Raw genomic sequence first — 72089 nt, 5'->3', positions numbered from 1 at the left:
AGAGGATAGAGTAACTGACAGTGGAGAGGATAGAGTAACTGACAGGAGAGAGGATGGAGTTACTGACAGGAGAGAGAGGATAGAGTAACTGACAGGAGAGAGATGATAGTGTAACTGACAGGAGAGATGGGATACAGTAATTGACAGGAGAGAGATGATAGAGTAACTGACACGGGAGAGAATAGAGTAATTGACAGGAGAGAGGATAGAGTAACTGACGAGAGGGAGGATAGAGTAACTGACAGGAGAGAGAGGATAGAGTAACTGAAAGGGGAGAGAGAATAGGGTAACTGATAGGAGAGAGGCTACAATAACTGAAAGCAGAGAGGATAGAGTAACTGACGGGGGTGAGGATACAGTAACTGAGAGGAGAGAGAATACAGTAACTGACAGGAGAGAGAGGATAGAGTAACTGACAGGAGAGAGAATACAGTAACTGACAGGAGAGTGGGTAGAGTAACTGACAGGAGAGATAGGATAGAGTAACTGACAGGAGAGAGGATGGAGTAACTGAATGGAGACAGAGGAAGAGTAACTGACAGGGGAGAGACGATAGAGTAACTGATAGGAGAGAGGATACAGTAAATGACAGGAGAGAGAGGATAGAGTAACTGACAGGAGAGAGAGGATGCAGTTACTGACAGGAGAGAGAGGATACAGTAACTGAGAGGGGGGATTGAATAGAGTACCTGACAGGAGAGAGAATACAGTAACTGACAGGAGATATGATAGAGTAACTGACAGGAGAGAGAATACAGTAACTGACTGGAGTGTGTGTAGAGTAACTGGCAGGAGAGAGAGGATAGAGTAACTGACAGGAGAGAGAGGATAGAGTAACTGAATGGAGACAGAGGAAGAGTAACTGACAATGGAGAGACGATAGAGTAACTGATAGGAGAGAGGATACAGTAACTGACAGGAGAGAGAGGATAGAGTAACTGAATGGAGACAGAGGAAGAGTAACTGACAATGGAGAGACGATAGAGTAACTGATAGGAGAGAGGATAGAGTAACTGACCGGAGAGAGAGGATAGAGTAACTGAATGGAGACAGAGGAAGAGTAACTGACAGGGGAGAGACGATAGAGTAACTGATAGGAGAGAGGATACAGTAACTGACCGGAGAGAGAGGATAGAGTAACTGAATGGAGACAGAGGAAGAGTAACTGACAGGGGAGAGACGATAGAGTAACTGATAGGAGAGAGGATACAGTAACTGACAGGTGAGAGAGGATAGAGTAACTGAAAGGAGAGAGAGGATAGAGTAACCGAATGGAGACAGAGGATGGAGTAACTGACAGGGGAGAGACGATAGATTAACTGACAGTAGAGAGGATACAGTAACTGACTGGAGAGAGAGGATAGAGTAACTGACAGGGGAGAGACGATAGAGTAACTGATAGGAGAGATGATACAGTAACTGACAGGAGAAAGAGGATAGAGTAACTGACAGGAGAGAGAATACAGTAACTGACAGGAGAGAGGGTAGAGTAACTGACAGGAGAGAGAGGATAGAGTTACTGACAGGAATAAGAAGTTACAGAAAATGACAGGAGAGAGGATAGAGTAACTGACAGGAGAGAGAGGATAGAGGAACTGACGAGAGAGGAGAGAGTTACTGACAGGAATGAGAAGATACAGAAAATGACAGGAGAGAGTATAGAGTAACTGACAGGAGAGAGAGGATAAAGTAACTGATGAGAGAGGATAGAGTTACTGACAGGAATGAGAAGATACAGAAACTGATAGGAGAGAGGGTAGAGTAACTGACAGGAGAGAGAGGATAGAGTAACTGATGAGAGAGGTAGAGTTACTGACAGGAATGTGAAGATACAGAAACTGACAGGAGAGAGGATGGAGTAACTGACCGGAGAGGATAGAGTAACTGACAGGGGAGAGTATAGGGTAACTGACAGGAGAGAGGGAATACAGTATCTGACAGGAGAGAGAGGATAGATTAACTGACAGGAGAGAGGGTAGATTAACTGACAGGAGAGAGAGGATAGAGTAACTGACAGGACAGAGAGGATAGAGTAACTGACAGGAGAGAGAGGATAGAGTAACTGACAGGAGAGAGATGATAGAGTAACTGACAGGGGAGAGGATAGAGTAATTGACAGGAGAGAGAGGATACAGTAACAGAAAGGAGAGAGAGGATAGAGTAACTGACAGGAGATAGAATAGAGTAACTGACATTAGAGAGGATAGAGTAACTGACGAGAGAGAGGAAGAGTAACTGACAAGGGAGAGAGAATAGGGAACTGATAGGAGAGAGGATACAACAACTGAGAGGAGAGAGGATACAGTAACTGACAGGAGAGAGGATAGAGTAACTGACAGGAGAGAGACGATAGAGTAACTGACAGGAGCGAGAGGATACAGTTACTGACAGGAGAGAGAGGATAGTGTAGCTGACAGGAGAGAGAATACAGTAACAGACAGGAGAGAGGGTAGAGTAACTGACTGGAGACTGAGGATAGAGTAACTGACATGGGAGAGATGATAGATTAACTGACAGTAGAGAGGATACAGTAACTGACAGGAGAGAGAGGATAGAGTAACTGACAGGGGAGAGACGATAAAGTAACTGATAGGAGACAGGATACAATAACTGACAGGAGAGAGGATACAGTAACTGACAGGAGAGAGATGATAGAGTAACTGACAGGAGAGAGAGGATAGAGTAACTGACGGGAGAGAGAGGATAGAGGAACTGACAGCAGAGAGAGGATAGAGTAACTGACAGGAGAGAGATGAAAGAGTAACTGACAGGAGAGAGGATTGAGTAACTGACAGGGTAGAGGATAGATTAACTGACAGAAGAGAGAGGATACAGTAACTGCCAGGAGACAGAGGATAGGGTAACTGACAGGAGAGAGGATAGAGTAACTGACAGGAGAGAGGATAGAGTAACTGACAGGAGAGAGAGGATACAGTAACGGAGAGGGGGGATTGAATAGAGTACATGACAGGAGAAGAATACAGTAACTGACAGGAGATATGATAGAGTAACTGACAGGAGAGAGAATACAGTAACTGACAGGAGTGTGTGTAGAGTAACTGGCAGGAGAGAGAGGATAGAGTAACTGACAGGAGAGAGAAGATAGAGTAACTGAATGGAGACAGAGGAAGAGTAAATGACAATGGAGAGACGATAGAGTAACTGATAGGAGAGAGGATACAGTAACTGACAGGAGAGAGAGGATAGAGTAACTGAATGGAGACAGAGGAAGAGTAACTGACAGGTGAGAGACGATAGATTTACTGACAGTAGAGAGGATACAGTAACTGACTGGAGAGAGAGGATAGAGTAAATGACAGGGGAGAGACGATAGAGTAACTGATAGGAGAGAGGATACAGTAACTGACAGGAGAACGAGGATAGAGTAACTGAAAGGAGAGAGAGGATAGAGTAACCGACTGGAGACAGAGGATACAGTAACTGACAGGAGAGAGAGGATAGAGTTACTGACAGGAATAAGAAGTTACAGAAACTGACAGGAGAGAGGATAGAGTAACTGACAGGAGAGAGAGGATAGAGGAACTGACGAGAGAGGAGAGAGTTACTGACAGGAATGAGAAGATACAGAAACTGACAGGAGAGAGTATAGAGTAACTGACAGGAGAGAGAGGATAGAGTAACTGATGAGAGAGGATAGAGTTACTGACAGGAATGAGAAGATACAGAAACTGACAGGAGAGAGGGTAGAATAACTGACAGGAGAGAGAGGATAGAGTAACTGATGAGAGAGGTAGAGTTACTGACAGGAATGTGAAGATACAGAAACTGACAGGAGAGAGGATAGAGTAACTGACCGGAGAGGATAGAGTAACTGACAGGGGAGAGTATAGGGTAACTGAAAGGAGAGAGGGAATAGAGTATCTGACAGGAGAGAGAGGATAGATTAACTGACAGAAGAGAGGATAGAGTAACTGACAGGAGAGATAGGATAGAGTAACTGACAGGAGAGAGGATGGAGTAACTGAATGGAGACAGAGGAAGAGTAACTGACAGGGGAGAGACGATAGAGTAACTGATAGGAGAGAGGATACAGTAAATGACAGGAGAGAGAGGATAGAGTAACTGACAGGAGAGAGAGGATGCAGTTACTGACAGGAGAGAGAGGATACAGTAACTGAGAGAGGGGATTGAATAGAGTACCTGACAGGAGAGAGAATACAGTAACTGACAGGAGATATGATAGAGTAACTGACAGGAGAGAGAATACAGTAACTGACTGGAGTGTGTGTAGAGTAACTGGCAGGAGAGAGAGGATAGAGTAACTGACAGGAGAGAGAGGATAGAGTAACTGAATGGAGACAGAGGAAGAGTAACTGACAATGGAGAGACGATAGAGTAACTGATAGGAGAGAGGATACAGTAACTGACTGGAGAGAGAGGATAGAGTTACTGATGAGAGAGGATTGAGTTACTGACAGGAATGAGAAGATACAGAAACTGACAGGAGATATGGTAGAGTAACTGACAGGAGAGAGAGGATAGAGTATCTGACGAGAGAGGATAGAGTTACTGACAGGAATGTGAATATACAGAAACTGACAGCAGAGAGGATAGAGTAACTGACAGGGGAGAGGATAGAGTAACTGACAGTGGAGAGGATAGAGTAACTGACAGGAGAGAGGATGGAGTTACTGACAGGAGAGAGAGGATAGAGTAACTGACAGGAGAGAGATGATAGTGTAACTGACAGGAGAGATGGGATACAGTAATTGACAGGAGAGAGATGATAGAGTAACTGACACGGGAGAGAATAGAGTAATTGACAGGAGAGAGAGGATACAGTAACAGACAGGAGAGAGAGGATAGAGTAACTGACAGGAGTGAGAAGACAGTAACTGACAGGAGAGAGGATAGAGTAACTGACGAGAGGGAGGATAGAGTAACTGACAGGAGAGAGAGGATAGAGTAACTGAAAGGGGAGAGAGAATAGGGTAACTGATAGGAGAGAGGCTACAATAACTGAAAGCAGAGAGGATAGAGTAACTGACGGGGGTGAGGATACAGTAACTGAGAGGAGAGAGAATACAGTAACTGACAGGAGAGAGAGGATAGAGTAACTGACAGGAGAGAGAGAATACAGTAACTGACAGGAGAGTGGGTAGAGTAACTGACAGGAGAGATAGGATAGAGTAACTGACAGGAGAGAGGATGGAGTAACTGAATGGAGACAGAGGAAGAGTAACTGACAGGGGAGAGACGATAGAGTATCTGATAGGAGAGAGGATACAGTAAATGACAGGAGAGAGAGGATAGAGTAACTGACAGGAGAAAGAGAATGCAGTTACTGACAGGAGAGAGAGGATACAGTAACTGAGAGGGGGGATTGAATAGAGTACCTGACAGGAGAGAGAATACAGTAACTGACAGGAGATATGATAGAGTAACTGACAGGAGAGAGAATACAGTAACTGACTGGAGTGTGTGTAGAGTAACTGGCAGGAGAGAGAGGATAGAGTAACTGACAGGAGGGAGAGGATAGAGTAACTGAATGGAGACAGAGGAAGAGTAACTGACAATGGAGAGACGATAGAGTAACTGATAGGAGAGAGGATACAGTAACTGACAGGAGAGAGAGGATAGAGTAACTGAATGGAGACAGAGGAAGAGTAACTGACAATGGAGAGACGATAGAGTAACTGATAGGAGAGAGGATAGAGTAACTGACCGGAGAGAGAGGATAGAGTAACTGAATGGAGACAGAGGAAGAGTAACTGACAGGGGAGAGACGATAGAGTAACTGATAGGAGAGAGGATACAGTAACTGACCGGAGAGAGAGGATAGAGTAACTGAATGGAGACAGAGGAAGAGTAACTGACAGGGGAGAGACGATAGAGTAACTGATAGGAGAGAGGATACAGTAACTGACAGGTGAGAGAGGATAGAGTAACTGAAAGGAGAGAGAGGATAGAGTAACCGAATGGAGACAGAGGATGGAGTAACTGACAGGGGAGAGACGATAGATTAACTGACAGTAGAGAGGATACAGTAACTGACTGGAGAGAGAGGATAGAGTAACTGACAGGGGAGAGACGATAGAGTAACTGATAGGAGAGATGATACAGTAACTGACAGGAGAAAGAGGATAGAGTAACTGACAGGAGAGAGAATACAGTAACTGACAGGAGAGAGGGTAGAGTAACTGACAGGAGAGAGAGGATAGAGTTACTGACAGGAATAAGAAGTTACAGAAAATGACAGGAGAGAGGATAGAGTAACTGACAGGAGAGAGAGGATAGAGGAACTGACGAGAGAGGAGAGAGTTACTGACAGGAATGAGAAGATACAGAAAATGACAGGAGAGAGTATAGAGTAACTGACAGGAGAGAGAGGATAAAGTAACTGATGAGAGAGGATAGAGTTACTGACAGGAATGAGAAGATACAGAAACTGATAGGAGAGAGGGTAGAGTAACTGACAGGAGAGAGAGGATAGAGTAACTGATGAGAGAGGTAGAGTTACTGACAGGAATGTGAAGATACAGAAACTGACAGGAGAGAGGATGGAGTAACTGACCGGAGAGGATAGAGTAACTGACAGGGGAGAGTATAGGGTAACTGACAGGAGAGAGGGAATACAGTATCTGACAGGAGAGAGAGGATAGATTAACTGACAGGAGAGAGGGTAGATTAACTGACAGGAGAGAGAGGATAGAGTAACTGACAGGACAGAGAGGATAGAGTAACTGACAGGAGAGAGAGGATAGAGTAACTGACAGGAGAGAGATGATAGAGTAACTGACAGGGGAGAGGATAGAGTAATTGACAGGAGAGAGAGGATACAGTAACAGAAAGGAGAGAGAGGATAGAGTAACTGACAGGAGATAGAATAGAGTAACTGACATTAGAGAGGATAGAGTAACTGACGAGAGAGAGGAAGAGTAACTGACAAGGGAGAGAGAATAGGGAACTGATAGGAGAGAGGATACAACAACTGAGAGGAGAGAGGATACAGTAACTGACAGGAGAGAGGATAGAGTAACTGACAGGAGAGAGACGATAGAGTAACTGACAGGAGCGAGAGGATACAGTTACTGACAGGAGAGAGAGGATAGTGTAGCTGACAGGAGAGAGAATACAGTAACAGACAGGAGAGAGGGTAGAGTAACTGACTGGAGACTGAGGATAGAGTAACTGACATGGGAGAGATGATAGATTAACTGACAGTAGAGAGGATACAGTAACTGACAGGAGAGAGAGGATAGAGTAACTGACAGGGGAGAGACGATAAAGTAACTGATAGGAGACAGGATACAATAACTGACAGGAGAGAGGATACAGTAACTGACAGGAGAGAGATGATAGAGTAACTGACAGGAGAGAGAGGATAGAGTAACTGACGGGAGAGAGAGGATAGAGGAACTGACAGCAGAGAGAGGATAGAGTAACTGACAGGAGAGAGATGAAAGAGTAACTGACAGGAGAGAGGATTGAGTAACTGACAGGGTAGAGGATAGATTAACTGACAGAAGAGAGAGGATACAGTAACTGCCAGGAGACAGAGGATAGGGTAACTGACAGGAGAGAGGATAGAGTAACTGACAGGAGAGAGGATAGAGTAACTGACAGGAGAGAGAGGATACAGTAACGGAGAGGGGGGATTGAATAGAGTACCTGACAGGAGAAGAATACAGTAACTGACAGGAGATATGATAGAGTAACTGACAGGAGAGAGAATACAGTAACTGACAGGAGTGTGTGTAGAGTAACTGGCAGGAGAGAGAGGATAGAGTAACTGACAGGAGAGAGAGGATAGAGTAACTGAATGGAGACAGAGGAAGAGTAAATGACAATGGAGAGACGATAGAGTAACTGATAGGAGAGAGGATACAGTAACTGACAGGAGAGAGAGGATAGAGTAACTGAATGGAGACAGAGGAAGAGTAACTGACAGGTGAGAGACGATAGATTTACTGACAGTAGAGAGGATACAGTAACTGACTGGAGAGAGAGGATAGAGTAAATGACAGGGGAGAGACGATAGAGTAACTGATAGGAGAGAGGAAACAGTAACTGACAGGAGAAAGAGGATAGAGTAACTGAAAGGAGAGAGAGGATAGAGTAACCGACTGGAGACAGAGGATACAGTAACTGACAGGAGAGAGAGGATAGAGTTACTGACAGGAATAAGAAGTTACAGAAACTGACAGGAGAGAGGATAGAGTAACTGACAGGAGAGAGAGGATAGAGGAACTGACGAGAGAGGAGAGAGTTACTGACAGGAATGAGAAGATACAGAAACTGACAGGAGAGAGTATAGAGTAACTGACAGGAGAGAGAGGATAGAGTAACTGATGAGAGAGGATAGAGTTACTGACAGGAATGAGAAGATACAGAAACTGACAGGAGAGAGGGTAGAATAACTGACAGGAGAGAGAGGATAGAGTAACTGAAAGGAGAGAGTATAGGGTAACTGAAAGGAGAGAGGGAATACAGTATCTGACAGGAGAGAGAGGATAGATTAACTGACAGGAGAGAGGATAGATTAACTGACAGGAGAGAGAGGATAGAGTAACTGACAGGACAGAGAGGATAGAGTAACTGACAGGAGAGTGAGGATAGAGTAACTGACAGGAGAGAGATGATAGAGTAACTGACAGGGGAGAGGATAGAGTAATTGACAGGAGAGAGAGGATACAGTAACAGAAAGGAGAGAGAGGATAGAGTAACTGACAGGAGATAGAATAGAGTAACTGACATTAGAGAGGATAGAGTAACTGACAAGAGAGAGGATAGAGTAACTGACAGGAGAGAGAGGATGGAGTAACTGACAAGGGAGAGAGAATAGGGAAATAATAGGAGAGAGGATACAACAACTGAGAGGAGAGAGGATACAGTAACTGACAGGAGAGAGGATAGAGTAACTGACAGGAGAGAGACGATAGAGTAACTGACAGGAGCGAGAGGATACAGTTACTGACAGGAGAGAGAGGATAGTGTAGCTGACAGGAGAGAGAATACAGTAACAGACAGGAGAGAGGGTAGAGTAACTGACTGGAGACAGAGGATAGAGTAACTGACATGGGAGAGATGATAGATTAACTGACAGTAGAGAGGATACAGTAACTGACAGGAGAGAGTATAGAGTAACTGACAGGAGAGAGAGGATAGAGTAACTGATGAGAGAGGATAGAGTTACTGACAGGAATGTGAAGATACAGAAACTGACAGGAGAGAGGATAGAGTAACTGACCGGAGAGAGAGGATAGAGTAACTGACAGGGGAGAGTATAGGGTAACTGAAAGGAGAGAGGGAATACAGTATCTGACAGGAGAGAGAGGATAGATTAACTGACAGGAGAGAGGATAGATTAACTGACAGGAGAGAGAGGATAGAGTAACTGACAGGACAGAGAGGATAGAGTAACTGACAGGAGAGTGAGGATAGAGTAACTGACAGGAGAGAGATGATAGAGTAACTGACAGGGGAGAGGATAGAGTAATTGACAGGAGAGAGATGATACAGTAACAGAAAGGAGAGAGAGGATAGAGTAACTGACAGGAGATAGAATAGAGTAACTGACATTAGAGAGGATAGAGTAACTGACAAGAGAGAGGATAGAGTAACTGACAGGAGAGAGAGGATGGAGTAACTGACAAGGGAGAGAGAATAGGGAAATAATAGGAGAGAGGATACAACAACTGAGAGGAGAGAGGATACAGTAACTGACAGGAGAGAGGATAGAGTAACTGACAGGAGAGAGACGATAGAGTAACTGACAGGAGCGAGAGGATACAGTTACTGACAGGAGAGAGAGGATAGTGTAGCTGACAGGAGAGAGAATACAGTAACAGACAGGAGAGAGGGTAGAGTAACTGACTGGAGACAGAGGATAGAGTAACTGACATGGGAGAGATGATAGATTAACTGACAGTAGAGAGGATACAGTAACTGACAGGAGAGAGAGGATAGAGTAACTGACAGGGGAGAGACGATAAAGTAACTGATAGGAGACAGGATACAATAACTGACAGGAGAGAGGATGCAGTAACTGACAGGAGAGAGAGGATAGAGTAAGTGGCAGGAGAGAGAGAGGATAGAGTAACTGACAGGAGAGAGATGATAGAGTAACTGACAGGAGAGAGAGGATAGAGGAACTGACAGCAGAGAGAGGATAGATTAACTGACAGGAGAGAGATGAAAGAGTAACAGACAGGAGAGAGGATTGAGTAACTGACAGGGTAGAGGATAGATTAACTGACAGAAGAGAGAGGATACAGTAACTGCCAGGAGACAGAGGATAGAGTAACTGACAGGAGAGAGGATACAGTAACTGACAGGAGAGAGGATAGATTAACTGACAGGAGAGAGAGGATACAGTAATGGAGAGGGGGGATTGAATAGAGTACCTGACAGGAGAGAGAATACAGTAACTGACAGGAGATATGATAGAGTAACTGACAGGAGAGAGAATACAGTAACTGATGGGGGAGAGGATATAGTTACTGACAAGTGAGAGAGGATAGAGTAACTGACAGTAGAGAGAGGATGGAATAACTGACAGGAGAGAGAGGATAGAGTAACTGACAAGAGAGAGCGGATAGAGTAATTGACAGCAGAGAGAGGATAGATTAACTGACATGAGAGAGAGTATATAGTAACTGACAGGAGGGGGAATACATTAACTGACAGGAGAGAGGTTAGAGAAACTGACGAGAGAAAGGAGAGTGTAACTGACATTGGAGTGAGGATACTGTTACTGATAGGAGAGAGGATACAATAACTGACAGGAGAGATGATAGAGTAACTGACGGGGGTGAGGATACAGTAACTGACAGGAGAGAGGATACAGTAACTGACAGGAGAGAGAGAGGATAGAGTAACTGACAGGAGAGAGAGGATAGAGTAACTGACGAAAGAGGAGAGAGTTACTGACAGGAATGAGAAGATACAGAAACTGACAGGAGAGAGGATAGAGTAACTGACAGGAGAGAGAGGATAGAGTAACTGACGAGAGAGGATAGAGTTACTGACAGGAATGAGAGGATACAGAAAGTGACAGGAGAGAGGATAGAGTAACTGACAGGAGAGAGAGGATACAGTAACTGACAGGAGAGTCGATAGAGTGACAGGAGAGAGAATAGAAAACTGACAGGAGAGAAAGGATAGAGTAACTGACAGGAATGAGGATACAGTAACTGACAGGAGAGAGAGAGGATAGAGTAACTGACAGGAGAGAGAGGATAGAGGAACTGACAGTGAGTGAGGATAGAGTAACTGACGAGAGAGGATAGAGTTACTGACAGGAATGAGAAGATACAGAAACTGACAGGAGAGAGGATAGAGTAACTGACAGGAGAGAGAGGATAGAGTAACATATGAGAGAGGATAGAGTAACTGACAGGAGAGTGAATACAGTAACTGACAGGAGAGAGGATAGAGTAACTGACGAGAGAGAGGATAGAGTAACTGACAGGAGAGAGACGATAGAGTAACTGACAGGAGCGAGAGGATACAGTTACTGACAGGAGAGAGAGGATAGTGTAGCTGACAGGAGAGAGAATACAGTAACAGACAGGAGAGAGGGTAGAGTAACTGACTGGAGACAGAGGATAGAGTAACTGACATGGGAGAGATGATAGATTAACTGACAGTAGAGAGGATACAGTAACTGACAGGAGAGAGAGGATAGAGTAACTGACAGGGGAGAGACGATAAAGTAACTGATAGGAGACAGGATACAATAACTGACAGGAGAGAGGATACAGTAACTGACAGGAGAGAGAGGATAGAGTAACTGGCAGGAGAGAGAGAGGATAGAGTAACTGGCAGGAGAGAGAGTGGATAGAGTAACTGACGGGAGCGAGAGGATAGAGTAACTGACAGGAGAGAGAGGATAGAGGAACTGACAGCAGAGAGAGGATAGAGGAACTGACAGCAGAGAGAGGATAGAGTAACTGACAGGAGAGAGATGAAAGAGTAACTGACAGGAGAGAGGATTGAGTAACTGACAGGGTAGAGGATAGATTAACTGACAGAAGAGAGAGGATACAGTAACTGCCAGGAGACAGAGGATAGAGTAACTGACAGGAGAGAGGATAGAGTAACTGACAGGAGAGAGAGGATACAGTAACGGAGAGGGGGGATTGAATAGAGTACCTGACAGGAGAGAGAATACAGTAACTGACAGGAGTGAGGATATAGTTACTGACAAGTGAGAGAGGATAGAGTAACTGACAGTAGAGAGAGGATGGAATAACTGACAGGAGAGAGAGGATAGAGTAACTGACAAGAGAGAGCGGATAGAGTAATTGACAGGGGAGAGAGGATAGATTAACTGACATGAGCGAGAGTATATAGTAACTGACAGGAGGGGGAATACATTAACTGACAGGAGAGAGGTTAGAGTAACTGATGAGAGAAAGGAGAGTGTAACTGACATTGGAGTGAGGATACTGTTACTGATAGGAGAGAGGATACAATAACTGACAGGAGAGAGAGGATAGAGTAACTGACAGGAGAGAGAGGATAGAGTAACTGACAGGAGAGAGAGGATAGAGGAACTGACAGCAGAGAGAGGATACAGTAACTGCCAGGAGACAGAGGATAGAGTAACTGACAGGAGAGAGGATACAGTAACTGACAGGAGAGAGGATAGAGTAACTGACAGGAGAGAGAATACCGTAACTGACAGGAGAGAGGATATATTTACTGACAATTGAGAGAGGATAGAGTAACTGACAGTAGAGAGATGATGGAATAACTGACAGGAGACAGAGGATAGAGTAACTGACAAGAGAGAGTGGATAGAGTAATTGACAGGAGAGAGAGGATAGATTAACTGACATGAGAGAGAGTATATAGTAACTGACAGGAGGGGGAATACATTAACTGACAGGAGAGAGGTTAGAGTAACTGACGAGAGAAAGGAGACTGTAACTGACATTGGAGTGAGGATACTGTTACTGATAGGAGAGAGGATACAATAACTGACAGGAGAGAGGATAGAGTAACTGACGGGGGTGAGGATACAGTAATGGACAGGAGAGAGGATACAGTAACTGACAGGAGAGAGAGAGGATAGAGTAACTGACAGGACAGAGAGGATAGAGTAACTGACAGGAGAGAGAGGATAGAGTAACTGACAGGAGAGAGAGGATAGAGTAACTGACAGGAGAGAGAGGATACAGTAACTGACAGGAGAGTCGATAGATTAACTGACAGGAGAGAGAATAGATAACTGACAGGAGAGAAAGGATAGAGTAACTGACAGGAATGAGGATACAGTAACTGACAGGAGAGAGAGAGGATAGAGTAACTGACAGGAGAGAGAGGATAGAGGAACTGACAGGTGAGTGAGGATAGAGTAACTGACGAGAGAGGATAGAGTTACTGACAGGAATGAGAAGATACAGAAACTAACAGGAGTGAGGATAGAGTAACTGACAGGAGAGAGAGGATAGAGTAACATATGAGAGAGGATAGAGTAACTGACAGGAGAGTGAATACAGTAACTGACAGGAGAGAGGAGAGAGTAACTGACAGGGGAGAGAGAATAGGGTAACTGATAGGAGAGAGGATACAATAACTGACAGGAGAGAGGATAGAGTAATTGACGGGGGTGAGGATACACTAACTGAGAGGAGAGAGGATACAGTAACTGACAGGAGAGAGAGGATAGAGTAACTGACGAGAGAGGATAGAGTAACTGACAGGAATGAGTGGATACAGAAAGTGACAGGAGAGAGGATAGAGTAACTGACAGGGGTGATAGGATGGAGTAACTGACAGGAGAGACGATACAGTAACTGACAGGAGAGAGGATCGAGAAACTGACAGCAGAGAGAGGATAGAGTAACTGACAGGAGAGAGAGGTTAGAGTAACTGACAGGAGAGAGAGGTTAGAGTAGCTGACAGGAGAAAGGATACAGTAACTTTCAGGAGAGAGAGGATAGAGTAACTGACAGGAATGTGAAGATACAGAAACTGACAGGAGAGAGGATAAAGTAACTGATAGGGGTGAGGATATAGTAACTGACAGGAGCAAGAGTGGATAGAGTGACTGACAGGGGAGATAGTATATAGAAACTGACAGGAGAGAAAGGATACAGTAACTGACAGGGGAGAGAGGATACAGTAACTGTCAAGGGATAGAGGATACAGTAACCGACAGGAGAGATGATAGAGCAACTGACAATGGAGAGAGGATAGAGTAACTGACAGGAGAGAGTGTAGAGCAACTGACAGGGGACATAGGATAGAGTAACTGACATTAGAGAGGATGAAGCAACTGGCTGTGGAGAAAGGATACAGTAACTGACCAGGGAGAAAGTATACAGTAACTGTCAGGGGAGAGAGGATAGAGTAACTGACAGGAGTGAGAGGATAGAGTAACTGACAGGAGAGAGGATACAGTAACTGACAGGGGAGAGGTTACAGTAACTGACAGGGGAGAGGATACAGTAACTGACAGGGGAGAGGATACAGTAACTGACAGGGGAGAGGATACAGTAACTGACAGGGGAGAAAGGATACAGTAACTGACCAGGGAGGAAGTATACAGTAACTGTCAGGGGCGAGAGGATAGAGTAACTGACAGGAGTGAGAGGATAGAGTAACTGACAGGAGAGAGGATACAGTAACTGACAGGGGAGAGGATACAGTAACTGACAGGGGAGAGGATACAGTAACTGACAGGGGAGAGGATACAGTAACTGACAGGAGAGAGAATACAGTAACTGACAGGGGAGAGGATACAGTAACTGACAGGAGAGAGAATACAGTAACTGACAGGGGAGAGGGTAGAGTAACTGACTGGAGACAGAGGATAGAGTAACTGACATGGGAGAGATGATAGATTAACTGACAGTAGAGAGGATACAGTAACTGACAGGAGAGAGAGGATAGAGTAACTGACAGGGGAGAGACGATAAAGTAACTGATAGGAGACAGGATACAATAACTGACAGGAGAGAGGATACAGTAACTGACAGGAGAGAGAGGATAGAGTAACTGGCAGGAGAGAGAGAGGATAGAGTAACTGGCAGGAGAGAGAGTGGATAGAGTAACTGACAGGAGAGAGGATTGAGTAACTGACAGGGTAGAGGATAGATTAACTGACAGAAGAGAGAGGATACAGTAACTGCCAGGAGACAGAGGATAGAATAACTGACAGGAGAGAGGATAGAGTAACTGACAGGAGAGAGAGGATACAGTAACAGAGAGGGGGGATTGAATAGAATACCTGACAGGAGAGAGAATACAGTAACTGACAGGAGAGAGGATATAGTTACTGACAAGTGAGAGAGGATAGAGTAACTGACAGTAGAGAGAGGATGGAATAACTGACAGGAGAGAGAGGATAGAGTAACTGACAAGAGAGAGCGGATAGAGTAATTGACAGGAGAGAGAGGATAAATTAACTGACATGAGAGAGAGTATATAGTAACTGACAGGAGGGGGAATACATTAACTGACAGGAGAGAGGTTCGAGTAACTGACGAGAGAAAGGAGAGTGTAACTGACATTGGAGTGAGGATACTGTTACTGATAGGAGAGAGGATACAATAACTGACAGGAGAGAGGATAGAGTAACTGACAGGAGAGAAGATACAGTAACTGACAGGAGAGAGAGGATAGAGTAACTGACAGGAGAGAGAGGATAGAGTGACTGACAGGAGAGAGAGGATAGAGGAACTGACAGCAGAGAGAGGATAGAGTAACTGACAGGAGAGAGATGAAAGAGTAACTGACAGGAGAGAGGATAGAGTAACTGACAGGAGAGAGAGGATAGAGGAACTGACAGCAGAGAGAGGATACAGTAACTGTCAGGAGACAGAGGATAGAGTAACTGACAGGAGAGAGGATACAGTAACTGACAGGAGAGAGGATAGAGTAACTGACAGGAGAGAGAGGATACAGTAACTGAGAGGGGGGATTGAATAGAGTAACTGACAGGAGAGAGAATACCGTAACTGACAGGAGAGAGGATATAGTTACTGACAATTGAGAGAGGATAGAGTAACTGACAGTAGAGAGATGATGGAATAAATGCCAGGAGACAGAGGATAGAGTAACTGACAAGAGAGAGTGGATAGAGTAATTGACAGGAGAGAGAGGATAGATTAACTGACATGAGAGAGAGTATATAGTAACTGACAGGAGTGGGAATACATTAACTGACAGGAGAGAGGTTAGAGTAACTGACGAGAGAAAGGAGACTGTAACTGACATTGGAGTGAGGATACTGTTACTGATAGGAGAGAGGATACAATAACTGACAGGAGAGAGGATAGAGTAACTGACGGGGGTGAGGATACAGTAACGGACAGGAGAGAGGATACAGTAACTGACAGGAGAGAGAGAGGATAGAGTAACTGACAGGAGAGAGAGGATAGAATAACTGACGAAAGAGGATAGAGTTACTGACAGGAATGAGCAGATACAGAAACTGACAGGAGAGAGGATAGAGTAACTGACAGGAGAGAGAGGATAGAGTAACTGACGAGAGAGGATAGAGTTACTGACAGGAATGAGAGGATACAGAAAGTGACAGGAGAGATGATAGAGTAACTGACAGGAGAGAGAGGATACAGTAACTGACAGGAGAGTCGATAGATTAACTGACAGGAGAGAGAATAGATAACTGACAGGAGAGAAAGGATAGAGTAACTGACAGGAATGAGGATACAGTAACTGACAGGAGAGAGAGAGGATAGAGGAACTGACAGGTGAGTGAGGATAGAGTAAGTGACGAGAGAGGATAGAGTTACTGAAAGGAATGAGAAGATACAGAAACTAACAGGAGTGAGGATAGAGTAACTGACAGGAGAGAGAGGATAGAGTAACATATGAGAGAGGATAGAATAACTGACAGGAGAGTGAATACAGTAACTGACAGGAGAGAGGAGAGAGTAACTGACAGGGGAGAGAGAATAGGGTAACTGATAGGAGAGAGGATACAATAACTGACAGGAGAGAGGATAGAGTAACTGACAGGGGAGAGGGTAGAGTAACTGACTGGAGACAGAGGATAGAGTAACTGACATGGGAGAGATGATAGATTAACTGACAGTAGAGAGGATACAGTAACTGACAGGAGAGAGAGGATAGAGTAACTGACAGGGGAGAGACGATAAAGTAACTGATAGGAGACAGGATACAATAACTGACAGGAGAGAGGATACAGTAACTGACAGGAGAGAGAGGATAGAGTAACTGGCAGGAGAGAGAGAGGATAGAGTAACTGGCAGGAGAGAGAGTGGATAGAGTAACTGACGGGAGAGAGAGGATAGAGTAACTGACAGGAGAGAGAGGATAGAGGAACTGACAGCAGAGAGAGGATAGAGTAACTGACAGGAGAGAGATGAAAGAGTAACTGACAGGAGAGAGGATTGAGTAACTGACAGGGTAGAGGATAGATTAACTGACAGAAGAGAGAGGATACAGTAACTGCCAGGAGACAGAGGATAGAGTAACTGACAGGAGAGAGGATAGAGTAACTGACAGGAGAGAGAGGATACAGTAACAGAGAGGGGGGATTGAATAGAATACCTGACAGGAGAGAGAATACAGTAACTGACAGGAGAGAGGATATAGTTACTGACAAGTGAGAGAGGATAGAGTAACTGACAGTAGAGAGAGGATGGAATAACTGACAGGAGAGAGAGGATAGAGTAACTGACAAGAGAGAGCGGATAGAGTAATTGACAGGAGAGAGAGGATAGATTAACTGACATGAGAGAGAGTATATAGTAACTGACAGGAGGGGGAATACATTAACTGACAGGAGAGAGGTTAGAGTAACTGACGAGAGAAAGGAGACTGTAACTGACATTGGAGTGAGGATACTGTTACTGATAGGAGAGAGGATACAATAACTGACAGGAGAGAGGATAGAGTAACTGACGGGGGTGAGGATACAGTAACGGACAGGAGAGAGGATAGAGTAACTGACAGGAGAGAGAGAGGATAGAATAACTGACAGGAGAGAGAGGATAGAGTAACTGACAGGAGAGAGAGGATGGAGTAACTGACGAAAGAGGATAGAGTTACTGACAGGAATGAGCAGATACAGAAACTGACAGGAGAGAGGATAGAGTAACTGACAGGAGAGAGAGGATAGAGTAACTGACGAGAGAGGATAGAGTTACTGACAGGAATGAGAGGATACAGAAAGTGACAGGAGAGATGATAGAGTAACTGACAGGAGAGAGAGGATACAGTAACTGACAGGAGAGTCGATAGATTAACTGACAGGAGAGAGAATAGATAACTGACAGGAGAGAAAGGATAGAGTAACTGACAGGAATGAGGATACAGTAACTGACAGGAGAGAGAGAGGATAGAGTAACTGACAGGAGAGAGAGGATAGAGGAACTGACAGGTGAGTGAGGATAGAGTAAGTGACGAGAGAGGATAGAGTTACTGAAAGGAATGAGAAGATACAGAAACTAACAGGAGTGAGGATAGAGTAACTGACAGGAGAGAGAGGATAGAGTAACATATGAGAGAGGATAGAGTAACTGACAGGAGAGTGAATACAGTAACTGACAGGAGAGAGGAGAGAGTAACTGACAGGGGAGAGAGAATAGGGTAACTGATAGGAGAGAGGATACAATAACTGACAGGAGAGAGGATAGAGTAACTGACAGGGGTGAGGATACACTAACTGAGAGGAGAGAGGATACAGTAACTGACAGGAGAGAGAGGATAGAGTTACTGACAGGAATGAGTGGATACAGAAAGTGACAGGAGAGAGGATAGAGTAACTGACAGGGGTGATAGGATGGAGTAACTGACAGGAGAGACGATACAGTAACTGACAGGAGAGAGGATCGAGAAACTGACAGCAGAGAGAGGATAGAGTAACTGACAGGAGAGAGAGGTTAGAGTAACTGACAGGAGAGAGAGGTTAGAGTAGCTGACAGGAGAAAGGATACAGTAACTTTCAGGAGAGAGAGGATAGAGTAACTGACAGGAATGTGAAGATACAGAAACTGACAGGAGAGAGGATAAAGTAACTGATAGGGGTGAGGATATAGTAACTGACAGGAGCAAGAGTGGATAGAGTGACTGACAGGGGAGATAGTATATAGAAACTGACAGGAGAGAAAGGATACAGTAACTGACAGGGGAGAGAGGATACAGTAACTGTCAAGGGATAGAGGATAGAGTAACTGACAGGAGCGAGAGGATTTAGTAACTGACAGGGGCGAGAGGATAGAGTAACTGACAGGGGAGAGGATACAGTAACTGACAGGAGAGAGGATACAGTAACCGACAGGAGAGATGATAGAGCAACTGACAGTGGAGAGAGGATACAGTAACTGACAGGAGAGAGTTTAGAGCAACTGACAGGGGAGATAGGATAGAGTAACTGACATTAGAGAGGATGGAGCAACTGGCTGTGGAGAAAGGATACAGTAACTGACCAGGGAGAAAGTATACAGTAACTGTCAGGGGAGAGAGGATAGAGTAACTGACAGGAGTGAGAGGATACAGTAACTGACAGGGGAGAGGATACAGTAACTGACAGGGGAGAGGATACAGTAACTGACAGGGGAGAAAGGATACAGTAACTGACCAGGGAGAAAGTATACAGTAACTGTCAGGGGAGAGAGGATAGAGTAACTGACAGGAGTGAGAGGATAGAGTAACTGACAGGAGAGAGGATACAGTAACTGACAGGGGAGAGGATACAGTAACTGACAGGGGAGAGGATACAGTAACTGACAGGAGACAGGATACAGTAACTGACAGGAGAGAGAGGATAGAGTAACTGACAGGAGAGAGGATATAGTAACTGACAGGAGAGAGGATACAGTAACTGACAGGAGAGAGGATACAGTAACTGACAGGAGAGAGGATAGAGTAACTGGCAGGGGAGAGAAGATAGAGTAACTGACAGGAGGGAGAGGACTCAGTAACTGACAGGGGAGAGGATACAGTAACTGACAGTGGAGAGAGGATAGAGTAACTGACAGTAGAGAGAGAGGATAGAGTAACTGACAGGTGTGAGAGGATAGATTAACTGACAGAGGAGAGAGGATAGAGTAACTGACAGGAGAGAGGATACAGTAACTGTCAGGGGAGAGAGGATAGAGTAACTGACAGGAGAGAGAGGTTAGAGTAACTGACAGGAGAGAGAGGTTAGAGTAACTGACAGGGGAGAGAGGTTAGAGTAGCTGACAGGAGAGAGAGGATACAGTAACTGACAGGGGAGAGGTTAGAGTAACTGACAGGGGAGAGGATACAGTAACTGACAGGCGAGAGAGGATAGAGTAACTGACAGGGGAGAGGATACAGTAACTGACAGGGGAGAGGATACAGTAACTGACAGGAGAGAGGATAGAGTAACTGACAGGGGAGAGGATACAGTAACTGACAGGGGAGAGGATACAGTAACTGACAGGGGAGAGAGGATACAGTAACTGACAGGGGAGAGAGGATACAGTAACTGACAGGGGAGAGGATACAGTAACTGACAGGAGGGAGAGGATAGAGTAACTGACAGGAGAGAGAGGATACAGTAACTGACAGGATAGAGGGAACAGTAACTGAGTGGGGAGAGAGGATACAGTAACTGACAGGGGCGAGGATACAGTAACTGACAGGGGAGAGGATAGAGTAACTGACAGGGGAGAGGATACAGTAACTGACAGGAGAGAGAGGATAGTGTAACTGACAGGGGAGAGGATACAGTAACTGACAGGAGAGAGGATACAGTAACTGACAGGAGAGAGGATACAGTAACTGACAGGGGAGAGGATACAGTAACTGACAGGGGAGAGAGGATAGAGTAACTGACAGGAGAGAGGATACAGTAACTGACAGGGGAGAGGATACAGTAACTGACAGGGGAGAGAGGATAGAGTAACTGACAGGAGGGAGGATACAGTAACTGACAGGAGAGAGAGGATACAGTAACTGACAGGAGAGAGGATACAGTAACTGACAGGAGAGAGGATACAGTAACTGACAGGGGAGAGGATACAGTAACTGACAGGGGAGAGAGGATAGAGTAACTGACAGGAGAGAGGATACAGTAACTGACAGGAGAGAGGATACTGTAACTGACAGGGGAGAGAGGATAGAGTAACTGACAGGGGAGAGAGGATACAGTAACTGACAGGGGAGAGGATACAGTAACTGACAGGGGAGAGAGGATACAGTAACTGACAGGGGAGAGAGGATACAGTAACTGACAGGGAGAGGATACAGTAACTGACAGGGGAGAGGATACAGTAACTGACAGGGGAGAGGATACAGTAACTGACAGGGGAGAGAGGATAGAGTAACTGACAGGGTAGAGAGGATACAGTAACTGACAGGGGAGAGGATACAGTAACTGACAGGGGAGAGAGGATACAGTAACTGACAGGGAGAGGATACAGTAACTGACAGGGGAGAGGATACAGTAACTGACAGGGGAGAGGATACAGTAACTGACAGGGGAGAGAGGATAGAGTAACTGACAGGAGAGAGGATAGAGTAACTGACAGGGGAGAGAGGATAGAGTAACTGACAGGAGAGAGGATACAGTAACTGACAGGGGAGAGAGGATAGAGTAACTGACAGGAGAGAGGATACAGTAACTGACAGGGGAGAGGATACAGTAACTGACAGGGGAGAGAATACAGTAACTGACAGGGGAGAGAATACAGTAACTGACAGGGGAGAGGATACAGTAACTGACAGGGGAGAGAATACAGTAACTGACAGGGGAGAGGATACAGTAACTGACAGGGGAGAGAATACAGTAACTGACAGGGGAGAGGATACAGTAACTGACAGGAGAGAGGATACAGTAACTGACAGGGGAGAGGATACAGTAACTGACAGGGGAGAGAGGATACATCCAGGCCTGACTCCCAACGCTCTTATTCCCAATTTTAACCATTCTGTTCCCGGCCTAACTCCGGAACTTCCCCCCCACCCACCTCCCTAGGCCCGACCCCCAACTCCCTACCAACCCCCCACTTGCAGGCCTGACTCTCGACTTTCCCACCCCCACCCCAAGCCCTGACTCTGACTCCTGACTTTTCCTCCTAACCCTGGGCCCAACCCCTGACTCCTGAACTACACTCCACCCCACCCCTCCCATGCCCAACTCCCAACCTACCCCGCCCCCCCCCACCCCCCCACACCCCACTCATTTTCAGGCTCATCTCCTGACCTCCCTCTGTGACCCAACGTGTTATTTTCCTTTTTAATGTAATATCACTTCTGTAACCATGTGATTGTTTCTTTATTTCTTTTATTGTAATTAATGTAGACTGCTTACGGTGCAACCCTATGTGTGTGGTCTGTCTCATAGTGGTAACGTGGAATGTCAAGGTATAAAAGAATTCAGACTGAAGCTATGCGCTGAATTGTACTGAACTGCACCCATGGACTCAAAAACACAAAGCATGATGGGTAATTCAGTCAAGTGAAATCCTCGCCAGAGTGAGCGAGTTCTGCAAAAAGACTGAAACTGTAGGAGGGCTCGTACCAGGGAAGAGAAGCAGATGAGGGGATAATAAACCTACTGCCCTCTCCCAGCCCTGGAGGTTGATCATGGTGCTGGAGGTCACAAAGGGGAGTCAAGCCGGCTAAGTGTGACCTTCAAAGGCGGCCTAGCCAGGGTGCATCTGGAGCAAGCATGGGGGTGAACAGTGATGTAATTGAAAGCCAATTAAATCAGGCTTTACCTGATATGGCACAGGGCCGTAGCATGAAAAGGTATAAAGAAAGAGCCCATCGTACCAGCTCTGCTGGAGAGGTGGGAGCAATTAGGTCAGTGGCCCAGAAGACGTGTACGGAGGATTCGACGTCGGATTGACCCCCAAAACAGACTACGCAGAGAAGCTAAGCAGCCAGTATTATCGTCAGTATGTACTGTTGCTTAGTGGTTTAATAAAGGGGTATCACGTTTGGTGAAATTTCATCCAAGTTGCCGTGTGCTGTTGATATCCAAGACAAGAACCTTTAGACCAGGGATAGGGTCTTCAATCCCCCACACCGGGCTGACGACTGTACTACCACGCAACGCCCACCCGACTCTGCCCTCGGCGGTAGGCCCCAGGAGTCAGCTGCATTGAACAGATCTCACCCTGCTTAAGTGGCAAGGTCAGGCAAGGGAGGATCGTCTGGATTTCCAGGTACTTAATTTCAAGCAGAGTGACAGTCCGACTCAGTTACCATTCCATCAGAAGTTATGGCCTAGTATATGTTTGCCGCCACTGTGCATTGATGGTGGAAGGAGTGGATGTTGATCTTGGATGGGGTGCCAATCAAGCAGGGCTGCTTTGTTCTGAATGTTCTTCATCTTCTTGAGTATTGTGGGAGCTGCACTCATCCAGGCAAGTGGGGAGTATTCCATCACCCTCTTGACTTGTGCTTTGCAGATGGTGGACAGAGTTTGGGGAGTCAGGAGGTGAGTTACTCTCTGCAGGATTCCCAGCCTCTGACCTGCCCTTGTAGCCTCAGTATTTATATGGCTAGTCCAGTTCAGTTTCTGGTCAATGGTCACCCCCAGAATGGTGATAGTGGGGTATTCAGCAATATTAATGGTGTTGAGTGCCAACGGGAGATGGTAGGATTCTCTCTTGTTGAAGATGGTCAGTCTGACCTCAGTGGTGGGCAAATTATTGGAATCAATTCTGAGTGACAGGATAAACTGTCACTTGGGCATGGATAAATCAAGGGCAATCAACATGGATTTGTTAAAGGAGGATTATCTGACTAACTTGATTGAATTTTTTGCGGAGGTAACGAGGAGGATTGATGAGGGTAGTCCAGTCGATGTGGTTTACATGGATTTTAGCAAAGCTTTTGACAAGGTCCCACGTGGCAGACTGGGTTAAAAAAATAAAAGCCCATGGGATCCAGGGGAATGTAACAAGTTGGATACAAAATTGACTCAGTGGCAGGAAACACGGGGTAATGATTGATGGGTGTTTTTGTGACTGGTGGTGTTCCGCAGAGCTCAGTACTGGGTCCCCTGCTTTTTGTGGTAGATATTAATGACTTGGGTGTAAATGTGGGGAGACTGATCAAGAAGTTTGCAGGCGACACAAAATCTGGCCACATGGTTGATAGTAAGGAGGGGGGCTGTAGTCTGCAGGAAGATATCAATGGACTGGTCAGGTGGGCAGAAAAGTGGCAAATGGAATTCAACCTGGAGCATTGTGAGCATTTGGGGAGGTCAAACATGGCAAAAGGATACACAATAAATGGGAGAATACTGTGACGGAGTGCGGATGCTTAACTTGATTTTTAAATCGGCAGTTCAGGTTTTTTTATGTAGTTTGGGCCTTTCCTGCATCAGCTGGCCGGGAAAGGGCTCCACGTTTTTTTTTATTCATTCACGGGATGTGGGCTTCACTGGCTCGACCAGCATTTATTGCCCATCCCTAGTTGCCCTTGAGAAGGTGGTGGTGAGCTGCCTTCTTGAACCGCTGCAGCCCATGTGGTGTAGGTACACCCACAGTGCTGTTAGGGAAGGAGTTCCAGGATTTTGACCCAGTGACAGTGAAAGAATGGCCGATATATTTCCAAGTTAGGATGGTGAGTGACTTGGAGGGGAACTTCCAGGTGGTGGTGTTCTCATGTATCTACTGCCCTTGTCCTTCTAGATGGTAGTGGTTATGGGTTTGGAAGGTGCTGTCGAAGGAGCCTTGGTGAATTCCTGCAGTGCATCTTGTAGATGGTACACACTGCTGCTACTGTGTGTCGGTGGTGGAAGGAGTGAATGTTTGTGGATGTGGTGCCAATCAAGCGGGCTGCTTTGTCCTGGATGGTGTCAAGCTTCTTGAGCGTTGTGGGAACTGCAGTCATCCAGGCAAGTGGGGAGTATCCCATTACACTCCTGACTTTTATATTGTAGGTGGTGGACAGGATTTGGGGAGTCAGGTGGTGAGTTACTTGTCACATGATTCCAAACCTCTGACCTGCTTTTGTAGCCACAGTGTTTATTTGGCTAGTTCAGTTCAGTTTCTGGTCAAAGGTAACCCCCAGATTGTTGGTAGTGGGGGATTCAGTGATGGTAATGCCATTGAACACAGTTGGATTCTCTCTTGTTGGAGATGGTCATTGCCTGACACTTGTGTGTTGCGAATGTCACTTGCCACTTGTCAGCCCAAGCCTGGATATTGTCCAGGTCTTCTGCATTTGGCCAAGGACTGCTTCAGTATCTGAGGAGTCATGAATGGTGCTGAACATTGTGCAATCATCAGCGAACATCCCCACTTCTGACCTTATGATGGAAGGAAGGTCATTGATGAAGCAGCTGAAAATGGTTGGGCCGAGGACACTACCCTGAGGAACTCCTGCAGTGATGTCCTGGAGCTGAGATGATTGACCTCCAGCGACCACAACCATCTTCCTTTGTGCTAGGTATGACATCAAATGGTGGAGAGTTTTCCCCCCGATTCCCAATGACTCCAGTTTTGCTAGGGTTCCTTGATGCCACACTCAGTCAAATGCTGCCTTGATGTCAAGGGCAGTCACTCTCACCTCACCTCAGGAGTTCAACTCTTTTGTCCATGTTTGAACCAAGGCTGCAATAAGGTCAGGAGCTGAGTGGCCCTGGCGGAACCCAAGCTGGGCATCAGTGAGCAGGTTATTGCTAAGCAAGTCCTGCTTGATAGCACTGTTGATGACCCCTTCCATTACTTTACTGATGATGGAGAGTAGACTGATGGGGCGGTAATTGGCCAGGTTGGATTTGTCCTGCTTTTTGTGTACAGGACATACCTGGGCAATTTTCCACATAGCCGGGTAGATGCCAGTGTTGTAGCTGTACACGAACCACTTGGCTTGGGGTGCGGCAAGTTCTAGAGCACAAGTCTTCAATGCTATTGCAGGAATATTATCGGGGCCCATAGTTTTTGCAGTATCCAGTGTCGTCAGCCATTTCTAGATATGAAGTAGAGTCAGTCGAATTGGCTGGAGACTGGCATCTGAGATGCTGGGGACCTCTGGAGGAGGCCGAGATGCATCATCCACTCAGCACTTCTGGCTGAAAATTGTTTGGAATGCTTCAGCCTTATCTTTTGCACTGACGTTCTGGGATCCTCTGTCATTGAGAATGAGGATATTTGTACAGCATTCTCCTCCAGTGAGTGACATAATTGTCCACCATCATTCACGGCTGGATGTGGCAGGATTGCAGAGCTTAGATCTGATCCGCTGGTTGTGGGGATTGCTTAGCTCTGTCTATCACTCGCTGCTTACGCTGTATGGTACACAAGTAGTCCTGTGTTATAGCTTCACCAGGTTGACACCTCATTTTTAGGTATGCCTGGTGCTGCTCCTGGCATGCCCTCCTGCACTCTTCATTGAACCAGGGTTGATCCCCTGGCTTGATGGTAATGGTAGAGTGGGGGATATACCAGGCCATGTGGTTACAGATTGTGTTTGAGTTCAATTCTGCTGCTGCTGATGGCTCACAGTGTCTCATGGATGCCCAGTCTTGAGTTTCTAGATTTCTTTGAAATCTATCCCATTTAACATGGTGGTAGTGCCACACAACATGTTGGAGGGTATCCTAAATGTGAAGGCGGGACTTTGTCTCAACAACAGCTGTCCATCCCTAACAGCACTGTGGGTGTATTTACATCACATGGACGGCAGCTCACCACCACCTTCTCAAGGGCAACGAGGAATGCTGGCCCAGCTAGGGAAGTCCGTGGATGAACGAAGAAAAGACATTCCTCTGCAGCTCAGACAGTTCAGATACAGCCACATGACCATGCTTGGAGTTGGGCCACAAGCTTATTTGCCCACTCAGTGAGAGAGCAAGAGGAGCAGTGGGGCCATTAACAGTGAGTGAGTGAGAGGAGCAGTGGGGCCATTAACAGTGAGAGAGCGAGAGGAGCAGTGGGACTGCTTCTCTCGCTCTCTCACTGTTAATGGCCCCACTGCTCTCGCTCTCTCACTGTTAATGACCCCACTGCTCCTCTCACTGTCTCACTGTTAAAGACCCACTGCTCCTCTCACTCTCTCACTGTTAAAGGTCCCACTGCTCCTCTCGCTCTCTCACTGTTAATGATCCCACTGCTCCTCTCACTCTCTCACTGTTAAAGGTCCCACTGCTCCTCTCACTCTTTCACTTTTAATGATCCCACTGCTCTTCTCACTCTCTCACTGTTAATGGTCCCATTGCTCCTCTCACTCTCTCACTGTTAATGATCCCACTGCCCCTCTCACTCTCTCACTGTTAATGGTCCCATTGCTCCCCTCACTCTCTCACTGTTAAAGGTCCCACTGCTCCTCTCACTCACTGTTAATGGTCCCATTGCTCCTCTCACTCTCTCACTGTTAAAGGTCCCACTGCTCCTCTCACTCTCTCACTGTTAATGGTCCCATTGCTCCTCTCACTCTCTCACTGTTAAAGGTCCCACTGCTCCTCTCACTCTCTCACTGTTAAAGGACTTCATAGCATGAAAGCCACAATTGCTGCCGTCGCTTAATGCATTCCTTTTCCCACTTGCTACCGCACTTAGTGCAAATCTGGGACCATTCTGCTCAGTGCTTCAGTGAGACTATTTGTTTGTCAATGTGATGAATGTCAGGGTGGGCTGTTGAGGAATCCTTGGAATCTGCTTTGGTCGCATCTGTCATTTACTTTGGAGCATGGCGTGTCTGACTACAGTTCGCTTGTTACCACATGTACCACTTACTCACTTTGCATATTCGTACATAAGATGGATATTATAATTGTTTTATCTTCCTGAATTTGTATGTGCCTGTTCAGATATAGCTGGAGTGAAGGAATACTGAATATTGAAATCATTTTCTGTGTTGGTATTGAGATTTTTCAAACCTTTTTATTTGGTGTAATGTAGTTAATTTTTCTTGTTTAATAAATGTTTATTCTTTGTGTTAAATGTTCATTAGCAGACTCCTGTGAATTTGTTCAGTAACTTTATTGCATGACTTTACCAAAAAAGTTAGGACCACTCAAACCAGGTTTCCCTTTGGGATCTGACTTGTCCAGTCTTAACGTCAGCGGGGATCGGAACAACACTGAAAGGAGTAGATGAAGTGAGGGACCTTGGTGTGCATGGCCACACATCTCTGAAGGCAGCAGGACAGGTTAATAAGTTGTTTAAGAAGGTATATGGAATCCTTTCATTTATTAGCTGAGGCATAGAATATAAGAGCAGGGAGGTTATGCTGGAACTATATAAAACACTAGTTAGGCTACAATTTCAGTCCTGTGTGCAGCTCTGTTCATCTCATTATAGATAATTACACTAAAGAGGGTAGAGAGGAGATTTATAAGGATGTTGCTGGGACTGGAAAGTTGCAGCAATGAGGGAGGATTGGATAGGCTGGGGTTGTTCTCCATGGAACAGAGGAGGCTGAGGGGAGATTTGATTGAGATGTGAGGGGTCCTGAATAGAGGGGATGGGAAGGTCCTATTCACTTTAGCAGAGAGGTCAGTGACTGGGGAGGGAGGGCATAGATTTAAAGTGATTGGTAGAAAGATAAGGAGGAAGGTGAGGAAAGGTTTTTCGCCCAGAACGTTGTGGGGGTCTGGAACTCACTGCCTGAAAGCGGAGCAGAGGCAGAAACCCTCAACTCATTTAAAAAGGAGTCTGGATGTGCACCTGAAGCACTGTAACCTGCTGGAAAGTGGGATTAGGCTGGGGGCTCATTTCTCAGCCGGTTCAAGTGGCCTCTTTCTGTGCTGTAAACCTTTTATGATTCGATGGTCACTGTCTGGTACTTGTGTGGCGCTCATGTTAATTGCCACTTACCAGCCCACGTCTGAACGTTAGAATAAACGCAAAATACTGTGGATGCTGGAGAGCTGAAGTAAAAGCGGAAAGTGCCGGAAAAAAACTCAGTGGATCAGGCAGTGGGGAGGAAAATGGAGTCGATGGGTGGAATTTTCCGGTCCTGTCTGTGGCAGGCGAGAGCGGAAAATTTGGAGGGACGCCAAAAATTGGATTCCCGCTATCTGGAAATCAGTTTGGAGTTTTCCTCTCGGTGGGCTGATGGCAGGTTTCCCGCTGACCCGTGTGGGCATCACCATTTGCCACGCATTGCCATATCGTGAATACTGACTAAAATGCTGATCACTGGTATCACGTACCCCCCTCCCAATCCTGTGCCATTGCCAGCGGGGAATTAGACCGGTCCGAATCACATTTGGATTTTAAGTGGGGGGGTGCATCACTCCACTCCCACTACGCTCGCGACTTCCAGGTGAGTGCCACATTCGGGGCCTACCTGTGACAGCGCTGCTCCAGTTTCTCAGCAATGCCAATGCTAGGCCACACCGGTGTGGGGGGGGTGCGGTGGGGGTGTGTGGCTGGTCTGTTCACGGCGGGTGCCTCTGTACTCTGGGGAGACAGCGTTATTGTGGCACAAGAGGGATGGGTCGCACAGTGACTCATGGAGGTGGGGTGTGTTCGGGGAGGGTGACTGTGTTGTGATCAGCCATGAGGAAACAGGAGAGCTCACCAAGAGACAGTTATCGCCCCTGGTCTGGGACCAAGAGGTTGGTGTGAGAGATTAAAGGCAGTCGTGAGGCTTTGCGGCCCACGCTACAGGGCTTTGTATTGGCATGCACGTCATGTTCCCGCTCCAGAGAGGAGCGAGGCCCGTGTGCTCAAATGGAATCAGGCACAGTTTGGTGTGCAGGGCACAGTCATTGTCTCACAGTCAGTGGCGACGGGCTTGTCCGGCTTGGTGCTGAGCTGTAGATGGGATGTTCATGGCCAGGGGAGGCATGGACAGCCTGTCAATGCGGAAAAGGTAATAAAGTAGGGGGTACGTGAAGCTCTCCTGGAGGGGGGTGGGGGGAGGGGTGTGCAGGGCGCTCTCTGTGACTGTGAACACAGCCCTGAGATAGGGAGGGGTGAGGTCCACATGGGACCTGAGGACATCAACAGTGACGGGGTCGGTGGAGAGGGTAGGAATGTCCACCACAATGACAGTAGGATCCAGGATTACTGGGGATAGCTGGAGAATCACCAGAGAGAGATCTACCTGCACATCGTGAGGTTCCAGGAAGATCTGAGGGACCCGAACACTGACAGGGGGTGGGTCTCAAAATAAAAATGCATCATCGCCATATTGAAACCCTGAAGTTATTGTGCAGCTTGAACTTGGAAAAGAATCTGCATGGGAGGGGCCTGAGGCTGTGTGGGGGGAGCCTTGTGTAAGGGGCCCTTTCAGGGGGCACTCTCACGCTGCTTAGAGTCACAACATTGATATAGAGCTAGAGCTGAGAGAAAACAGGAAGACTTCTTTGAGAAGGTGCATTTGGAGCCATTGCCTTTTGGTGCACTTTGACAAGAGACTGAAAGGAGTCATTGACTTCACAATGCTGTCGCTCCATTTGAGTTTTAACAGAGAGGTATGTGAGAATGGAAAATGCAGACAATTGTTAAGGTAGCACAGCTGCTGCATGTCTGCCAGGTCTTCAACAAAAGCCCCTAAAGTGCTTTCTCCAGTTGGCATGGATAACAGGCCAAAGGGCATCCAGTCGTCGCTGAAGTGTAAGTTGAGCTTGGTCAGTAAACCAGATCAGGGATTGTAGGAGCGCCTTTGGTAAGGTGGCACATTTCCTGAATGTGTCCAAACCTCTGTGGGATTGAGATGTCAAGTATCAGAGTTGGCATCTTGGTCAGCTGGATCTGTGAGTGTGCCTCTGCTGCACGACTGTATCAGTGAAAAGCTAGTAGCACAGACACAGCTCCAGGGCACGTCAGTGGCTTTCTGTTTGCGAGTGAGAGGTCGACTATAGTAGCCCATTGCTCATTAATCAGTTGCATCTATCAGTCCACAGGGAGCAGGAGGATTGAATAATGGAAGCTGCGCTCAATGCTGCCTTCTTGATGGCAGTGATCCGACTGAGGAGAAGAAAGGCTGCCTAGCACAGCCTTGAAAGGAGCCCTGGCCTGAGTCCAGGGGAGCTCCAGCAAGAACCAGAGGATGAGGAGGTCAGACCCACCCCATGGAGGTGACTCGCATGACCAAGGATCTACCGAAGAAGACCTTCCTATCTGGAGATGAGCAAGAGACAATGTCTATGCCTGTCCAGCGATGTGGTGGATCAAAAACAAAAACCTGGAAAAACTCAGCAGGTCTGGCAGCATCGGCGGAGAAGAAAAGAGTTGACGTTTCGGGTCCTCATGACCCTTCAACGGAACTAGGTGAATCCAAGGAAGGGGTGAAATATAAGCTGGTTTAAGGTGTGTGTGTGTGTGTGTGTGTGGGGGGGGGGGGCGGTGGTTGGGGGGGGGGGCGGGGCGGGGGGGGGGAGTTGGGTGGGGGTAGAGAAGTGGAGGGGGGTGGTGTGGTTGTAGGGACAAACAAGCAGTGATAGAAGCAGATCATCAAAAGATGTCACAGACAACAGAACAAAAGAACACATATGTGTTGAAGTTGGTGATATTATCTAAACAAATGTGCTAATTAAGAATGGATGGTAGGGCACTCAAGCTCTAGTGGGGGTGGGGGGAGCATAAAAGATTTAAAAATATTTAAAAATAATGGAGATAGATGGGGAAAGAAAAATCTATATAATTTATTGGAAAAAACAAAAGGAAGGGGGAAGAAACAGAAAGGGGGTGGGGATGGAGGAGGGAGGTCAAGACCTAAAGTTGCTGAATTCAATATTCAGTCCGGAAGGCTGTAAAGTGCCTAGTCGGAAGATGAGGTGCTGTTCCTCCAGTTTGCGTTGAGCTTCACTGGAACAATGCAGCAAGCCAAGGACAGACATGTGGGCAAGAGAGAAGGGTGGAGTGTTGAAATGACAAGCGACAGGGAGGTTTGGGTCATTCTTGCGGACAGACCGCAGGTGTTCTGCAAAGCGGTCACCCAGTTTACGTTTGGTCTCTCCAATGTAGAGGAGACCACATTGGGAGCAACGAATGCAGTAGACTAAGTTGGGGGAAATGCAAGTGAAATGCTGCTTCACTTGAAAGGAGTGTTTGGGCCCTTGGACGGTGAGGAGAGAGGAAGTGAAGGGGCAGGTGTTACATCTTTTGCGTGGGCATGGGGTGGTGCCATAAGAGGGGGTTGAGGAGTAGGGGGTGATGGAGGAGTGGACCAGGGTGTCCCAGAGGGAACGATCCCTTGCATTTCCCCCAACTTTGTCTACTGCATTCGTTGCTCCCAATGTGGTCTCCTCTACATTGGAGAGACCAAACGTAAACTGGGCGACCGCTTTGCAGAACACCTGCGGTCTGTCCGCAAGAATGACCCAAACCTCCCTATCGCTTGCCATTTTAACACTCCACCCTGCTCTCTTGCCCACATGTCTGTCCTTGGCTTGCTGCATTGTTCCAGTGAAGCCCAACGCAAACTGGAGGAACAATACCTCATCTTCCGACTAGGCACTTTACAGCCTTCCGGACTGAATATTGAATTCAACAACTTTAGGTCTTGAGCTCCCTCCTCCATCCCCACCCCCTTTCTGTTTCTTCCCCCTTCCTTTTGTTTTTTCCAATAAATTATATAGATTTTTCTTTTCCCACCTATTTCCATTACTTTTAAATATTTTAAAATCTTTTATGCTCCCCCCACCCCCACTAGAGCTATACCTTGAGTGCCCTACCATCCATTCTTAATTAGCACATTCGTTTAGATAATATCACCAACTTTAACACCTATGTGTTCTTTTGTTCTGTTGTCTGTGACATCTTTTGATGATCTGCTTCTATCACTGCTTGTTTGTCCCTACAACCACACCACCCCCCTCCGCTTCTCTCCCCCCACCCAACACCAACCCCCCCCCCACCCCACCACCTACCCCACTGCCCCACACACACCTTAAACCAGCTTATATTTCACCCCTTCCTTGGATTCACCTAGTTCTGTCCAAGGGTCACGAGGACTCGAAACGTCAACTCTTTTCTTCTCCGCCGATGCTGCCAGACCTTCTGAGTTTTTCCAGGTAATTCTGTTTTTGTTTTGGATTTCCAGCATCCGCAGTTTTTTCGTTTTTATATTTATGTGGTGGATCATATCTGTCATTCTCAGGAGGAGCTAACCCCTCTATGGACTGGAAGGACGTGTCCTTCAGTCACCGCTGCACTCAGTTTTTTTGCCTGTGGACCGTTCCAGGCATCCACAGGGGAACCTACTCAGCATCTCATAGTCCTCAACGCATCACTGTATCAGGGAGGTGCCTGATGCCCTCTACAGTAAGGCTGATCACTATATGAAGTTCACAGTGGATGAAGCCAGCCAGGCTGCTAGGTTTGCTGGTATCTCTGGCTTCGCCAGAGTACAGGGCGCAACCGATTGCTCACATGTGGCTTTGGGAAGTCCATGGCAGCAGCTCCTGATGCTCATTAACTCCCTGAACGTTCAACTGGTGTGTGACCATCAGAAACACATCGTGCACGTTTGTGCCGGGAACCCTGGGAGTTCCCATGACTCATACACCCTGAGTCACTCCCAGTCACGCATTCGAAGGGCCTCAGCAATTACAGGGCTGGCTGCTTGGGGATAAGGGGTACCCACTCAAACAAGGGCTCATGTCACCCATAGCCCGCCACGATCCATCATTGAGCAGACTATTGGCGTACTGAAGTTGTGCTTCCGATGTTTGGACTGCTCAGGTGGGGCTCTGTAGTACCCTCCACAGAGGGTGTCCCACATCATCGTGGTCTGTTGCATCATTCACAACTTGGCTTTTCAAAGGCGGGATCCCTTGCCAGAGGGACTCATGGAGGAGGCCGAGAACTCCTCGGACAGTGAAGAGCTGGAAGGGCAGGAACCTGAATTGGGAGATGTCACCTTCCACGTGAGGATGCCACTGAAGGAGCACAGTGTGGAAATACCCTTGCCCCACTGATAGCCTCAAGATTCCAGGAGGAGGAAGGTGCAGGCAAGGGTCCCGACCGCATTCCTTCTGTCCCTTAGTACCCTGCCAATGCACTGAAGGGCGTCTACAACCAGTAACATCGAGAGCAATTCCAGCACTTGGACTTGAACCTTCAACCCTCACGATTCACCGGGCCCTAACCTTTGGGAAGGTCAGCAGCAAACCCTGTATCCGTGCATTCTGGGAAGTGAACGTCGGCACAACAGCGTAAATGCTGCTTCACCGGGACTTGATGCGGATGTGGCCATCTTAATGGACACGGAGACGCGCCGATGGTTGGAGAGACCATCATAGCTGCAGGTCTTGTGCTTTCACACAAACAATGAAGGAAGCCTTCCCATTTCAACTAACCCTCCGGCACACCTTGCGCACGCCTAACTCCATGTTGCCTTATAAGGACTAGAGGTTACTCACACATTTTGCAGATACCTCCAGTGAAAATTTTGACACAAAAACAGAAAATGCTGTAAAAACTCAGCAGGTCTGGCAGCATCTGTGGAGAGAGAAACAGTGTTCACGTTTCGAGTCTGTATGGCCCTTCCTCAGAGCTCTGAAAAAGGTTTATACAGACTCGAAACATTAACTCTGTTTCTCTCTCCACAGATGCTACCAGACCTGCTGAGTTTTTCCCAGCATTTTCTGTTTTTATTTCCAATTTTCAGCATCTGCAGTGTTTTGCTTTTGCAAGAGGCTGACACATCTCCCTGACAGGACACAAGGGTTGAGTAACTATCATGAGTCAACCACACATCACATGAATATGAGGCTCACAAAGGGAGGTGATGACTGGGTGGGAGCTTGGGTCACCCTCGCAATACGAGCAGAATGCATTCAAATGACGAGACCATTCTGATGAGTAGCAAATGTATTTACAAAGGTGCATGATATATATAGTATTGAACAGCCTTGATCCAGAAGCGCTGTCAAAGTTTCTCAATTTTTCTAACCCTACCACTACATTTTAGTGCTTCCCCGACTTTGACAGCAGAGGTGGAGGCAGCCTGCTGGCTGCTGCGCCCTGTTGTCTTCGATGAATTTGGCGGCTGTCCCCTGGAGGGCCGGGGCCTGCTTTGTGTCTCCTGCTGCGAGGCAGGTGCACCCTCCTCAGCCTGTGAAGCTGGAGGCGATGGGGTCACAGGCAGAGGGGATTGGGTTCGGCTGGACACTCACAGAGTCACCTGGTTGGATGGCCCCAGGGTCTCCAGCTGATGGTCCTCCTCCCTATGAGTGCACGAGGGCCCCTGCCTGACTCCTTGAGGAGAAGAGGCACCTGGAGGGAGGTCAAGGTGCACCACCCACTCTTGCCCAGCCACTGATGGATCCCACCAATGCCTATAGCGATGGAGTGCAGGTCTGAGCGCAAATCCAGCAGAACCTGCTGGACCAAGGTCTCCAAAGCGGCCACCACCGTTCCCATAGTGACCTCAAGGTGCTCACATGTCAGAGCCACGATATCAGACAGAATGCGGGTAGACTCTTCCATTCTTCGCTCGGGCTGTTGACTGCCTCTCGTAACTCTCCCTGATTTTCCACCGCCTGTTGTTGCATCTCCAGCATGTTTGTGACGGCCATTCCCAGAGGCTCATCATCTGACTTGGGCTCAGTGGGTGCCTGATCTCCAGCAGTCCCCCAAGTTCCAGAGAGCTGGGCTGTCACTGCCTCCGACTGCTGCGGAGACGGGTCAGTGAGGTATTCCCCAGAATGTCACCCTGAGCCTAATCTAGGTCTGTGACCCATCGGGGTGTGTGTCTCTGTGGAAGGTGCAGGTGATGCAGTGATGGGTGTCCTTCAGATGGATCATCAGCATCCTCCTCTGAGGTGGCCTAGGCCTGGGGCTTATGTTGTCTGTGCTGGTCTGTCTGGACCTGCTGCTGCCTGTAGGAGAGAGGAGGTAGATTTAGTTCATGAACAGACTGAGTATAACATTCATAACTCTAGAATATGAAGCTATCAGTTTATGTCATAAAAAACCATCTGGTTCACTACTGTCCTTTAGGGAAGGAAATCTGCTGTCCTTACCTGGTCTGGCCTACATGTGACTCCAGACCCACAGCAATTCGGTTGACTCTCAGCTGCCCTCTAAATGGCCTAGCAAGCCACTCAGTTCTCAAGGGCAATTAGAGATGAACATTAAATGCTGCCTTGCCATCGACTCCCATATCCCGAGAAAGATTAAATTAAAAACATTTCCAGTGCAGCTCTGATGGAGTGCTGCACTGTCAGAGGTACCATCTTTTGGATAAGATGTTAAACTGGAGCCCCATCTGCCTGCTCTGGTGGATGTAAAAAATCCCCATGGCACCATTCTGAAGAAGGGTAAGGAAGTTTTCCTTGGTGAATATTTCTCTCTCAATCAACATCTGGTTATTATCACACCGCTGTTTGAGAGAGTTTTTGTTTATTCATTCATGGGATGTGAGTGTTGCTGGCTAGGCCAGCATTTATTGCCCTTCCCAATTTGCCCTTGTTCAGAGAGCATTTAAGAGTCAACCATGTTGCTGTGGGTCTGGAGACACATGTAGATTTCCTATCCTAAAGGGCATTAGTGAACTAGATGGGTTTTTATGACAATCAGCAATGGTTTCATGGTCATCATTAGACTTTTAATTCCAGATTTTTATTGAGCTCGAATTCCACCATCTGCTGTGGTGGGATTCAAACTTGGGACCCCAGGACATTACTCTGGGTCTCCGGATTACTAGCCCAGTTACAATACCACTACACCATTGCCTCCCTGCTGTGTGCAAAATTGGCTGCCTTGTTTCCTGAACTAAATGGGTGACTACAGTTCAAAAAAGCACATCTTTGGCTGTAAACTGGTAGCTGTGAAAAGCACAATATCAGTTCAACTCTGTCTCCCTTTTTGGGGAGTTGGGGGGAATGGGAACAGCCAGAAATCATGGTCTAGGTGATGTAGGTAAAAGGGTTTGTACAAACAGAGTCTCAGGAGCGAGAGAGGAAGGGTGAAGAGCAGCACCTCAAAGGTAGCGACCTCTGCGTTACTCCCAGTGACACATGCTAGTGAGTATAGGAGCAGCTTGGAGTAGCCAGAAAAATGGTGCATGGGGAGGAAGCATTCAAATTCCTGGGGCATTGACACCAAGTCAGGGCCATGAGGAATCTGTGCAAGATGGATGGATTGTACACCAACAGGACTGCCACCAATTTTCCAGCAGGGAGTATCGCACTGCAGGGAGGGTTTAAACTAGTTCGGCAGGGCTGAGTTGGACCACAATTAGAGGGGATTGCAGAGAGCCTGGGAGAGACAAACAGCATTAAATTAAAGAATAGTTCAAAAGCAGGAGGAATCACAGGGGGAAGAAATGTGGGGCAGAGTAAGACGGGTATAGGGTACATGTCTAAAAGCGCAGGCTGTGGTACATAAGGTATGTGAGCTGCTGGTACAAAGGGCAGCCAAAGACCTGGTTCAAAGAAGGGGAGGTTTAACTCAATATTGCTGGCTATAATGTTTCAGGGAAGACAAGGAAGGAAATGAAGGAGGCATAGGGTGGCAGTACTGAACTGGACTGGATTTCTCTCCCCACTGGAGGTGGGGTTGGAGACAGGGAGGCAGGAAAACAGTGATGGGGGGAGTCGCGTTGGGACAGCTCCTGTGATACATTCCTGCCACTGGGGGAGTTTCCTAGAGGTGGCCTGGAAACAGGGTCAGCCAATTAGCCTAATTAAGGCCTCACTTGTGATGTCAGTGGTTTTACCAACATGGGAGCAGTCCCTGCCGCAGACTCAGTCGAGACTCCATTCCCCAGTGGCTGGACAGTGGGGATGAAATGCCCTCCAATACAATGTCCATACTGGCTTCGGGCCTCTTTAATTCATGGGGGTTTGAGGGGAGGGGGGGAGGTTTTGCAGCCCCCTGCCCACTGTCTTCCAGCCCGTCCCTGAGCTCTCCCCCATAATACAGTGGGCAGAAAAGGCATTGGTCAGTCTGCCTGCCCTAAGGCCTATTGAGGCCCTTAACTGGCCAATCAAGGGCTGGTTAAGGGCCTAATTCCGTCAACGGTGCCATAATATGGTGGGCGCTGGAAGAGGGAGGAAAGAGGCCAGTTCACTTTTCCACCAACTCAAACGGGGGCCTCTCCCCACCAGATGGTGCCCTCTCCATTGTGCATTCCCCACTCCCTTGGGCTACAAAATCACACCCCCCCCCCACCCCCCCCACACCCCCGCCCTCCCACCACCGACCTCCGTTAAATCCAGCCCGTTAATTCGATGCTGGCAGCTGAGGGCACCTCCATATTGAGGTGCCAGCACACTCGCCAGCCTCAGCAGCGCCCACCTCTTCCTGTTAAGCTTCCAGCCAGACATCCCTGAGAGCTGTGATTGGGCTTACAGTGACTGGAGCTTACCCTCCATCACTAATAGCTTGGGAGCCTGGAGACGGCGATTAGGAGCTGAGTCCTGCAAGATTCCACCGGAGGTGCTCTCGTTCATTTGGCAGAGAGTGTTGCTGCATTCTTACAGAGGTGAGAAGAGCAGTAGGTAATCTGCAGCAGGTATGGAGGCTGCATTTGTGGTGTCTCTGGGTCAGGAGCCGGCAGACGGATGGAGCAGATGCTGCAGAGAGGGCAGCCTCCACACAATACCCTCGGCCAAGTTGGAGCTGGACAACTCCATCTTCCTTTACAGGAGACAGGCCTGTGAATTAACTCAGTATTTTGGGTGCATCGACATCAGTGTTTTCCTGCATCACACCCATCGAGCAACATTTTAAAAATTCTTTCATGGGATGTGAGCGTCGCTGGCCGGGCCAGCATTTACTGCCCATCCCTAATTGCCCCTGAGAAGGTGGTGGTGAGCTGCCTTCTTGCACCGCTGCAGTCCATGTGGTGTAGGTACACCCACAGTGCTGTTAGGGAGGGAGTTCCAGGATTTTGACCCAGCGACAGTGAAGGAACGGCGATATATTTCCAAGTCAGGATGGTGAGTGACTTGGAGGGGAACTTCCAGGTGGTGGTGTTCCCATCTATCTGCTGCCCTTGTCCTTCTAGATGGTAGTGGTCGTGGGTTTGGAAGGTGCTGTCGAAGGAGCCTTGGTGAATTCCTGCAGTGCATCTTGTAGATGGTACACACACTGCTATCGTCTCCTCCCTCCTTGGGGCTGGTCAGGTGGTGGAGGGAGTGATTGTTGAAAGTGGTGGATGGGGTGCAAATCAAGCTTTGTTCTGGACGGTATTAAGCTTCTCGAATGTTGTTGGAGCTGCACTCATCCAGGCAAGTGTGGAGTATTCTATCATCTGATTCCCCTGCAGCAGAACCTGTCTGCCACTGTACCTTCCAGTGAGCTGGCAAGCAACCTTTTACCATGGCCTGCTTCCTGCCCAGTGACTCACTGTGAGCTGTTTCCAACTTTACGCTAGCCTCGCGCAGTACACAGTGTCTGAGCTGGTGGCTAAGAGCGTCAGATAAAAGACAGGGCCTCTCCATCACCACTATTCTGTTGCTGTCTCCTCCCTCCTTGTGGCTGGTCAGGTGGCTATTCTTGTGTTCTTTAAGAGGGAACAGAAGCTGTAGGTTGGAGTGAGGGAAGGGGGTTCGGTTGAGAAGCAAAAGGTCCATGGTCACAGCATCAGCAGCTGGCTCACCATGCCCCGACAGCAGGGTGAATGTGTGCTGGGAATTGGAAAGAGTCATAAGGCAGAACACATTGTCATCCTCAGTGTTCTCATGATGTCAGGTGCTGTGGGCCCCACCGCAGTTTCCCATGATGCAGGGAACCATCTCCTCCTTGGGCTCAGTAGAGGCAGGCATCCTTGTCCTGCTTCAGAACTACTCTGCTCCTTTCTATTGTATTTCACCTTGTCCTGCAAGAGAGAGGGCAGAATGTCAGTGAGAATGTTGCACTGGGTTTGGGTGATATTTCCTGCCACAGCAATAACTGCAGGGATGTGGGTTTGAGGCTGCCAGCATTGCTATGTGTATGAGGGTGAGGTGGAGGATCTGATGTTTGGCGGGAGTTCTGAGTGCCAGGGACTGGTACTGGGAGAGTGATGAGGTATGGTGCACTGAGCAGTGTGCGAGGTTGGTGGTGTGGTGGCTGGGAGATGTCGTGTGACGATATATTCACGTTGACCCCTCATGTGAGGTCATGTTGCCAGGTTCTCGGTCCAGAACCTAGGAGTTGCTCCCTGGTCACCTACCCTTTGGAGCATCGTTCTTGAGGAGCTCCTGGCCCCCACAGGATCATGGAGTTTCCCTTCCTGTAATGGGACTAAGACCTCATACTATATTTTTATGAACAGTCATCACGGCTAATTCCTAAAATTGTAAAACTGGACAATGACCATTTGACAATCACTGAAGCTATGTCTGGTTGTGACCCTAAACAAAAGAGCTCCCAGGGCAGTATCGCTGAGGCTTGTGCCTCATCATCTCTGAAGAGACACTAATGATCCTGTGGACTGCAGGGACCAAATTCAAAGGGAATTGTACAAAGGCCATCTCTATTTCATAAGCCAGGCCTGGCCAACCGCCTATTAGGACAAAGGACCCTGCAACCTCCCATTCAGATTTAATAGTTGGAACATTAACAATCTTAGGAACCCAGACAAAGAAATGTACACCCTTGGAGTGGTGGTAGTCATGTGACATGACCCTCCTTCCTTGGGGGAACCAGTTGTACTGTCTTGCTGTACTGCAAATCAATCTGCCATCTCCCACTTACTAAGCAGCAGCTCAAAACAAGGGCTTGGCCCATGTTTGAATTTCTGGCCACCCACCACCCACAGCCCCTCCACCTCTCCACACCCCCCCCACCCACCACCGCCCACCCCAACTGCCCCCCCCACCCCCAGCTCATCTACACTGTTTCTACTGGAACTCCTATACAATCACTGACAAGACTGATTCATCTCTGCATGCTTAACTCATTGTGGAAGTCAAGCTGACGGGAAAGGTGCATTATCCAGCATCAGTTCAGCCTGCCGACCTCCGTGAAGGAATACACCATTGGACTTCTGATTCTGGGTTCTGGATGCAGGTGAAACAATAATTCTTTGCTCTGTGGTCTTCACCCAGTAAATCTTTCTTTCTCTATCCCTCTTTTATGAATGTACAGGGGGCTAAATAGCGAAACACTGTCCTGCATTTTGAGTGTGTGCAAATAAACTAACCCTCTAAGTTCATTTTGAGTGTGTGCCAATAAACTAGCCCTCTGAGTTCACCTTATTATGAGTTTGCTGTAGGGTTATTAATAGAAATTGGACCACACCAAAATCGATGGGTTGGAAAAGACACCACCCCTTTTAAAGGGGGAATCAAAATCAAAACACTTCTCTGTTTACAGACGGGTGGTGAGAGGAGAAATTAGGGCTGTTTAAATTAAACACCCCCTCCTGCCCGGGACACTTTCTGACCACTCTAATGCTCTATCAGTCTGGATCCCTCTGGTTTCCATTTTTGTCAAATTTCCTATGCAGCAATGAGTTTTTTCCACTTGACCTTCGAGAAGCAATCTACCTTTAAGAAAAACAGGCTGCCTTTACCACAGGATCAACAAACAACTTGGGAAGGAGGCAGAGAAAAAAAGTTAGAGTAGTGATAAAATGCAGAAGTTTCATAGGAGCATAAGAAATAGGAGCAGGAATAGGCCATTCAGCCCCTCGAGGCTGCTCCACCATTCAATAAGATCATGGCTGATCTGATTGTGGCTTTGACTGCATTTTCCTGCCTACCCCCCCATAACCCTCGACTCCCTTGTCGATCAAAAATCTGTATTACACAAAGACCCAGCCTCCAGTGTTCTCTATGGAAGAGAATTCCAAAGACTAATGACCCTCTGAGAGAAGAAATTCCCCCTCACTCTTTCTTAACTGGGAGGCCCCTTATTTTAAAACTGTGACCTCGAATTCTAGATCCCCCCATGAGAGGAAACATCCTCTCAGCATCCACCCTGTCAAACTCTCCCCCAACATCTACCCTGACAAACTCTCCCCCAACATCTACCCTGACAAACTCCCCCCCAACATCTACCCTGTCAAACTCTCCCCCAACATCTACCCTGCCAAACTCCCCCCCAACATCTACCCTGACAAACTCCCCCCCAACATCTACCCTGACAAACTCCCCCCCAACATCTACCCTGTCAAACTCTCCCCCAACATCTACCCTGACAAACTCTCCCCCAACATCTACCCTGACAAACTCCCCCCCAACATCTACCCTGTCAAACTCTCCCCCAACATCTACCCTGTCAAACTCCCCCCCAACATCCACCCTGACAAACTCTCCCCCAACATCTACCCTGTCAAACTCCCCCCCAACATCCACCCTGACAAACTCTCCCCCAACATCTACCCTGACAAACTCCCCCCCAACATCTACCCTGTCAAACTCTCCCCCAACATCCACCCTGTCAAACTCTCCCCCAACATCTGCCCTGTCAAACTCCCCCTCAGCATCTACCCTGACAAACTCTCCCCCAACATCTGCCCTGTCAAATTCCTCTCAGCATCCACCCTGTCAAATCCCCCTCAGCATCCACCCTGACAAACTCTCCCCCAACATCTACTCTGTCAAATCCCCCCCAGCATCTACTCTGTCAAAACCCCCTCAGCATCTACCCTGTCAAACCTCCCTCAGCATCTACTCTGTCAACCCCACCTCAGCATCCAACCTGTCAAACCCCTCTCAGCATCTACCATTGAGCCATAGAAAAGTTACAGCACAGAAGGGGGCCATTGAGCCCATCTTGTCCATGCCAGCCCGAGGACACCCAGGTGCCCTTTCTAATCCCAACTTCCTGCACCCGGCCCATAGCCCTGCAGCTTACAGCACTTAAGGTGCAGATCCAGGTACTTTTTAAAAGAGTTTAGAGTTTCTGCCTCTACCACCAATTTGGGCAGCGAATTCCAGACACCCACTAGCCTCTGCGTAAAAAAATTCTTCCTCATGTCCCCCCCTACACCTTCTGCCACTGATCTTGAATCTATGTCCCCTGGCTCTAGAATTCTCCACCAAGGGAAACAATTTTATCCTGTCCACTCTATCTATTCCCCTCATAATTTTGTGCACCTCAATCAAGTCACCTCTCAGCCTTCTTTGTTCTAAGGAAAATAACCCCAACCTATCCAATCTCTCCTCATAGCTACACTTTTCTAACCCTGGCAACATTCTTGTAAACCTCCTCTGCACTCTCTCCAGAGCTATTACGTCCTTCCTGTAATGTGGTGACCAGAACTGCACACAGTACTCCAGTTGTGGCCTCACCAGTGTTTTATACAATTCCAACATTATATCCTTACTTTTATATTCTATACCTCTGCCAATGAAGGAGAGCATTCCATATGCCTTCTTTATAACCTTGTCTACTTGAACTGCTGCCTTCAGGAACCTGTGTACTTGTACACCAAGATCTCTCACTTCACCTACCCCTCTTAGTATATTCCCATTATTTGTGTAATCCCTGTTACTGTTTGACCTCCCTAAATGTATGACCTCACACTTCTCTATGTTAAAATCCATCTGCCACTTTACCGCCCACTCCACCAACCCAGCTATATTGTTTTGGAGATTATGGCTATCCTCTACACTATCCACTACTCGGCCAATCTTTCTGTCATCTGCACATTTCCCAATCGTGACCCCCACGTTCACATCCAAATCATTAATATATAACACAAACAGCAAGGGTCCCAACACCGAGCCCTGTGGAACACCACTTGAGGCAACTTTCTATTCGCAAGGGCATCCATCGACCATTACCCTTTGCTTCCTATTACAAAGCCAACCTTTTATCCAGTTTTCTTGAATCCCATGGGCTTTTACTTTCCTGACCAATCTGCCATGTGGGACCTTGTCAAATGCCTTGCTAAAATCCATGTACACAACATCCACTGTCAAATCCCCCCCAGCACCTACCCTGTCAAATCCCCCCCAGCACCTACCCTGTCAAACTCCCCTCAGCATCTACCCTGTCAAATCCCCCCCAGCACCTACCCTGTCAAACTCCCCTCAGCATCCACCCTGTCAAACTCCCCTCAGCATCTACCCTGTCAAATCCACCCCCCCAGAATCTTAAAGTCATAGAGGTCTACAGCACAAAAAAGGCCCTGCGGCCCATTGAGTCTGCGTCAGTGTAACATTTACCTAACTATTCTAATCCCACTTTCCAGTACTAGGCCCTTAGCCTTGTATGTCATGGCATCGCAAGTGCATATCCAAATACTTCTTTAATGTTATGAGCGTTTCTGCCTCTACCACCCTTTCAGGCAGTGAGTTCCAGATTTCCACCACCCTCTGGGTGAAAAAATTCTTCCACACATCCCCTCTAAACCTCCTGCCCCTTACCTTAAATCTATGCCCCCTGGTTATTGATCCCTCCACCAAGGGGGAAAGTTCCTTCCTGTCTACCCTATCTATGCCCCTTGTAATATTATACACCTCAATCATACATGTTAAATGTTTCAAAAGATCACCCCCCATTCTTCTAAACTCTAATGAGTATGCACCCAATCTGCTCAAATCTTTCCTCATAAGTAACTTGTTCACCCCAGTCAACCTTCCCTGAACTGCCTCCAATGCAAGCATTTCCTTTCTTAAGTAAGGAGACCAGAAAGCCAGGTGTGGTCTCACTAATGTCCTGTGCAGCTGTAGCAAGACTTCCCTCCTTTAACACTCCACCCTCTTTGCAATAAAAGCCAACATTTCATTTGCCTTCCCAATTACTTGCTGTACATGAATGCTAACTTTTTATGATTCATGTACAAGGACACCCAGATTCCTCTGTACTGCAGCATTCTGTCCTCTCTCTCCATTTAAATAATTTGTTTTTCTATTCTTCCTGACTCATTTTCCCATACTCCACTTGCCAATTTTTTTGCCCACTCCCTTAAACTTTTTACATCACTTTTTGAGACTCTTTGTATCCTCCTCACAACTTGCTTTCCAACCTCTCTTTATATCATCAGCAAATTTAGCTAATGTTAGAAAGGCAGAATTAAAGGCGCTCTGTTTGAATGAACACAGCATTTGCAACAAGGTAGGTGAATTGATGGCATAAATGGAAGTCAATGGGTATGACCTAATTGCCATTACAGAGATGTGGCTGCAAGGTGACCAAGGCTATGAACTGAATATTCAAGGATATTCAACATTTAGAAAGGACAGGCAAAAATAAAAAAGGAGTTGGGGTTTCACTGATAATAAGGAATGGGATCAGTACATTGGTGAGAGGGGATCTTAGATCGAAAGGACAAGTTGTAGAATCTGTTTGGGTGGAGCTAAGAAACAGCAAGGGGCGGCAAACCTTGGTTGGAGTTGTTTCTAGGCCACCAAGCAGTAGTGGCCATGGTAAGGCACGGTATAACTCAGGAAATTAGAGCTGCATGTAACAAGTGTAATACAGTATACATGGGGGACTTCAATCTACATGTACACTGGGTGAATGTAATGAGCACTAATGCTGAGGAGGACGAATTCCTGGAATGTATACAAGATAGCTTTCTAGAGCAGTATGTTGATGAACCAATTAGGAAACAAGCTATTTTCAATCTAGTATTGTGCAATGAGAAAGGACTAATTAATAGTCTTCTTGCAAAATAACCTTGAGGGAAGAGTGACAATAATTTGATGGGATTTTCCATTAAATTTAAAAACAATGTCGTTCAATACATATCTAGGTTCTTAAATCTAAACAAAGGGAATTATGAAGGTATAAGGGGCAAGTTGGCTGTGGTGGATTTGGAAAATATATTAAAAGGTTTGATGGGAGACACTCAATAGCGAATATTTAAAGAATTAGTACATGGTTTACAATAAATATACATTCCTTGAAGGCACCAAAACCCAACAGGAAAAATGAGTCAACCATGGCTCATAAATGAAGTTGAGGAATGTAATAAAACAGAGAGTGCTGGAAAAACTCAGCAGATCTGGCAGCATCTGGGAAAAGAGAAACTAATTAATGCTTCGAGTCCAATATGACTCTTCCATGGAACTGGAGAGAGGTAGAAATATGTTGGGTTTTGTGCTGTTGCCAAAAGGGGTGGGGGGGGGGGGTGTGGTGGAGGGGCAAGTGGAATAAAAGAGAAGCTTAGGGATAGGTTGGAAGGTGGGAGATTAAATGACAAAGATATCATGGAACACAAGGCAAAAGAAGTGGTAATGATAGTATAAAGACAAAAGCTTCGGCCCGGAGTAGGCATTAATAGCAGAATACAGATCAGCACTGTCTGAAAGCAAAATATCAGGATGTGTCAATAGCAGAAAAAGGGGTCAGCTCTGTCTGAAAGCAAAGATATGAGAATAAGATACAAACTGGAACTTGGGGGAAAAATATTCAAAATGGAGGACAGAGTTCATGGTCTGAAGTTGTTGAACTCAATATTCAGTCCGAAAGGCTGTTAAGTGCCGAACTGGAAGATGAGGTGCTGTTCCTCCAGTTTGTGCTGGGCTTCACTGGAACAATGCAGCAGGCCAAGGACAGACATGTGGGCATGAGAGCAAGATGGTGAATTGAAATGGCAAGCGACAGGGAGGTCAGGGTACTGCTTGCGGACTGAACATGGATGTTCTGCAAAATGGTCACCCAGTCTGCGTTTAGTATCCCCAATGGCAGGGAAACTACATCGTGAACAGCGAGTACAGTAGACTAAGTTGAAAGAAGTATTAGTAAATTGCTACTTCACCCTGAAATGAGTGTTTGGGGCCTTGGACAGTGAGGACCGAGAAGGTAAAGAGGCATGTGTTAAACCTCCTGCGAGTGCATGGGGAAATGCTGTGGGAAGGGGATGAGGTGTGGGGGTGATGGAGGAGTGGACCAGAGTGTTCTGGAGGGAACAGTCCCTTCAGGTGAGCTGACACCCCACCTCCCCCAGCAGCATTCCTCAGGACAGTGTTCCTAGGCCCAACTATCTCCAGCTTCATCAATTACTTTTTCTCTGTCAAAATGCCAGAAGTTGGGATGTTTCCTGAAGATTGCAGAATATGCAGTACCATTCACAACTTCTCTGATACTGAAATAGTTTGTGACTATATGCAGCAAGACCTGGACAACATTCAGGTGTGAACAGATAAGTGGCAAGTAACATCCACACTGTAGAAGTACCAGGCAATGACCATCTTCAACAAGAGAGAATCTAACCTCCTCCCTATATATAGCTATAGTGTGGCTACAAGAGCAGGTCAGAAGCTGGGAATTCTGCAGTGAGTAACTTACCTCCTGACTCCCCAAAGCCTGTCCACCATCTACAAGGCACAAGTCAGGAGTGTGATGGAATACTCCCCACTTGCTTGGATGAATTCAGCTCCCACGACACTCAAGAAGCTCGACACCATCCAGGACAAAGCAGCCCGCTTGGTTGGCATCACATTCACCACCATTAAAATTCACTCCCTCCACCACCAACACACAGTAGCAGCAGTGTGTACCATCTACAAGATGCACTGCAGCAACTCACCAAGGTTCATTCAACTGGACCTTCCAAACCCGCAACCACTATCACCTAGAAGGACGAGGTCAGCATACACACGAGTTACAGGCTGCAGATCTATTCATGAAGATCTTGTGGTTTATATATAAGGGGTAAGGTGGTGTAGTGGTAATATTGCTGAGCTAGTAATCTAGAGACTAGCGATTTCTTGAGGTTAATGTCCTGGGGGAAATGGGTTCAAATCCCACCATGGCAGCTTGTGGAATTTGAATTTAATTAATAAATCTAGAATATAAAGCTAGTCTTGGTAATGGTGGCCATGAAACTATCATCAATTGTCACCACCTGGTTCACTAATTTCCTTTAGGGAAGGAAATCTGCCATTGTTACCTACATGTGAGTCCAGACCCACAGCAATATGTTTGACTCTGAAATGGCCTAAGAAGCCACTTACCCTCTCAAGGGTGATTGGGGAAGGGCAATAAATGCTGGCCCAGCCAGCAAAGCCCACATCCCATGAATGAAAAAAATTACAGGCTGGAGTCTAACCCAGAGTTTGAATGGGGGTCTGGTTATATACAGAATAGCATATTTCCAGGAGTGAGTTACAGACTGGAATCTAATCCAGGGTTCAGGTGGTTTATATATAGCATAGCATATACCTGGAAGTGAGTTACTGACTGGAATCTAATCGAGGGATTTACCTGGTTTATATGTAGAATAACAGATACCCAGTAGTGAGTTACAGGCTGGAATTTAACACAGGGCTTCAGGGAGTTTATATATAGAATAACAGCAACCTGGAACCTATCTCAAGAGAAATAAAAACACCTGGAAAAACTCAGCAGGTCTGACAGCATCTGCAGAGAGGAACACAGTTAAAGTTTCGAGTCCGTATGACTCTTCAACCGAACTAAGGAAAAATAGAAGAGAGGTGAAATATAAGCTGGTTTAAGGGTGGTGGGGCGGGGTGGTGGGTAGGGCAAGTAGAGCTGGATAGAGGGCCAGTGATAGGTGGAGATAACCAAAAGATGTCATAGACAAAAGGTCAAAAAGGTGTTGACGGTTGTGATATTAGCTAAGAAATATGCTAATAGGTGACATTAGGATGAGCAAGGTACAGATAGCCCTAGTGGGGGTGGGGTTGGGGGAAAGGGATCGAAATAGTCTAAAAGGTGGAGATAAAACAATGGATGGAAATACGTTTAAAAATAATGGAAATAGGTGGGAAAAGAAAAATCTATATAAATTATCAGAAAAAAAAGGGGGATCGGAAAGGGGGTGGGAATGGAGGAGAGAGTTCGTGATTTAAAATTGTTGAACTCAATATTCAGTCCGGAAGGCTGTAAAGTGCCTAGTCGGAAGATGAGGTGCTGTTCCTCCAGTTTGCGTTGAGCTTCACTGGAACATTGCAGCAGACCAAGGACGGACATGTGGGCATGAGAGCAGGGTGGAGTGTTGAAATGGCAAGTGACAGGGAGGTCTGGGTTATGCTTGCGGACAGACCAAAGGTGTTCTGCAAAGCGGTCACCCAGTCTGCTGCAGTCATTGCTCCCAATGTGGTTTCCTTTTCATTGGAGAGACCAGGCAAGTGGGGAGTATTCTATCACACCCCTGACTTGTGCTTTGTAGATGGTGGTTAGGCTTTGGTGAGTCAGGAGGTGAGTTATTTACTGCAGGATTCCCTAGCCTCTGACCTGCTCTTGCAGGCACAGTATTTATATGGCTAGTCCAGTTCAATTTCTGGTCAATGGTAACCTTCAGGATGTTGAGAGTGATGGTAAGGCCATTGAACATCAAGGGATGATGGTTAGTTTCTCTCTTGTTGGTCATTGCCTGGCACTTGTGAGGCACGAATGCTGCTTGCCACTTGTCAGCCCAAGCCTGCCCAACCATTTTCAGCTGCTTCATCAATGACCTTCCTTCCATCATAAGATCAAAAGTGGGGATGTTCGCTGACGATTGCACAATGTTCAGACCATTCGCAACTCCTCAGATATTGAAGCGGTCCATGTCCAAATGCAGCAAGACCTGGACAATATTCAGGAGGACACCACCCTGAGGGACACCCCCCTGCAGTAATGTCCTGGAACTGAGATGATTGACCTCTGACAACGACAACCTTCTTCCTTTGTGCTAGGTAAATTTCTTATCCCCTTTTGCTATTTCTCTCCCTTTTTGTTACCTCCTCTAACTTTCTCCTCTCCTTTTTTCTCTATCTCCATCTCTTTCTCTTCACTCTCTCTTGCTCTCTCATTCCTGTCTCTTTCTATTTTGTCTCTCTATCCATCTCTGTTTCTCCCTTTGTCTTTCCTTCTCCCTCTCTGTCTTTCTCTCCCACTCTCTCTTTCCTTCTCTGTTTATCCCCTGGTTTGCCTCCTTTTGTTTCTCCCTTTATTTCTCTCTCTGTTTCTCCCATTTTCTCTTTCCTTCTTTGTTTCTTCTTCTGTTTCTTCCTTACTTATGTTTTTCTCTCTAACCCTTTTTCTAGCATCGTGAACACCAATTGGCCAACAACAGGAAGTGGGGTTTCATTACTGAACTCTTCAATATTTCAGGGCCAGTGTAGGTGAGTGCTCACTGTCGAAAAAGCTCATTCATTCTTAGCACAGGTGATTACCCATTAGGCATGTGTTAGAGGCAGTGCCAGGCACGGGGACTGGTAGAATGGACAACAACAACATGCATTAATATAGCATCTTGGTCCCAAGGTGCAACCCTGAAACCACTGTATTGAGATGTCCTGAGGGCTTTTTTCCCCCCTCAGGGGATGTGGGCATCGCTGGCAAGGCCATCCCTAATTGCCCTTGAACTGAGTGGCTTGCTAGGCCATTTCGCAGGGCAGTTAAGAGTCAACCACACTGCTGTGGGTCTGGAGTCACATGTAGGCCAGACCAGGTAAGGACAGCAGATTTCCTTCCCTAAAGGGCATAAGTGAATCAGATGGGATTTTACAACAGTCGAAGATAGTTTCATGGTCACCATTACTAAGTCTAGCTTCCTTTCCCAGATTTATTAATTGACCTTAAATTCCATCAGCTGCCGTGGTGGGATTTGAACCTGCTTCACCAGATCTTTAGCCTGGGCCTCAGGATTATTAGCCCAGTGACATTACCACTCTGACACCATCTCCCCGAGCGTCATGGGGCCTTTTACGTCCACCTAAGAAGGCAGTCGGAGCCTTGGTTTGATGCCTGAGCTGAAAGAAGGCATCTCTGACAGTGCAGTATTCCCTCAGTACTGCATTTGGAGTGCCAGTTGAGATTATGTGCCGAAATTTCTGCAGTTGGATTTGAACCCGTAAACTTTGGACCCAGAGGTGAGAGTGCAACCCATTGAGGCACTGCCGATGCAGAATCCTGCAGCTTATCAATCAACCCGCCAGTAGAGAATAAGGAAAGGAATGGTGAGCTGGAGAGGTCCCACGTCGCCTCTTTTAGGGAATGCCCTTTGAACTAAATGCCAACCTGGCAGGCCTTAACCCAGGATCAAGGACCCCGGGGGTCAGAAGTCCCGCCCGCTCGCTGAGAGCTGCCAGCCAATCAGAGGGGTGGGGTTCACAGGGATTGCTGGGAAGGAGGTCAGCTGCAGGGCATAGGGGGCGGCTCTCAGTGGCTCTCCCACCTCCCCGATGCCAGGTCCCTCGATCAGCGACGGAGTGCCTTTGAACACGCACCTACCCCCATCTCCCCCCACTCCCTCCCACCAAAACCCCACCCACCCCCGAGAGCCCGCAAGCAACCCCGCAATGTTGCCTACTTAGGTGCTACAACTGATGGTGGAACAGGAAGGCTGTACATGGCCTTCCTGCCACAGGGTTAATCGGGGTGGAGTGGGAGGGTGGCGAAGAACCCACCCTCCCACCCGATTCAATATACTCCCTGCCACTGGGGAAGGGCATAACATTGTGCCCATAGAGTGCACAGATCTGCTGGATGGATGAATAAGGATGGGCTGAGTGACCTCCCTCATACACAATTCCTTTGGGAAGCCAGCACCTCCTGTCTCCCTCACTCCCTTTACACCAGCTGTGCTGCCTACCTCCCCACCAATCTCAGCCCCTCGCTCGGACATTCCATCAGACCGAGACCAAACCTATCTGCTCAAATGCTGCCCCTGGCATATTCACTGCTCTTCATTAACTGTGGTTACTTCCACTCCCACTGACCTGACCACCAGTGACACCGACTCCTTCAAAATGATGTGCAGCAGCCTTCCAATATCTTGGGATCGGAGGGCGGAATTTTCCATGCCTGCTGGCGTTGGGCGTCATGACGAACGGGAGCGGGCAGTTACGGTGGGAAGGCAAAAAATAAAACCAGCTTCACCAAAGTCCGTGAAACCAGTTTGCAATCGTCCGTTCCACCCATCAAAGTCGGGCTGCGTTTCCCACTACCTCACATCAGGAACGTCATTTTAATACCATCTGCATATCATTATAAGGCTGGAATCATACCCCCCTAAACCCCCACAACGTCAAACCTGCCACCCACGTCAGGGTGAAAACACACCGGGGCGGAACACGTGTGACGTGCAGAAGTCTGGACTGACCATCAGGGCCTTGCTCACATCATGGACATCCAAGGAACAGAAGATGCTGGACCAACAGGACCCTGGAGGAACATCCATGGCGTGCTGGGTGGGTTCACATGGACATGGCTCCACCACGAAGCAGCTCACGGAAAGTGGAAGGCCACCGTTGGAGTGTCTGCTTTGGGACTTCCGGTCCAGTGACAATGCCACTATGCCATCGCCTCTTCATAGCCGAGGAAGGTGGGGGTGGGGCAGCGGGGGGTGGGGGGCTGGGGGGAAGGACTCCAAGGGGATGAAGGACTCCAGGGGGAAGAAAGAGTAAGATGGGAAAAGGAGTCCAGAGGGAGGAAGGAATCTGAGGGGGAAGAAAGAGTAAGGGGAGGGGGTTGTCCAGGTGAACATGCAAGGAATGGGTCTGTGGAGTTGATGGCTGTCTCCTAGGGAGCCAACCGAGGGTGGGTGTGGCACAAGGGGATGGTGAGTACGAGAGAGAGCAGAGTGAGCCGGAAGGATGGGAGGGTAAGGGTGCAATGGTATCGGTAGAATGGATGGCGAGAGTAGTTGGTGGGGTCTCAAAGGCAGAGGAGGAGGTCAGGGAGGTTAATGTGGATGGGGGTGGGATTCTCGGGAAGGTAGGGAGCGTGCACATTGGCCTGGACACCCCCGACAGAAAAGTGTTCTGGCCGGTAGGTGAGGGTTGGGAGGTACAAGGTGCTGCCAGGGAGGGTCGACAGTGATGGGGGAATGGACAAGTGTGACTGGGAGAGGGGCAAGGACGGGAGGGGTGCTAAAGACAAATGTTACATGCACCATGCTGCTAAAACCAAAAATGAAGGAGCCTTGTGTTGGGCGAGATCAGTTGTTGCATGGGAGAGTGGTCAGTGGGCAAGTGGAGATGCAGGTCAGGCTCAGATGGACAACTGAAAGTGAACCCCAGCAGGCAGCATTCAAAATGCTCAGGACATTGAGGTGAGTGTGATACGTGAAGGATGCACGTGTGTGGGAGAGGCTTGCACAAGTCTCCGAAAGCCCTGGCACACATACACTTCTCTCTCCAGAATCACTCGTGATCCACTCCGTGCAGATGACCTGCTAGTGGGAGGTGATGCAGGGGGAGGACTCGCAAAGCCTGTCAATGAAGGTGAAAGACACCATTACACATTATTCAGTGAAAGTGAACATATTGCAGATTATAAAGGGACAAAATGTGTTCACCTGCGCAGCCACTTGTGACAGAATTTCTTAACTTTTCTAGGCCTAACACTTCCAGGTGTTGCCCTGACATCTGCAGCAGGGGTGGAGATAGCCTGTGCAGTGGTTGGCCCTGTTATTTCTGATGACTTCGGCCCCTGAAGAGCCAAGATCTTGAGGGCCCCGGCTTGCTTTGGCTTCCTCCTGTGGACCAGCTGCTCCCTCTGCGGTGACAGAGAATGAGGTTGAGCGGACTCAGAGGGAGAGGACGGCCTCTGAGATTCTTGAGTGGATGACCCATGGGTGTCCAGCTGCTGCTCCTCCTCCCTTTGGGCACCTGAGGGTCCCCGGCCTGTCTCCTTGAGGAGTAGGAGCACCTGGACGGATGTCGAGGTGCCCCATTTCCCTCTCACGTTACCACTACAGGAACATACTCATGGCTCCCATGGTGGAGTGCAGGTCTGCACACATCTTTGAGTTCTGCTGGACCAGAGTCTCCATGACGTCCACCATCCTCCCCATGGAGACCTCTACACATGCACATGTGGGCGCCACTTCATCAGAGAGCAGGCGGACTCACTCCTCTAACTCGCGTGCCACTCTGTTGAGGGTTTCCAACAGCTCTGCCTTCTGCTGACTCTCCAGGATGAGTTGGGAGGCCAAATCCAGAGGCTTGTCACCTGACTCAGGCCTCACAGATGCCTGATTCCCAGGAACCTGCCGATGCCAGGGAGTTCGGCTGAACCTGCCTCCTCCTGCTGTGAATACGTGTCCATGCGGTGACCACCAGATTGTGAACCCGAGCCTGCTCTAGATCTAGGTCCCACTGAGGTGTGTGTCTCTGAGCTGGTGGAGGGTGTGGGTAAGGCTGTGATGGGTCTTCCAGGCTGCTTATTTCCAGCTCTACAATGAAGGAGGTGTCCTCTTGGCTGGAGGTGAGGGCCTGGATGGAGCTGAGGGACTGGCTGGCTGAGGGTGTCGGTCACTTGGCAGAGCTCCCTGTGAACCAAAGTAGAGATAGTTAGTGCCTGGCAGCAGAGTCAGAAACAGGAGAGACAGACTCACAGTTACATTGAGAGAGGGATGATGTGGTGCAGGATCCTCACGAGGGTGTTCACCGCTGACCTCACCGTCACCACAGGCACGGTCCACACCCTCACCGGTCAGCGCAATGACACACTCCTCAAAGTGAGTGAGGGACCTAATGTGGGCCACTCCAGCCCCGGGTCTGGGACCTCACCCTGCTCATGTGAGCAGGATTCTCCTGCATGAAAACAGATGGAGAGAGTGTGAGCAGGACACATGGCTCTGTGTGGAATGTTGAGTGAGACATGGACAGGATGTGGACACGAACCTGAGACGATATGGGTCTGGTGGGGATGTGAGGGTGTGAGTGAGAGTTAGTGGTGTTGTCCCTTGAGGTGTGAGATCCCTGTGGATGTGTGATGGGTTTGTGAGTGTGTGAGTTGAGAGTAATGAGAAGAGTGACTTACCCTGGCAAACGGATGGGACCATTCATCCTTTTGCGGCACTTGGCTGCCCTCATTTGCAGGATGTTGGCGCTGACCACCGCTGCCACCATGCTGGATTTTTCACCTTGCTTGCTGGTCTTCGCCCAGAGCGGGGGTAGAGGGCATCATGGTGTCCAAAAGGGATTCCAGGCATGCGTCACTAAACCAGGCTGCTTCTTGCCTTTGTGGGCCATGACCTCCTTGCAGCAGCCCTGGGCTGGAAGAACTGAGAGGTGTGCGTGTAGCTGCACTTTAAATATGGTGCCTGGCGTGAGGAAGCGGCGAGGTGATGGTGTGGCAGGTGAATCAGAGGCTGCCCTCCAGTGAAGCGGCGTGTTTCCCAGGAATGCTTGATTTGTGAGGCAGGATTGGGACAACACGGCATGAAAATCCGCTATTGCGGGTGGAAGGATGTTCTCCGACAGCACAGGAGGCCATTCAGCCCATCATGCCGCTGCCAGCTCTTTGAAAGAACTAACCTATTAATCCCACAGCCTCCCCACCCTGCTCTTTCCCTGAGGTGCTGAAAATTTCTCCTTTTTATGTATGACCCATTTTGAAAGCTGCTGTTGAATCTGCTTCCATTGCCCTTTCAGGCAGAGTGTTCCAGATTATCAGAACGCACTTGAGTAACAAAAACCTTCTCTTTGTCCCTCATCTGCTTCTTTTGCCAATTACCTTAAACCTGTCTCCTCTGGTTATTGACCCTCCCACCAACACAGGAGCATAGGAGCAGGAGTAGGCCATTCAGCCCTTCAATTCTGCTCCACTGTTCAATAAGATCAGGGCTGATCTGGTTGTGGTCTCAGCTCCACTTTCCCGTCTGCCCCCCAATAACCCTTGACTCCCTTGTCTAACAAAAATCTGTCTAACTCAGCCTTGAATAAATTCAAAGACCCAGCCTCCACTACTCCTTCGGGAAGCGAATTCCATACACCCATGCCCCTTCGGAATAAAAGATTCCTCCTCATCTCTGTCTTAAAAGGAGTCCTCTTATTTTTAAACTATGTCCCCTAGTTCTAGTCTCCCCCACAAGAGGAAACATCCTCCGGGTATCCACCCTATCCAGTCCTATCAGGATCTTACATGTTTACTGCCAGTGGAAACAGTTGCTCCTTATTTACTCTATCAAAACCTTTCATCATTTTTAATAATTCTGATTCCCCAGGAATTCAGCGAGTTTACCTGTCCACTTCCACAACTTCAATATTAACGATCCGTATCTCTCCAATTTTCCCCTCCTTTCCTGGGTACAGTGAATCCTCACTGGTGGACAGACCTACAGGATTTGCTTCCCTTTTCTTCCCTTCTCTGCCGCCGCTCTGCCTCATCACGAAGACGTTGGGACTCAGAGCCCGATGCAGCTCGCTGGACCAGCTGTTGCCATTTTGAACGATTGGTAGCGAGCCCCTCCCGGTCATTAATGTCAATGCTGCTGAGCTTCAAGGAAGCAAATCCTGCACTCAGGATCCCAAGACCACCACCATCTGAATCCCCCATGTGTCTAAAGATCTGCAGATTGAGAATCGCCTGTTCAGTCACTTGAAGACCCAGGGCAGAAACTCGAGTAAAAACCCTAAGTAGACATTATCCTCGAATTGAGGGACAGCTGGTGACGATAGACCTGCAGGTGCCAGGTGAACCATTGTCTAATATCTGGTTTTAGCAGCGTAGCTTGAAATATAAAAATGATAGGACACAGGGAGGATTCCCCTGCTCTGCTTGGGTGTAGATGAAGGATCTTTAACATCCCCCAGAGGAAGCATACAGCGCCTCATTTCACATCCTCCCAAAGATTGGCACCTCTGACAGTGCAGCACTCCTTCAGTACTACCCTGCTAACAGTGCAGGACTCTTTCAGTACTGCTCACTTGACAGTGCTGGACTCTTTCAGTACTGCTCACTTGACAGTGCTGGACTCCTTCAGTACTGCCCCTCTGTCAATGCAGCATTCCCTCAGCACAGCACTCCCTCAGTACTGACCCTCTGACAGTGCAGCACTCCCTCAGCACAGCACTCCCTCAGTACTGACCGTCCGACAATGCAGCACTCCCTCAGTACTGACCGTCCGACAATGCAGCACTCCCGCAGTACTGACCCTCTGACAGTGCAGCACTCCCTCAGTACTGACCCTCTGACAGTGCAGCACTCCCTCAGTACTGACCCTCCAACAGGGTAGCACTCCCTCAGTACTGCTTCTTTGATGGTGCAACACCGTCATAGTACTGACCCTCTTTTAGTACAGCCTGCCCTCAGTATTTCCCCTCCTTCAGTACAGCACTCTCTCAGTACTGACCGTCTGTTAGTACAGCATGCCCTCAGTATTTCCCCTCCTTCAGTACAGCACTCCCTCAGTACTGACACTCCGGCAGTGCAGCACTCCCTCAGTACTGACCCACCAACAGTGCAGCACTCCCTCGGTACTGACCCTCTGACAGTGCAGCACTCCCTCAGTACTGAACGTCCAACAGTGCAGCACTCCCTCAGTGCTGACCCTCTGACAGTGCAGCACTCCCTCAGTACTGATCCTCTGACAGTGCAGCACTCCCTCAGTACTGACCCTCTGACAGTGCAGCACTCCCTCAGTACTGACCCTCTGACAGTGCAGCACTCCCTCAGTACTGACCCTCTGACAGTGCAGCTCTCCCTCAGTACTGACCCTCCGACAGTGCAGCACTCCCTCAGTACTGACCCTCCGACAGTGCAGCACTCCCTCAGTACTGACCCTCTGACAGTGCGGCACTCCCTCAGTACTGACCCTCTGACAGTGCGGCACTCCCTCAGCACTGCACTGGAATGTTAACGTGGGTTACGGGCAGGATTTTTAGATCAGTTTGAAGGCGCAATCGGCGGGCTTGGGAGCGGCTGGGAAATGGACCACCAACCGCGATCGGGCCCCAGCCGCGATTTCACGCTGGCTGGCCAATGAACTGTCAGCCAGCGTGAAGCGTGTGCTGAAATTCTCAGCGCTGCTGGGGTGGGGATGGCAGGAGGGTGGGCGCTGGCGTAAGTGTGGGCACGGGGGAGAGCGCGGAACGAGAGCTCCCTGGGGGCAGAGAGCCGCCTCAGGGAGCTCGTAGTCCAATAAATATGGTTTGTAAAATCCGGAAAAAAATGTCCTCTATCGCAATCAGTCACCTGAACATATAAATGATAAAAATTCTGTCCATGCATTTTAATTTTTTTTGTGTAATACTGGAAACCTCATCCCGCCCTTGGGATGAGCTTTCACGAGAAACGCAAAGTCGGCCTGGCCGATTTGCCTGCCCGCCAACCGTAAGGTTGGACCGGCCATGAAAAATCAGAGGCAGATACAACTTTAACTGCACTAATTGGCCTCTTAATCGTTAGCAGGCACGCTTCCGACTTCTGTGAGCGCCCGCTGGCTGAAATATTGTACGAGCGCGGGAATGACACCGGGACGCTCGAGCCATTTCGCTTCCGATCGGGTTGGGCACGCGCCCGCGCACTCATACACTGACCTAAACATTCTGCCCTCAGTGTTCACATCTCCGGAGTGGGATTTGAACCCACAGCCTCCTGATTCACAAGTGGGAGGGTTTCACACTGAGCCACAGCTGGCAAACGTACAGCTATGCATTTCTACTAAAGACATTTCTACTAGCGCCAATCAAAATCCCAAGGATAAATCCAGGGAGAAATATTGACACTCAGAAAATGAGAAACGTTTTAACAAAGTCTCGATCGGAGATGTTTGGATTGGTCCCCACCTTAGAACATTAACAGACCAACAGTGCCCTCTGTCATCAATCCTTGTTAACTATAAATAAGGGGAATTCACAGTACAGAACAGCCGAGGTCCTTCTCTCACATCGGGGAGACAGAAGCAAGTATTTGTTATTTTAAGTTTGGTCTCCTTTCACCACTGATTTGAGACAGGGGAGGTGGAAACAAGAATTGAGAGCCAGACCGGTGAGGAGTCAAGTTAGGAAACATTTTTACACAAAAGGCTAAGGAAGATTTGGAACCCTCTTCCAAAAATGGCAATTGATGCCAGACCCACTGTTAATTTTGAAACACTGATGATTGATCTGTTTTCCTTAACCAAACACATTGAGGGACATGGAAATAAAGGCAGATGTAGCAGATGAGCCAGAATCTCATTGGTTGGTGGAGCAGACTCGAGGAGCTAAATGGGCTCCTCCTGTTCCTAAGATTGGACTAAAATGTGGGAAATGAAATTCAATGTCAGTAAGTATGAGGCGATGCATTTTGATTAAAAAATGTTAAGAGCAGTAAATATCTTGTGCGTGGAAGTATTCTCAGTGGTGAGGAAGAACAGAGAGATTTGTTGGGACTGGTTCACTGACTGCTATTTGTGGGAGCTTGCTGTGTGCAGATTTTCTGCCACATTTCCTTTGTTGCAATAGTGAATACACTTCAAAGAAAAGTTCTTCATTGGCTGCAAAGTGCTTTGTATGTTCCAAGGTCATAAAAGGTGCTATACAAATGCAAGTTCATTCTTTTACAAGACAGTAAAGGCAGTACCCCGGGTTGATAAGGCTTGAAGAAAATCTAATAAATTTTGAGATTTTATCACAAGTGAGGCAGTATATAAAACCTAAGAAGTAATAATGACCAGATATAAAACCTTAGAGTACTATATGGAGTGTTGCATTCCATACCATCAGAAGAGTGACTCACTTCCTGACTCCACACTATCTACAAGGCACAAGTCAGGAGTGTGATGGAATCCTCCCCACTTGCCTGGATGAGTGCAGCTCCCACAACACTCAAGAAGTTTGACACCATCCAGGCCAAAGCTTGATTGGCACCCCATCCACAAACATTCACTCCCTCCACCACTGACACACAGTGGCAGCAGTGTGTACCATCTACAAGATGCACTGCAGAAACTCACCAAGACTCCTTAGACAGCACCTTCCAAAACCGTGAACCCTACCACTTACGAGGACAAGGGCAGCAGATACAAGGGAACACCCACACCAGGAAGTTCCCCTCCAAGTCACTCACTATCCTGACTTGGAAACATGTCGCCATTCCTTCACTGTCACTGGGGAGTTTCCAGGTGGTGGTGTTCCTGTGTGTCTGCTACCCTCTACCTTCTAGATGGTAGTGGTTGTGGGTTTGGAAGGTGCTGTCTAAGGAGCCTTGGTAAATCCCTGCATCTTGTAGATGGTACACACTGCTGCTACTGTGTGGCAGTGGTGGAGGGAGTGAATGTTAGTGGTTGTGGTGCCAATTAAGCGGGCTGCTTTGTCCTGGATGGTGTTGAGCTTCTTGAGTGTTCTGGGAGCTGCACTCATCCAGACAAGTGGAGAGTATTCCATCACACTCCTGACTTGTGCCTTGTAGATGGTGGACAGGCTTTGGGGAGTCAGGAGCTGAGTTACTCGCTGCAGGATTCCTAGCCTCTGACCTGCTCTTGTAGCCACAGTATTTATTTGGCTAGTCCAGTTCAGTTTCTGGTCAATGGTAACCCCCAGGATGTTGATAGTGGGGGATTCAGTGATGGTAATGTCATTGAATGTGAAGGGGCAATGGTTAGAATCCCTTTTGTTGGAGATGGTCATTGCCTGGCACTTGTGTGACGCAAATGTTACTTGCCTCTTGTCAGCCCAAGTCTGGATATTGTCCAGGTCTTGCTGCATTTGGGCATGGACTGCTGATTGGCCATGAGGAGGGCAGCTCTCTGTGAGCATGGATGTGTCATCTGATCGATAGTGAAAGAGTGAGGCTGGGGCACCAGGAGGATGGTCATGTCATGCGACCAATGGCAGAAGTGAGGACAATTTATAGCAGGAGGCCATGTGATGAAGCTCTCAGGATAAGGTCCAAGCCTGTGGGTGATTTTACCCACTGGATATCACTGTGGTGATACCTTTACCCTCGCTGAGGCCACTCCAATACCATGGTTATGTTACTGGAAACGTAAGTGAGGTTATATTAAACTTCTATAAAACACTAGTTCAGCCTCAACTAGAGCACTGTGTTTGGTTCTGGGCACCATGCACTAGGAAGGATGTGAAGGCATTAGAGACTATGCAGAAAAGATTCACGGGAATGGTTGCTTGGATGAGGAACATCGGTTATAGAGAAATTGGGACTATCCTCCTTGGAGAAGAGAAGGTTGAGAGGAGATATGATAGAGGTATTCAAAATCCTGAGGGGTCTGGACTGAGTAGATAGGGAGAAACTGTTCCCATTGCTGGAAGAATCAAGAATGAGAGGGCACAGATTTAAGATAATTGGTGAAAGAAACAATGGAGACACAAGGAGAAACTTCTTCACACAGTGAATATGCTGCCTGAGTGGTGGAGGGAGGTTCAGTCCAGGCATTGGAGGGGCAATTGGATTATTATCTGAAAAGGAAGAATGTGCAGGATTACGGGGAGAAGGTAGGTGCTGTAAGGGTGGCTGAGTTGTGCTATTAATGATAGAGTTGATCTGCAGACACTTCTTGGGTGGAAACATTAAGTTTATTTACAATATATTCAGCAGCAACTACACGGGTGTTTTCAACTCCAACTCTATATCGACACTGACTGCTGAGGTAGCCCGCGCTACTCTCCTATTGGTTACTACACATCATGTAATCTTCCTAACAAATATTTTCTTAAAGGTACATTACACACGAAATAAAACTATAATTACTGCATTCGTCCCCCTTTAACTCGGCTACACATATTATACTTACAAGTACATATTTTTCAAGACAACAATATTTACACTGGGTAAGGAATTTACAACTTCAGTCTTTCAGGTGGTTTCCTGATACATGTGGAACGTCTCAGCTCCATAACTTCAGATTCTTTGTCAGGAACCTCTTTTTCTAGAGTTGCCTGAACAACGGGTGCTTCGATGGGCACTTGCAGTTCTGTATCCTCAACTCATACAGGAACATCAGACATGTCAGTCCTGGGTTGAGTTTCCTCAACAGGAAATGCAGACCCGGTCATGGTCACTGCTAGAACCAAATCTTGGTGATTTGCCTTCCTCTTCACTAAATGGTCCACATGTTTGTGGATGATCTGGCCTTCCACCTCCACATGGTAAGATAGAGGTCCAGTCACCATACTTATTTCACCCGGTAACCACTTTGGTCCTTCCACAAAGTCCTTCACGTATACCGGCTCTTCCACAGTAAATTTCCTCTCATGCTTGTCACGTCTAGTTTTCTGGTTTCCCTGACTTGCTTCCATCTCCCCTTCTAAAATTTGGCATTATTAAGCTCAATCGTGTCCTGAGATGGTGTTATGGCACAGCCGATGGTAAATGCTGAGTTATTCAACTCTCAAAGGGAAACAACTGCCACATCATGTTTTGCAATTTGTATAAATTTTGAGATATGTGCCTTGAATTCAGTAGTAACAAGACCAAGTCTTTATAGGTTTTTACAAAACTAGATTCAACATTTATTAAAGCGAGAAATGATTTGAAGCACATACATATGTCTACAAATTGCTATTATAATAACTTATAGCTCCCCTACTTAACCTGACTCCCAGTTACCTCCATTAAGGCAACAGTAAGACATATAGATTATAAAGACCCAGGCAAAGAAACAGGGTACCCTAACAATCCAATTCAAAGTGAGTCTTTTTAACTTTAGTACTTTGTAGACAGCAGGTTGAGGCGTAGATGTTGAAGGTTTTTCACACTTGTTGGATCTTAAAATGTCTACCCTTACACACAGCCTTCGCTCCTTTATACATATTTTTTGCTTTGAATGCAAATTCCCATTGTTTCACTACTTCTTCGGACTTTACCTTCTGATAATAAAAGCTCTCATAGTACTATGGTTTACCAGTAATCATTGGGAAAAATAAACACACTGTTTCTAAACTTTACCTTGCTAGGTGACAACATTTCACTCCCTCTTTTGAAAACAATCTAGTCTGGTTTATTTCAAAATGCAAACATTCCCTTGACACCTATGTTTACCTATTTAACATTTCAAACCTAGCTCATCTTCTACCACATCAAAGCCTTCAGACCAGCTGCCTTTAATCCAGTCAAGTCTCACACACACACACAAACACATATACCTCTATTTTACAATAAATTCCAATAACATTTGAGAATTATTATAGCTCCCTGACTGACGGTGTTTCAAGCCAGCTAGCTTTCTCATGCCTGCCTTGAATGTTTGAACCATTCTTCCAGCCAGTCCATGTGAGGAAGGGTAGGACGGTGCAGTTTTCACGTGAGTGATAATGTTGAGGCTGATAAACCGTTGAAACTCAGCACTCGTAAATCTGCGCCATTATCGGAAACAACTACTTCTGGTAGTCTGTGAATGGCAAAACTCTAACGTAGGTTCTCAATGGTAGCAGCCAACATTGGTACTTCACCTCATATACGCCCAACCATTTTGAATGAACAGAAAAATTGTTCCCAGGAAAGGTCCAACGTAGCTAATGTGTAACCGCACCCAGGGTCTACCTGGCCACTCCCATGGGTGTAATGGAGCTGTCGCTGGCAGCTTTTGCAGTTGCTGACATTGCACACAGTGCTTTACTAAACTCTCTATTTCACCATCCATCCCAGGCCACCACAGATAGCTGCGTGCTATGGTCTTTGTTTGGGAAATTCCTGGATGGGCACTTTGTAGTTCAATTAAAAGAGGCTCCCTTCCCTTTGGAGGAACTATCACTCATGCTCCCCACAATAAGATACCATCCTGGCTGGTTATTTCATGTCTTATGTTGAAGTACGGGTTTCATTTCATCAGATACGGGCTCCTGTGACCAACCACTTGTTCTTGTATTTGAGTTCGGACTGGGTCCTGACTTGTCCAGTCTCTGATCTATCGAGCACATACCAGCGAGGAATCTAAGAAATTTGACAGTAAAACAAGTTCCTGTGGAACTGGGACGTGATCATCATTTTCTTGTAAAGGCAAACAACTAAGGGCATCGTCGTTTGCGATTTGGTTGCTAGGCCTGTGTATGAAAGTGTATTCGTATCCTGCCAGAATTAAAGCCCATCATTGTATTCTTGCTGAGGCTATGAGTGGTATAGCCTTGTCCTCACTAAACAATCCGAGCAATGGTTTGTGGTCTGAAACGATTGTAAAATGGCGGCTCTATATGTACTGGTGAAATGTCTTGACACCACAGATGAAGGACAGGCCTTCTTTCTCTACCTGTGAGTATCCCTTTTCCATTGTGGTGAGCATTCTTGATACATAACCTATTGGCTGTTCCGTGACACCGTCCATCCAATGAGAGGACACTGCTCCCACTCTGTAGGGAGATGAATCACATGTCAGCATCAATTCTTTCGTCTGGTCATAATGCACTAATAGATTGGACAAGGGCATCAATTGTTTCCCCTTTATGAAAGCTTCTTTCTGGGGCACCTCCCAAGACCAATGTTGGTTCTTATTGAGTAGAGAATGCAGCGGGGGGCTGCACTGTAGACAAATTGGGTAAGAATCGCCCATAATAGTTGATCATTCCTAGGAATGACTTGTGCTCTGAGATGTTCTATGGCGCAGGTGTCTCTTTTATGGCTCTCACTTTCTCCTCAACTGGGTGGAGGCCCTGTGAATCTAGCCGGTGACCTAAATAGATTACCTCCCTCGCTTGGAACATGCGCTTTCCTTTTTTGAAATGCATTCCAGCTTGCAAGAAACATTTTAAGACTTTTTTTAAGTTTACCAAATGCTTCTTTTCAGTGAATCCTGTCACCAATACATCGTCTAAACAGACTACAACCTGCAGTAATCTTCCCATTGTTCTCTGAAAAAGGCACAAGCAGAGGAGACACCGAAAGGCAATTGTATACATTGGTACAACCCTTTGTGGGTATTAATTGTGACAACTTCCCGGGATCTATTCATTATCTAACTCTACTTGTTGATAAGCATGACTCATGTCAAGCTTTGTGTACACTGTCTCGCTTGTTAGCTTGGCATACAGGTCTTCGATTTTGGAATGGGGTGCCTGTCTAGCTTAGCTACTTTATTAAACGTCAGTTTGTACTCCCCACAAACTCAGACACTTCAGTTGGGTTTAAGGACAGGGACTATGGGTGCTGCTCATTCTGAGAGCTGAACAGATTGTATAATGCCCAGTTTCTCTAGTCTGTTCAGTTCAACGTTGACTTTTTCTCACAGATCTTGCCTTCATGAAGCAAGAGGTTGCTTTCGGGTCCACATGAACCTTGGGCTGCAGGCCCTGCATTTTCCCTTGTTCATCCTTAAAGATGGTATTGTGTGTTCTAAGTATCTCCAGTAGCCCACTTGCTCTCAACTGGAAAATTTCAGACCATTCTAACTGAATCTGCTTTAACCAATTTCGTCCCAGGAGGCCTGGCCCTTCACCTGCTACCATCATCAAGGGTAGTTTTGAAATTGGCTTCCATAATGGACAGTTACTCTGCTTTCGCCTTTTACTTGAATGTCGTCACTGTATGTTTTTTAGCTTGGCGGCTGTTTCTTCTTAATTGATGTTCACCATTATTCAAATATCTGAAAGTATGTTCCCCAATTACTGTAGAGGAAGCTCCCATGTCCAATTCCATTCTAACAGGTTTGCCATTTACTTTCACTGTGACAAATATTGTTTCTGTCTTTCCAGCTTTCAGGTTAAACAATGAGTCAATGTTATTTCAGGCCCTTCAACATTGATTGGGCTTGTTCTTTTGTTTGCAAATCTGCTTGTCTACAATCCTGCTTGTCTACAGTCCTGCTTGTCTACAATCCTGCTTGTCTACAAGTCTGCTTGTTTACAGTCCTGCTTGCCTACAATTCTGCTTGTCTACAAGTCTGCTTGTCTACAATCCTGCTTCTCTACAATCCTGCTTGTCTACAATCCTGCTTGTCTACAAGCCTGCTTGTCTACAATTCTGCTTGTCTACGATCCTGCTTGTCTACAATCCTTCTTTTGTTTGCAAGTCTGCTTGTCTACAAGCCTGCTTGTCTACAGTCCTGCTTGTCTACAAGCCTGCTTGTCTACAGTCCTGCTTGTCTACAATGATGCTTGTCTACAAGCCAGATTGTCTACGATCCTGCTTGTCTACAATGATGCTTGTCTACAAGCCAGATTGTCTACAATCCTGCTTGTCTACAATCCTTCTTTTGTTTGCAAGCCTGCTTGTCTACAAGTCTGCTTGTCTACAATCCTGCTTGTCTACAATCCTGCTTGTCTACAATCCTTCTTTTGTTTGCAAGCCTGCTTGTCTACAGTCCAGCTTGTCTACAGTCCTGCTTGTCTACAATCCTGCTTGTCAACAAGCCTGCTTGTCTACAATCCTGCTTGTCTATGATCCTGCTTGTCTACGATCATTCTTTTGTCTACAATCCTGCTTGTCTACAATCCTGCTTGTCTACAATACTGCTTGTCTATGATCCTGCTTGTCTACGATCGTTCTTTTGTCTACAATCCTGCTTGTCTACAATCCTGCTTGTCTACAAGCCTGCTTGTCTACAATTCTGCTTGTCTACAATCCTGCTTGTCTACCATCCTGCTTGTCTACAATCCTTCTTTTGTTTGCAAGTCTGCTTGTCTACAATCCTGCTGGTCTACAATCCTGCTTGTCGACAAGCCTGCTTGTCTACAATCCTGCTTGTCTACAGTCCTGCTTGTCTACAATACTGCTTGTCTACAATCCTGCTTGTCTACAATCCTGCTTGTCTACAGTCTGCTTGTCTACAAGACTGCTTGTCTACAGTACTGCTTGTCTACAATCCTTCTTCTGATTGCAAGCCTGCTTGTCTAAAATCCTGCTTGTCGACAATCCTGATGTCTACAATCCTGATTGTCTACAAGCTTGCTAGTCCGCAATCCTGCTTATCTACAATCCGGCTTGTCTACGATCCTGCTTGTCTACAATCCTTCTTCTGTTTGCAAGCCTGCTTGACTAAAATCCTGCTCGTCTACAGTCCTGCTTGTCTACAATCCTGCTTGTCTACAAGTCTGCTTGTTTACAGTCCTGCTTGCCTACAATTCTGCTTGTCTACAAGTCTGCTTGTCTACAATCCTGCTTCTCTACAATCCTGCTTGTCTACAATCCCCAAGCTAAGCTAGTCCGCAATCCTGCTTATCTACAATCCGGCTTGTCTACGATCCTGCTTGTCTACAATCCTTCTTCTGTTTGCAAGCCTGCTTGACTAAAATCCTGCTCGTCTACAATCCTGCTTGTCTAAAATCCTGCTTGTCTACAAACCTTCTTTTGTTTGCAAACCTGCTTGTCTACAATCCTGCTTGTCTACGGACCAGCTTGTCTACAGTCCTGCTTGTCTACAGTCCTACATGTCTACAGTCCTGCTTGTCTACAAGCCTGCTTGTCTACAATCCTGCTTGTCTACAATCCTGCGTGTCTACAATCCTGCTTGTCTACAGTCCTGCTTGTCTACAAGCCTGCTTGTCTACAATCCTGCTTGTCTACAGTCCTGCTTGTCTACAATCCTGCTTGTCAACAGTCCTGCTTGTCTACAATCCTGCTTGTCTACAATACTACATGTCTACAGTATGGCTTGTCTACAAGCCTGATTGTCTACAGTCCTGCTTGTCTACAATCCTGCTTGTCAACAGTCCTGCTTGTCTACAAGCCTGCTTGTCTACAGTCCTGCTTGTCTACAGTCCTGCCTGTCTATAATCCTGCTTGTCTACAATCCTTCTTTTGTTTGCAATCTGCTTGTCTACAATTCTGCTTGTCTACAATCCTGCTTGTCTACGATCCTCCTTGTCTACAATCCTGATTGTCTACAATCCTGCTTGTCTACAATCATGCTTGTCTACGATCCTCCTTGTCAACAATCCTTCTTTTGTTGGCAATCCTGCTTGTCTACGATCCTGCTTGTCTACAATCCTGCTTGTCTACAAGCCTGCTGGTCTACAGTCCTGCTTGTCTACAGTCCTGCTTGTCTACTGTCCTACTTGTCTACGAGCCTGCTTGTCTACAATTCTGCTTGTCTACAATACTGCTTGTCTACGATCCTGCTTGTCTACAATCCTGCTTGTCTACAATCCTTCTTTTGTTTGCAAGTCTGCTTGTCTACAATCCTGCTTGTCTACAATCCTGCTTGTCTACAATCCTGCTTGTCTACAATCCTTCTTTAGTTTGCAATTCTGCTTGTCTACAATCCTGCTTGTCTACAATCCTGCTTGTCTACAATCCTGCTTGTCTTCAAGCCAGCTTGTCTACAATCCTGCTTGTTACGATCCTCCTTGTCTACAATCCTTCATTTGATTGCAATCTTGCTGTCTACCATTCAGTTTGTCTACAGTCCCGCTTGTCTACGAGCCTGCTTGTCTAAAATCCTGCTTGTCTACAAGGCTGCCTGTCTACAGTCCTGCTTGTCTACAGTCGTGCTTGTCTACAATCCTGCTTGTCTACAGTCCTGCTTGTCTACAAGCCTGCTTGTCTACAATCCTTCTTTTGTTTGCAATCCTGCTTGTCTACAATCCTTCTTGTCTACAATCCTGCTTGTCTACCATCCTTCTTTTGTTTGCAATCCTGCTTGACTACAATCCTTCTTTTGTTTGCAATCCTGCTTGTCTACAATCCTGCTTGACTACAAGCCTGCTTGTCTACAATTCTGCTTGTCTCCAATCCTTCTTTTGTTTGCAATCCTGCTTGTCTACAATCCTGCTTGTCTACAATTCTGCTTGTCTACAATTCTGCTTGTCTACCATCCTTCTTTTGATTGCAAGGCTGCTTGTCTACAATCCTGCTTGTCTTCAAGCCTGCTTGTCTACAATCCTGCTTGTCTACAATTCTGCTTGTCTACAATCCTGCTTGTCTACCATCCTTCTTTTGTTTGCAATCCTGCTTCACTACAATCCTTCTTTTGTTTGCAATCCTGCTTGTCTACAATCCTGCTTGACTACAAGCCTGCTTGTCTACAATTCTGCTTGTCTCCAATCCTTCTTTTGTTTGCAATCCTGCTTGTCTACAATCCTGCTTGTCTACAATTCTGCTTGTCTACAATTCTGCTTGTCTACCATGCTTCTTTTGATTGCAAGGCTGCTTGTCTACAATCCTGCTTGTCTACAATCCTGCTTGACTACAAGCCTGCTTGTCTACAATTCTGCTTGTCTCCAATCCTTCTTTTGTTTGCAATCCTGCTTGTCTACAATCCTGCTTGTCTACAATTCTGCTTGTCTACAATTCTGCTTGTCTACCATCCTTCTTTTGATTGCAAGGCTGCTTGTCTACAATCCTGCTTGTCTTCAAGCCTGCTTGTCTACAATCCTGCTTGTCTACAATTCTGCTTGTCTACAATCCTGCTTGTCTACCATCCTTCTTTTGTTTGCAATCCTGCTTCACTACAATCCTTCTTTTGTTTGCAATCCTGCTTGTCTACAATCCTGCTTGACTACAAGCCTGCTTGTCTACAATTCTGCTTGTCTCCAATCCTTCTTTTGTTTGCAATCCTGCTTGTCTACAATCCTGCTTGTCTACAATTCTGCTTGTCTACAATTCTGCTTGTCTACCATCCTTCTTTTGATTGCAAGGCTGCTTGTCTACAATCCTGCTTGTCTTCAAGCCTGCTTGTCTACAATCCTGCTTGTCTACAATTCTGCTTGTCTACAATCCTGCTTGTCTACCATCCTTCTTTTGATTGCAAGTCTGCTTGTCTACAATCCTGCTTGTCTACCATCCTTCTTTTGATTGCAAGTCTGCTTGTCTACAATCCTGCTTGTCTACAAGCCTTCTTTTGATTGCTAGCCTGCTTGTCTACAATTCTGCTTGTCTACCATCTTTCTTTTGTTTGCAATCCTGCTTGTCTACAATCCTTCTTTTGTTTGCATGCCTTCTTGTCTACAGTCCTGCTTGTCTACAATCCTGCTTGTCTATAATCCTGCTTGTCTACAATCCTTCTTTTGTTTGCAAGCCTTCTTGTCTACAATCCTGCTTTTCTACAATCCTGCTTGTCTACAAGTCTGCTTGTCTACAATCCTGCTTGTCTACAATCCTTCTTGTCTACAATCCTGCTTGTCTACAATCCTGCTTGTCTACAATCCTGCTTATCTACAATCCTGCATGTCTACAATACTGCTTGTCTATAGTCCTGCTTGTCTGCAGTCCTGCTTGTCTACAGTCCTGCTTGTCTAGGAGTCTGCTTGTCTACAATTCTGCTTTTCTACAATCCTGCTTGTCTACGATCCTGGTTGTCTACAATCCTGCTTGTTTACAATACTGCTTGTGTACGATCCTGCTTGTCTACAATCCTTCTTGTGTTTGCAAGTCTGCTTGTCTACAATCCTGCTTGTCTACAAGCCTGCTTGTCTGCAATTCTGCTTGTCTAAAATCCTGCTTGTCTACGATCCTGCTTGTCTACAATCCTGCTTGTCTACGATCCTCCTTGTCTACAATCCTTCTTTTGTTTGCAAGTCTGCTTGTCTACAATGCTGCTTGTCTACAAACCTGCTTGTCTACAATCCTGCTTGTCTAAAAGACTGCTTGTCTACAATCCTGCTTTTCTACAATCCTGCTTGTCTCCAATCCTGCTTGTCTACAATCCTTTTTTGTTTGCAATATTGCTTGTCTACAATCCTGCTTGTCTACAAACCTTCTTGTCTACAATCTGCTTGTCTACCCTCCTGCTTTTCTACAAGCCTGCTTGTCTAGAGTCCTCCTTGTCTACAGTCGTGCTTGTCTACAATCCTGCTTGTCTACAATCCTGCTTATCTACAATCCTGCTTGTCTGCAGTCCTGCTTGTCTACAAGCCTTCTTGTCTACAATCCTGCTTGTCTATGATCCTTCTTTTGTTTGCAAGCCTGCTTGTCTGCAATCCTGCTTGTCTACAATCCTTTCTTGTTTGCAATCCTGCTTGTCCACAATCCTGCTTGTCTACCATGCTTCTTTTGTTTGAAATCCTGCTTGTCTACAATCCTTCTTTTGTTTGCAATCCTGCTTGTCTACAATCCTGCTTGTCTACAATCCTTCCTTTGTTTGCAATCCTGCTTGTCTACAATCCTGCTTGTCTACAATCCTGCTTGTCTACCATCCTTCTTTTGTTTGCAATCCTGCTTGTCTACAATCCTTCTTTTGTTTGCAATCCTGCTTGTCTACAATCCTGCTTGTCTACAATCCTGCTTGTCTACAAGCCTTTTTGTCTACAATCCTGCTTGTCTACAATCCTGCTTGTCTCCAATTCTGCTTGTCTACAATCCTGCTTGTCTACAATCCTGCTTGTCTACAATCCTGCTTGTCTACAATTCTGCTTGTCCACAATCCTTCTTTCGTTTGCAATCCTGCTTGTCCACAAGCCTGCTTGTCTACAATCCTGCTTGTCTACAATCCTTCTTTTATTTGCAAGCCTTCTTGTCTACAATCCTGCTTGTCTACAATCCTGCTTGTCTATAATCCTGCTTGTCGACAATCCTTCTTTTATTTGCATGCCTTCTTGTCTACAATCCTGCTTTTCTACAAGCCTGCTTGTCTACAATAATGCTTGTCTACAGTCCTGCTTGTCTACAGTCCTGCTTGTCTACGAGCCTGCTGGTCTACAATTCTGCTTTTCTACAATCCTGCTTGTCTACGATCCTGCTTGTCTACAAGCGTGCTTGTCTACGATCCTGCTTGTCTACAAGCCTGCTTGTCTACAATCCTGCTTGTCTACAAGTCTGCTTGTCTACAATTCTGCTTGTCTACAGTCCTGCTTGTCTACAATCCTGCTTGTCTACGATCCTGCTTGTCTACAAGTCTGCTTGTCCACAATTCTGCTTGTCTACAATCCTGCTTGTCTACGATCCTCCTTGTCTACAATCCTTCTTTTGTTTGCAAGCCTGCTTGTCTACAATCCTGCTTGTCTACAATCCTGCTTGTCTACAATCCTGATTGTCTACAGTCCTGCTTGTCTACAATTCTGCTTGTCTACAATCCTTCTTTTGTTTGCAATCCTGCTTGTCTACAATCCTGCTTGTCTACAATCCTGCTTGTCTACCATCCTTCTTTTGTTTGCAATCCTGCTTGTCTACAATCCTTCTTTTGTTTGCAATCCTGCTTGTCTACAATCCTGCTTGTCTACAATCCTGCTTGTCTACAAGCCTGTTTGTCGACAATCCTGCTTGTCTACAATCCTGCTTGTCTACAATTCTGCTTGTCTACAAACCTGCTTGTCTACAATCCTGCTTGTCTACAATCCTGCTTGTCTACAATTCTGCTTGTCCACAATCCTTCTTTTGTTTGCATGCCTGCTTGTCTACAATCCTGCTTGTCTATAATCCTGCTTGTCGACAATCCTTCTTTTATTTGCAAGCCTTCTTGTCTACAATCCTGCTTGTCTACAATCCTGCTTGTCTACAGTCCTGCTTGTCTACAAGGCTGCTTGTCTACAGTCCTGCTTGTCTACAAGGCTGCTTGTCTAAAATCCTGCTTGTCTACAGTCGTACTTGTCTACAATCCTGCTTGTCTACAAGCCTGCTTATCTACAATCCTGCTTGTCTACAATCCTGCTTGTCTACAGTCATGCTTGTCTACAGTCCTGCTTGTCTACAAGCCTGCTTGTCTACAATCCTTCTTTTGTTTGCAATCCTGCTTGTCTACAATCCTTCTTGTCCACAATCCTGCTTGTCTACCATCCTTCTTTTGTTTGCAATCCTGCTTGTCTACAATCCTTCTTTTGTTTGCTATCCTGCTTGTCTACAATCCTGCTTGACTACAAGCCTGCTTGTCTACAATTCTGCTTATCTACAGTCCAGCTTGTCTCCAATCCTTCTTTTGTTTGC

This window comes from Carcharodon carcharias, chromosome 1 (assembly GCF_017639515.1).
Source record: "Carcharodon carcharias isolate sCarCar2 chromosome 1, sCarCar2.pri, whole genome shotgun sequence".
Taxonomy (NCBI): Eukaryota; Metazoa; Chordata; class Chondrichthyes; order Lamniformes; family Lamnidae; genus Carcharodon; species Carcharodon carcharias.
Note: the sequence above shows the minus strand (reverse complement) of the source record.